Source organism: Sciurus carolinensis, chromosome X (assembly GCF_902686445.1).
Source record: "Sciurus carolinensis chromosome X, mSciCar1.2, whole genome shotgun sequence".
NCBI lineage: Eukaryota > Metazoa > Chordata > Mammalia > Rodentia > Sciuridae > Sciurus > Sciurus carolinensis.
In genome coordinates, this window is record NC_062232.1 from 109,466,267 (window position 1) to 109,538,355 (window position 72,089).

General features: G+C 36.6%; 1 protein-coding gene across 1 annotated transcript; it reads right to left on the reverse strand.

The window, feature by feature from the left end:
- Positions 1-18,883: 18,883 nt before the first annotated feature.
- Positions 18,884-57,746, reverse strand: LOC124971651 (fibrous sheath-interacting protein 2-like). Its single transcript, XM_047535315.1, has 12 exons — positions 57,651-57,746; positions 57,134-57,259; positions 56,283-56,444; positions 55,510-55,599; positions 54,998-55,137; positions 53,876-54,017; positions 53,097-53,207; positions 52,426-52,543; positions 23,011-23,114; positions 20,947-20,992; positions 19,174-19,265; positions 18,884-18,934 (listed from the first exon to the last, which is right to left on the reverse strand). Exons 1-12 carry the CDS (start codon positions 57,744-57,746, stop codon positions 18,884-18,886), a joined length of 1,278 nt encoding a protein of 425 aa, XP_047391271.1.
- Positions 57,747-72,089: the final 14,343 nt, after the last annotated feature.

The window sequence follows — 72,089 nt, forward strand, 5'->3', positions numbered from 1 at the left end:
CATTTATGACTAATGAAAATTTTAAACAAAATGAGGCTCTGAATAATAAAGTAGTATTACTGTTTAGGGCCTAGTTCATAGTCAAGGTGATTCAGTATTTATTTTTCTCCCAATAAATGTAAAATGCATTGTGAGTAATCAATAAATCCCAATGATCAGGACAGGGAGTGTATCACAGTGGTAGAGCATTTGCTTAGTGTGCGAGAGACTCTGGGTTGATCCCCAGCACGGCAACAAATTTTTTCAATGCTCTTAAAAATATTCTACTTAAAGTATATGTACCCTTGAGTTTCTTTGTGTATGAGTGTGTTTTTGTGAGTGTTCAGTTTTGGAAAAGAAGGAGCTGCAGTTAATAGTGTACAAACTTGAGAATTGAAGTGTGAAGATAGAACTGTTGTGATTTTAGAATATGTCAAACAAATTCTTTGATAGTTCTCCCTCCATAGGGAAAAGGTTAATTCTCTTCCCTTTGAGTGTGAGTTGGACTTAGTGACTTTCTTCTAATGAATGGCACATGGTGGAAGTGATGGTGTGCAACTTTTGAGACTAGGTCATAAAGTATATTGTAACTTCAGCCCCTTCTCTTGTATCTCTTGTTCTGGGGGAAGCAAGCTACTCTAGAAGCCCTATGGAGAGGTCTACATGGTGAGGAATTGAGACCTCCTGCCAATTACCATCAGGGACTTGAGCCCTCTTGCCAAGAGTCTTGTGAGTGAACCACCTTGGAATCTTTCAGTCTCAAGTCAAGTCTTCAGATGATTGCAACAGCCCTGGATGATATATCTTAACTATATGTAACTTCATGAGAGACTGAATCCAAACCACCTAGCTAAGTTGCTCTCATATTGCTGACCTCAGAAACTGTGAGAAAATAAATATTTGTTTTTATAAGCTGCTAACTTGGGGGAAATTTTTTATTCAGCAAAATATATCTAGTGAAACTCTTTTTTAATTTTTTTTTTGCGGTGCTAGGGATCAAACCCAGGGCCTTGTGTTTGCAAGGCAAGCACTCTACCGACTAAGCTACCTCCCCAGCCCTGTAGTGAAACTCTTAAAAAAAAAAAAAGAACTCTAGTCAGGCACGGTGGCACACACCTGTAATCCCAGTGACTTGGGAGGCTGAGACAGGAGGATCATGAGTTCAAAGCCAGGCTTAGCAACAGCAAGGCACTAAGCAACTCAGTGAGACCCTGTCTCTAAATAAATACAAAATAGAGCTGGGGATGTGGCTCAGTGGTTGAGTGCCCCTGAGTTCAATCCATGGTACCAAAAAACAAGAACAAAAACATAAACAAACAAACAAAAAAGCAACAACTCTGATTTCCAGCAATGTGGAGGATTAAATATCCTGAAGATCCTAAATGTATAAAACCTATTAGAGATGTGATGGGAATTTGATGGAAATGCAACTGGAGAACTTCAATACACCTCTTTGATTGCTGGACATATCTAATCGATAGTAAGAAAAGACAATCTAGTACACAAAATATTCAGCTTAGACATCAAATAATTGAATAATAGAATAAATAAGTATAATTTAATACTCATTTAGAATCTTACATCTTTCAAATAGAAAATATACATTTTTAAATTAGTTGTTGATGAACCTTTATTTGTTTGTATGTGGTGCTGAGAATTGAACCCAGTGCCTCATGCTAGGCCGAGTGATCTACCACTGAGCCACAACCCCAGCCTCAAGAGAACATACATTTCTGGTTTGTCTATGGAACACATTAAAATATCAATCACAGGGCTGGAGTTGTAGTTCAATGGCAGAGCGCTTGCCTAGCACGTGTGAGGCACTGGGTTCCATTCCCAGCATCATATAAAAATAAGTAAATAAAATAAAGGCACTCTGTCTACTTAAAACAAAAATTATTTTTAAAAATGTCAATCACATATTTGACCACAAGAAAACCTTAATAACTTCAAGATGGTAGAGATTTACTGTCTATACTCTCTGAACCTAATTTCAAAAATGTGACCTGGAATACTAATTACTTAGTAATTAAGAAACTATTGTGAGTAACTCTTAGACCAAGAGGGAACTTAAAAGGGGAAAAATATAACCTACCTAAATGAGAATACATTAAATAACTATGGAAAAAAAAACCCAGAAGTTGTTCCTCTAGGTGTTGGTACAAAGTATGTTTTCATTGCTTCTTCCATGAATTCCATATCAGTTTCTATAACTTACTACATGACTGTTCCACTTATTTGTCCTACTTGGATGCACACAGGCACCTCAAACTCAATATATTCAAAGATGAACTAATTCTTTTCTTCCCAACTTATTCCTCTTTCTATATTATCTAATAAATGCCATCACTATCTTCACTATCCATTTAGTTGCCCCGTCTAGAAATCTGAAAGTTGTCTTCAATTCCTTCATTTCCTTTATTCAATTGGTAACCAAGTTATCCATTCATTCTCTGTAGTCGAATCTGGGCCTAGCACTCCAGACTCACTGTTAATGCCTTCATTGAGGACATATTTCTTTTTTTTTTTTAATATATTTTTAGTTGTCAATGGATCTTTTATTTTATTTATTTATATGTGGTGCTGATTATTTAACCCAGGGCCTCACACACACCAGGTTAAGCACTCTATTACTGAACCACAATTCCAGCCCCAAGGGCATATTTCTTGCCTTGACTATTTGTAATAGCCTCTTTTTGGTGGGGAGGAGGGCACTTGGCCACTAAGCCACATCCCCAGTCCTGTTTTACATTTTATTTAGAGAAAGGGTCTCACTGAGTTGCTTGGTGCCTTGCTTTTGATGAGGCTGACTTTGAACTCGTGATCCTCCTTCCTCAGCTTCCCAAGCTACTGGGATTACAGGCATGTGCCACTGTGCCCAGCTGTAATAGCCTCTTTAATTATGATAAGAAGCAGCATGGTATTAAGATCCAATCTGTCCAATTCAACCAATCTGGGTTGAAACTCTGGCTTTGCCAAATACAATGTGACTTTGGTAAGATAATTGATGACTCTGAGACTTAATTTACTTGAATGTAGAATGGTAGATAAAAATATTACTGACCTCATTAAGTTATTGGATGGGTTAACTGAGAGAATATAAAGGGTTTAGCATAGTATCTGGTACAAAGTTAAGTATTGCCATTGTTATTTTTATTGTTTCTTTGACTCCAGTTTCTTTTCTTCTAATTCTATTTTCCCTCTTTTTAAGTGGCAAATTCTGACCATTTTATGTCTCTGCTGATATTCTTTGATAGCTGTCCTTAGATAATAGGATAAAAGTTTGGCCTGGCCTACCAGAATCTCAATGATCCAATTCTTATCTACCAGTCAATCCTCATCTTTCACAACTTTCTACCTTGAACTTTTAGCCAAAGCAATTCTTTCCTGGAAGGTTATCTCTACCATTTTTCTGTGTAGAAAATTCTTTCTCATCTTTCAAGTTTCAGCTCAATTGTGACTTCTTCTGCAAAACTCCCCATATTTCCCTATACTTCCACTGGACTTTATACACACCTCAATTATACATTCAGCATATTAGTTTGTGATTATTGACATGATTGTTCTCCTCTAAACTGTAAAATCCAAATGTAGAGACATGGTTTTATTACTTTGTATGTTTAATAATTAACACAGTGCCTGGCATGTAGCAAAAACTCAATAAATGTCAGTTGAATTAATGAGTTAATGGATTGGGGGATTTACTTAATAACTATTGCTAATGTTTACCTGGATCATAGGTGATACTTGATTTCTTGGTCTTTTTTTCATTCAAATCATTATTTGTCATCTATATATGGCATACAAAAACATAAACAATGAAACAAATTCCCCCCAAATAATTTTTAAAGGATTTGAACAATAACTATTTTCCACACTAAAGATCCAGAAATTGCCTGCCATGTGAATTGCCTGTGCTGAGCACAGGGCCTGCCATCTGGCCCTGTCTCCAGCACTGAGCACAGGCCCACATCCTGGCCTGTGGTCTAGTACCTGTGCCTTGCATGTGTGGCTGACCATCTATCAACACAGGGGTTGCCTTTGCCCATAAGCATTGATTATTCCCGACCTGGAGGTAGTGGGACAGCACCCTTCTTGGGGCACTGAATTATCAAGTTCCTCTCAGGCATCAGGCTACTGAAGAATGGGAGGTTTGAACAGTAGAGTAATTTTATTGCAGAATTTTTAAAATTAGTGGTATTATTATGATTATTACTATTATACCCTACTATATTCCTACTTTTTTATTAATAGTTTTCTCACTGTATTTTCCTCTTATATATCTGTTTCTTTGGAGAGTCTTTCTCCATTTTCTCATGCTAACAACCTATTTCTTTCAATTTCACGTTCAGTATTCCTATGACATAGTACCTCTATGTACACTCGCTTCTTATATCATTAATGTTATATCCTACACCCCTCCTCATCCTCTTTGTCCACCATGAGAAATTGTGGTCCTTATTGCTAATCTATTGTTTATACTGTAGATAATAACCTGAACTCATCATCTCTGTTTATTAAGACAACATGGTTAATATCTTAAAAGGGACTATTTGGGTTAAGGACACATATTGTTTGTATGGTGTGCTTCTAATATTGATCTCTCACTTCAAGGTGAGGTATCAGAAATCTGCAGTGACAATATAAGCTATAGGGGGGAAATGCAATACCTGATTCTCACTGCTAGAGGGGAAGATACATGAACAACATGAGAAAACAAGGGAAGAAAGTGTCTCAAACAAACCTAGAAGCTATATCAATAGAACCCAATGACAACATGACAGAAGAAATGTCAGAAAGGGAGTTCAGAATGTACATAATTAAAATGATCCCAGAGGTGAACGTTGAGATAAGAGAGCAAATGCAGGTAATGAATGATCACACCAAAAAACAGTTAAAAGAGCAAATGCAGAAGCAAAAGGTCATTTGAATAAAGAGATAGAGATTCTGAAATGAAATCTTTGAAATGAAGGAAACAATAAAACAAATTAAAAACTCATAGAGAGCATAACCAACAGACTAGATCACTTGGAAAACAGAACCTCAGACAATGAAAAAAAAATATTTAATCTTGAAAGCAAAGTTGACCAAACAGAGAATATGGTAAGGAATCATGAGCAGAACCTCCAAGAATTATGGGATATCATGAAAAGACCAAATTTAAGAATTATTGGGATTGAAAAAGACACAGAGGTACAAATTAAGGAATGAATAATCTATTCAATAATTTCTGAAATAATTTCAGAAATTTCCAAATCTGATGAATGAAATGGAAAATAAAATACAAGAGGCTTACAGGGCACAAAATGTACAAAATTACAACAGATCCACCACAAGGCACATTATAATGAAAATGCCTAACATTCACATGATTATTTCAATAGATACAGAAAAAGCATTTGATAAAATACAGCATTCCTTCATGCTCAAAACACTAGAAAAAATAGGAATAGTGGGAACATTCCTTAACATTGTAAAGCCATCTATGCTAAGCCCATGGCTAATATCATTCTAAATGGTGAAAAACTGAAAGCATTCCCTCTAAAAACTGGAACAAGGCAGGGATGCCCTCTTTCACCACTTCTATTCAATATCATCCTTGAAACTCTAGCCAGAGCAATTAGACAGACCAAAGAAATTAAAGGGATACGAATAGGAAAAGAAGAACTCAAACTATCCCTATTTGCTGATGATATGATTATATACTTAGAGGAACCAGGAAATTCCACCAGAAAACTTTTAGAACTCATAAGTGAATTCAGTAAAGTAGCGGGATATAAGATCAATGCACATAAATCTAATGCATTTTTATACATAAGTGATGAATCTTCAGAAAGAGAAATTAGGAAAACTACCCCATTCACAATAGCCTCGAAAAAAATAAATAAAATACTTGGGAATCAATCTCACAAAAGAGGTGAAAGACCTCTACAATGAGAACTATAGAACACTAAAGAAAGAAATTAAAGAAATCCTTAGAAGATGGAAAGATCTCCCATGTTCTTGGATAGGAAGAATTAATATTGTCAAAATGGCCATACTACCAAAAGTGCTATACAGATTCAATGCAATTCCAATTAAAATCTCAACGATGTACCTTACAGAAGTAGAGCAAGCAATTATGAAATTCATCTGGAAGAATAAGAAACCCAGAATAGCTAAAGCAATCCTTGGCAGAAAGAGTGAAGCAGGGGGTATCGCAATACCAGATCTTCAACTCTACTACAAAGCAATAGTAACAAAAACGGCATGGTATTGGTACCAAAATAGAAAGGTAGATCAATGGTACAGAATAGAGGACACGGACACAAACCCAAATAAATACAATTTTCTCATACTAGACAAAGGTTCCAAAAATATGCAATGGAGAAAAGATAGCCTCTTCAACAAATGGTGCTGGGAGAATTGAAAATCCATATGCAACAGAATGAAACTAAACCCATATCTCTCACCATGCACGAAATGGATTAAGGACCTAGGAATCAGACCAGAGATCTTGCATCTTATAGAAGAAAAAGTAGGTCCAGATCTTCAACATGTCAGCTTAGGACCCGACTTCCTCAACAGGACTCCCATACCACAAGAAATAAAAACAAGAATCAATAACTGGGATAGATTCAAACTAAAAAGCTTTCTCTCAGCAAAGGAAACTATCAGCAATGCGAAGAAAGAGCCTACAGAGTGGGAGAAAATCTTTGCCAATCATACTTCAGATAGAGCACTAATCTCCAGAATCTATAAAGAACTCAAAAAACTCCACCAAGAATGCAAATAAACCAATTGACAAATGGGCTAAGGAAATGAATAGACACTTCACAAAAGAAGGTCTACAAGCAATCAACATATATCTGAAAAAATGTTCAACATCTCTAGTAATAAGAGAAATGCAAATCAAAACTACCCTAAGATTCCATCTCACCCCAATTAGAATGGCGATTATCAAGAATACAAGCAACAACAGGTGTTGGAGAGGATGTGGGGAGAAAGGTACACTCATACATTGCTGGTGGGGCTGCAAATTAGTGCAGCCACTCTGGAAAGCAGTGTGGAGACTCCTTAGAAAACTTGGAATGGAACCACCATTTGACCCAGCTATCCCACTCCTTGGCCTATACCCAAAGGACTTAAAATCAGCATATTACAGAGATACAGCCACATCAATGTTCATAGCTGCTCAGTTCACAATAGCCAGATTGTGGAACCAACCTAGATGTCCTTCAGTTGATGAATAGATAAAGAAACTGTGGCATATATATACAATGGAATATTACTCCGCCATAAAGAATGATAAAATTATGGCATTTGCAGGCAAATGGATGAAATTGGAGAATATCATGCTAAGTAAGATAAGCCAATCTCAAAAAACCAAAGGACAAATGATATTGCTGATAAGTGGATGATGACACATAATGGGGGGTGGGAGGGGTTAGTGTTAGGGTTAGAGTTAGGGTTAGGGAGGGGGGCAAGAATGGAGGAAGGAAGGACTGTATGGAGGGAAAGGAGGGGTGGGAGGGGTGGGGGGGAAGGGAAAAAATAACAGAATGAATCAAACAACATTACCCTATGTAAATTTATGATTACACAAATGGTATGCCTTTATGCCATGTACAAACAGACTCATCTCATAGAAAAAGATGTCCACAGACTAAAGGTGAAGGATGGGAAAAAAACCTACTATGCACACTGGCTCAGTAAAAAAGTGAGGGTTTCCAAACTCATTTCAGATAAAGTGGACTTTAAGCCAAAGTTAATTAGAAGAGATAAAGAAGGAGATTTCATACTGCTTAAGGGTAGCAAAAATCAGCAAGACATAGCAATCATAAATATTTATGCTCCAAATAATAGCGCATCCATGTACCTTAAACAAATCCTTCTCAATTCCAGGAACCAAATAGACCACAACACAATAATATTAGATGACTTGAACACACCTCTCTCACCATTGGACAGATCTTCTAAACAAAAATTGAACAAAGAAACCATAGAACTTAATAACACAATCAATAATTTAGACTTAACAGACATATATAGAATATTCCATCCATCAATGAGTGAATACACTTTCTTCTCAGTAGCACATGGATCCTTCTCTAAAATAGACCATACATTATGCCACAAAGCTACTCTTAGCAAATACAAAAAGACAGAGATACTACCTTATATTCTATTAGATCATAGTGGAATGAAATTAGAAATCAATGATAAAATAAAAAACAGAAACAACTCCAACACCTGGAGACTAAATAATACATTATTGAATAATACATGGATAACAGAAGACATCAGGGGGAGATAAAAAATTTTTAGAGGTAAATGGGAACAAAGATATGACATACCAAAATCTCTGGCACACCATGAAAGCAGTACTAAGAGGAAAATTCATTGCATGGAGTGCATTTAATAAAATAAGGAAAAGTAAAAAAATAAATGATCTAACATTATAGCCCTAGAAAAAGAACAGATCAACACCCAAAGTAGTGGAAGACAGGAAATAACTAAAATCAGAGCTGAAATCCATGAAATTGAAACAAAAGAAACAATTCAAAAAATTGACAAAACAAAAAGTTGGTTCTTTGAAAAAATAAACAAAATTGATAAACCCTTAGCCACGCTAATGAGAAGGTGAGAGAAAACTCAAATTACTATAATTTGTGATGAAAAAGGAAATATGACAGACACTATTGAAATACAAAATATAATTAGTAACTACTTTGAAAATCTATACTCCAACGAAAGAGAAAATCTTGAAGACATTGACAGGTTTTTAGAAACATATGATCCACCCAACTGAGTCTGGAGGACATACACAATTTAAATAGATCAATTTCAAGCAATGAAATAGAAGAAGTCATCAACAACCTACCAACTCAGAAAAGTCCAGGACCAGATGGAGTCTCGGTCGAATTCAAAAAGACCTTCAAAGAAATTCCAATACTCCTCAAGGTATTCCATGAAATAGAAGAGGAGGGAAACCCTTCCAGATTCATTCTGTGAAGCTAATATCACCATGATACCAAAACCAGACAAAGACACATGTAGAAAAGAAAACTTCAGACCAATCTCCCTAATGAACATAGATGCAAAAATTCTTAACAAAATTTTAGCAAAATGCATACAAAAACACATTAAAAAGATAGTGCACCATGATCAAGTGGGTTTCATCCCAGGGATGCAAGGTTGGTTCAACATCTGGAAATCTATAAATGTAATTCACCACCTCAACAGGCTTAAACTTAAGAATCACATGATTATTTCAATAGATGCAGGAAAGCATTTGATAAAATATAGCACCCCTTCATGCTAAAAACACTAGAAAAAATAGGAATAACAGGAAAATATGTCAACATTGTAAAGGCTATCTATGCTAAGCCTACAGCCAATATCATTCTAAATGGAGAAAAACTGAAAGCATTCCCTCTAAAAACTGGAACAAGGCAGGGATGTCCTCTTTCACCACTTATATTCAACCTTTTCCTTGAAATTCTAGCTAGAGCAATTAGACAGACCAAAGAAATTAAAGGGATATGGATAGGAAAAGAACTCAAATTATTACTATTTGCTGATGACATGATTCTATATTTAGAGGATCTGAAAATTCCACCAGAAAACTTCTAGAACTCATAAATGAATTCAGTAATGTAGTAGGATATAAAATCAACACTCATAAATCTAATGCATTTTTATTCATAAGTGATGAATTCTCTGAAAGAGAAATTATGAAAACTACCCCATTCACAATAACTTAAAAAAATAAAATACTTGGGAATCAATATAAAAAAAAGAGGTGAAAGACCCTACAATTAGAACTGCAGAACACCAAAAATAGAAATTAAAGAAAATCTTAGAAGAGGGAAAGATCTTCCATGTTCTTGAATAGGCAGAATTAATATTGTCAAAATGACCATACTACCAAAAGCACTATACAAATTCAATGCAATTCCAATTAAAATCCCAATGATGTTCCTCAGAGAAATAGAGAAAGAAATCATGAAATTCATCTGGAAGAATAAGAGACCCAGAATAGTCAAAGCAATCCTTAGCAGGAAGAGTGAAGCAGGTGGTATCACAATACCAGACATTCAACTATGCTACAGAGCAAAATTAACAAAAACTGCATGGTATTGGCACCAAAATAGGCAGGTTGTCCAATGGTACAGAGAGAGGACACAGAGACAAACCCACATAAATACAGTTATCTCACACTAGACAAAGGTGCCAAAAACATACAATAGAGAAAAAATAGCCTGTTCAACAAATGGTGCTGGGAAAACTGGAAATCCATATGCAGCACAATGAAACTAAACCCTTATCTCAAACTGTGCGCAAAACTCAACTCAAAATGGATCAAGGACCTAGGAATTAGACCAGAGACCCTGTACCTAATAGAAGAAAAAGTGGGTCCAAATCTTCATCATGTTGGCTTAGGACCAGACTTCCTTAACCTGACTCTCAAAGCACCCTGCCTCCAGGTTCCTGCAACCAGACTGACCACACCACACCTATCAGGCACATATCATCTGCCATTTGCCTGCCTCTTGCCTGTCCATCGCCTGCCTTTCACCTATCTATCACCCACTGCCCGAGGTTCACCTCCGGATCATCCAAAAGCAGTCAGCAGACTGACCGCAGACTGCAAGTGGAGCACCAGCTGCCTGCTGTTGCCTGGAAGTTCACTGTCACAGTACCTGCAGGTCTGGTTACATGTGGCTGCCGCCATTTTGAGACAACAGCCAGGCCCCATAGGACCCCTGACCAGACTGATTGAGCCCCGTCTCCAGGATCCCTCAGCCTGACTGATCACTTCCTGCCTCCGGGGCCCTCACATCGACTGACTGCTCCCTGCCACCAGGACCACCAGACCAAATGACTGCCTATCACCAGGACCCCCACAACTTCAGGACCTCCAGCTGACCACGCCCATACCTGGAGTGGAAGCTCCCCATTTGCCAACATATTTGGAAGCCAGAGCAGCCATCTTGGATAATCCTGGAAGCTGTATCTCCCATCTTTAGGTGGGACAAATCCCATCCTGAGACGCCTGCTGGAGACCTGAAGTTCATTGTGAGGTACCTCTCATACATCAGGCTACTGAAGACTGGGAGGTTTGAATACTATATGACTGTTATAGTGTAGATTTTCTTTTTTCTCCTTATTGAAAAATTTTAAGTTTTTAGTTCTTTACTTTTCTTGCTCTCTTTTCCTTTTGTTTACCTGTTCCCTCAGAGTCTCTTTCTCCCTTTTTTGCATGCTAACATCCAATTTATTTTGATTACACTCTCACACTTTCTATTATCTAGAACTTCTATATATTCTTTTCTTATTCCATTAACAGCTACATCCTACACCCCTCCACATCCTCTTTGTCCTCCATTAGAAACTGCAGACCTTATTGCAAATCTATTTGTTATACTGAAGATAATAATTGAACTCATTCTGTTTATTTTGACAATATTGTTAATGTCCTCATAGGGGCTATTTGGTCTAGGGTTGCATACTGTCTGAACTGGGCACTGCTAATATTGATCTCCCCCTTAAAGAAAAGGTTTTGGAAACCTATAGGGTCACTAAAAGCCGATAGGGGGTAAAGTGTAATACCCTAGATCTGCACTGCTAGATGGGAAGATACATGAACAACATGAAAAAACAAGGGAAGAAAATGATCCAAACAAATCTAAATTCTATATTAATATAATCCAGTGATGGTATGGTAGAAGAAATGTCAGAAAAGGACTTCAGATTATACATGATTATACATGATTAAGATGATTTGTGAAGCAAAGCATGAGATAAGAGAGCACATGCAGGAAATGAATGATCATACCAATAAGCAGTTGAAAGAGCAGCTGCAGGAAGCAAAAGATCATTTCAACAAAGAGATAGAGATTCTCAAGAAAAAAAAAACCAAATGGAAATCCTTGAAATGAAGGAAACAATAAACCAAATAAAAAACTTAATGGAAAGCATCACCAACAGATTAGACCACTTCGAAGACAGAACCTCAGACAATGAAGACAAAATATTTAATCTTGAAAATAAAGTTGCCCAAACAGAGAAGACGGTAAGAAATCATGAACAGAATCTCTAAGAAATATGGGACATCATGAAAAGACCAAATTTAAGAATTATTGGAATTGAGGAAGGCACAGAGATACAAACCAAAGGAATGAACAACCTATTCAATGAAATAATATCAGAAAATTTCCCAAACCTAAAGAATGAAACAGAAAATCAAATACAAGAGGCTTACAGAACACCAAATGCATAAAATCAAAACAGATACACACCAAGGCACATTATAATGAAAATGCCTAACATACAAAATAAAGATAGGATTTTGAAGGCTGCGAGAGAAAAGCATCAGATTACATATGATGTAATGGGGAAACCAATATGGATATCAGCAGATTTCTCAGCCCAGACTCTAAAAGCTAGAAGGGCCTGGAACAACATATTTCAAGTTCTGAAAGAACATGGTTGCTAGCAAAGAATCATATATCCAGCAAAACTAACCTTCAGATTTGAAGATGAAATAAAATTCTTCCATGATAAACAAAAGTTAAAAGAATTTAGAAATAGAAAGCCTGCGCTACAGAATGTTCTCAACAAAATATTCCATGAGGAGGAAATGAAAAACAACAATGTAGGTCAGCAAAGGGAGGAACTACCTTAAAGAAACATCCATTCAAAGGAGAAATGAAGCCAAGTCAAAAACCAAAAATAAGCCCAAAAGACTGGGAATACAAATCATATCTCAATAATAACCCTGAACATAAATGGCCTAAACTTATCAATCAGAAGACATAGACTGGCAGAATGGATTAAAAAGAAAGACCCAACAATATACTGCCTTCAAGGGACTCATCTCATAGAAAAAGACATCCACAGACTAAAGGTGAAAGGATGGGAAACAACATACCATGCACACAGACTCAGTAAAAAAGCAGGGGTTTCCATCCTTATATCAGATAAAGTGGACTTCAAGCCAAAGTTAGTCAGAAGGGATAAAGAAGGACATTCATACTGCTTAAGGGAAACATAAATCAGGAAGACATAACAATCATAAACATCTATGCCCTAAACAGTAGCTCATCCATGTACGTCAAACAAATCCTTCTCAATTCCAGGAATCACATAGACCACAACACAATAATTCTGGGTGACTTTAACACACCGCTGTCACCACTGGATAGATCTTCCAAAAAAAAACCAAACAAAGAAACCTTAGAACTCAACACAATCAATATCCTAGACTAAACAGAAATATATAGAATATTCCATCCCATCAATGAGCGAATTCACTTTCTTCTCAGCAGCACATGGAACCGTCTCGAAAATAGACCCTATGTTATGCCACAAAGCAGACCTTAGTAAATTAAAAAAAAATAGAGATACTGCCTTGTGTTCTATTAGATCATAAGGGAATGAAATTAGAAATCAATGACAAAATAAAAAAACAAATTAATCCAATACCTGGAGACTAAATAATATGCTATTGAATGAAACATGGATAACAGAAAATATCAGGGAGGAGATAAAAAATTCTTAGAGTTAAATTAGAATGACAATACAACATATCAAAGTCTCTGGGACACTATGAAAGCAGTACTAAAAGGAAAATTCATTGCATGGAGTGCATTCAAGAAAAGAATAAAAAATCAAAAACTAAATGACCTAACATTACAGCTCAAAGCCCTAGAAAATGAAGAACAGAATAACAACAAAAGTAGCAGAAGACAGGAAATAATTAAAATCAGAGCTGAAATCAATGAAATTGAACCAAAAGAAACAATTCAAAAAATTGACAAAACAAAAAGTTGATTCTTTGAAAAAATAAACAAAATAGACAAACCCTTAGCCACACTAACAAAGAGAAGGAGAGAGAAAACTCAATTTACTAAAATTCATGATGAAAAAGGAAATATCACGACAGACACCACTGAAATACATAACATAATGAGAAACTATTTTGAAAATCTATATTCCAACAAAATAGAAAATACCAAAGACATTGACAAATTTCTAGAGACATATGCTCCTCCCAAACTGAACCAGGAGGACATACACAATTTAAACACATCAATATCAAGCAATGAAATAGAAGACACCATCAAAAGTCTACGAACCAAGAAAAGTCCAGGACCAGATGGATTCCCAGTCAAGTTCTACAAGATCTTCAAAGAAGAACTCATTCCAATACTTCTCAAAGTATTCCAGGAAATAGAAAACGAGGGAACCCTATGAAACTCATTCTATGAAGCTAATATCACCCTCATACACAAACCAGGCAAAGACACATCAAGGAAAGAAAATATCCAAGGATATTAGACCAATATCCTTGATGAATATAGATGCAAAGATACTTAACAAAATACTGGCAAACTGTATTCAAAAACATATTAAGAAAATTGTGCACCACAATCAAGTGGGGTTCATCCCTGGAATTCAAGGATGGTTTAACATCTGTAAATCAATAAATGTAATCTATCATTGTCAATAGACTTAAGGATAAGAATCATATGGTTATTTCAATTGATGCAGAAAAAGCATTTGACAAAATACAACACCCCTTCATGCTCAAAACACTAGAAAAAATAGGGATAGTAGGAACATACCTGAGCATTGTAAAGGCTATTTATGTTAAGCCCATGGCCAACATCATTCTTAATGGAGAAAAACTGAAAGCATTCCCTTTAAAAATGGGAACAAGACAGGGATGCCTTCTTTCACCACTTCTATTCAACATTGTACTTGAAATACTAGCCAGAGCAATTAGACAGACTAAAGGAATTAAAGGGATACGAATAGGAAAAGAGGAACTTAAGCTGTTGCTATTTGCTGATGACATGATTCTCTATTTAGAGGATCCAAAAAAATTCCTCCAGAAAACTTCTAGATCTCATAAATGAATTCAGCAAAATAGCAGGTTATAAAATCAACATGCATAAATCTAAAGCATTTCTATACATAAGTGATGAAACATCTGAAAGGGAAATGAGGAAAACAACTCCATTTGCAATAGCCTCAAAAAAAAATACTTTGGAATCAATGTAACAAAAGAGGTAAAAGATGTCTACAATGAAAACTACAAAACACTGAAGAAAGAAATTGAGGAAGACCTTAGAAGATGGAAAGATCTCCCATGTTCTTGGATAGGAAGAATTAATATTATCAAAATGGCCATACTTCCAAAGGTGCTATACAGATTTAACACAATTCCAGTTAAAATCCCTATGACATTTCTCATAGAAACAGAAAAGGCAATCATGAAATTCATCTGGAAGAACAAAAGACCCAGAATAGCCAAAGCAATCCTGGGCAGGAAGACTGATGCAGGATACCAGAACTTAAACTCTACTATAGGGCAATAGTAACAAAAACAGCATGGTACTGGCACCAAAATAGACAGGTAGATCAATGGTATAGAATAGAGGACATGGAGACATACCCATATAAGAACAGTAACCTCATAGTAGACAAGGGTGCCAAAAACTTACAATGGAGAAAAGATAGCCTCTTCAACAAATGGTGCTGGGAAAACTGGAAATCCATATGCAGTAAAATGAAATTAACCCCTATCCATCACCCTGTACAAAACTCAACTCAAAATGGATCAAGGATCTAGGAATTAGACTTGAGACCCTTCACCAAATAGAAGAAAAAGTAGACCCGAATCTCCATCATGTTGGCTTAGGACCAGATTTCCTTAACAAGATCCCCATAGTGCAAGAAATAAAAGCAAGAATCAATAATGGGATAGATTCAAACTAAAAAGTTTTTCTCAGCACAGGAAACAAGCAATAATGTGAAAAGAGAGTCTACAGAGTGGGAGAAAATCTTTTCCACACACACTTCAGACAGAGCACTCATCTCGAAAGTTTATAAGGAACTTAAAAAACTTAACACCTAAAATACAAAGAACCCAATCAATAAATGGGCTAAGGAACTGGCACACACTTCACAGAAGAAGATATACAGGTGATCAGCAAATATATGAAAAAGTGCTCATCATCCCTAGTAATTAGAGAAATGCAAATTAAAACCACCCTAAGATTTCTAACTACAATTAGAATGGCTATTATCAAGAACACAAGCAATAGTAAGTGTTGGCGTGGATGTGGGGAAAAAGACACACTCATACATTGCTGGTGGAGCTGCAAATTGGTAGAATCACTCAGGAAAGCAGTATGGAGATTCCTCAGAAAGCTTGCAATGGACCCACCATTTGACCCAGCTATCCCACTCCTTGGTTTATACCCAAAGTACTTAAAATCAGCATACTACAGTGATGCAGCCACATCAATGTTCTTAGCTTCTCAATTCACAATAGCTAGATTGTGGAACCAACCTAGATGCCCCTCAATTGATGAATGGATAAAGAAACTATGGTATATATATACAATGGAATATTACTCAGCCATAAAGAAGAATAAAATTATGGCATTTGCTGGTAAATGAATGAAGTTGGAAAATATCATACTAGGTGAAATAAGCCAATCTCAAAAACCCAAAGGTTGAATGTTTTCTCTGATAAGTGCATGACAATATATAACAATGGGGGGTGATGGGGGGAAGAGAAGAATGAAGGAACTTTGGATGGTGTAGAGGAAAAAGGGGTGGGAGGGGATGGGAATGGAAAAACAGTAGAATGAAACAGACAGTATTACCCTATATATAGGTATGATTACATGAATGGCGTGAATATACATTGTGTACAACCATAGAAATGAAAAGTTGTACCTCATTTGTGTACAATGAATCAAAATGTGTCTGTAAAAATAAAAAGTATTTTAATTAAAAAAAGAATACAGGCAACAATAGGTGTTGGTGTGGATGTGGGGAAAAAGGTACACTCATACATTGCTGGTAGGATTGCAAATTGGTGTAGCTACTCTGGAAAGCAGTATGGAGATTCCTTAGAAAACTTGGAATGGAACCACCATTTGACCCAGCTATCCCACTCCTTGGCCTATACCCAAAGGACTTAAAATCAGCATACTACAGAGATACAGCCACATCAATGTTCATAGCTGCTCAATTCACAATAGTCAGATTGTGGAACCAACCTAGATGCCCTTCAATTGATGAATGGATAAAGAAACTGTGGTATATATATACAATGGAATATTACTCAGCCATAAAGAATGATAAAATTATGGCATTTGCAGGTAAATGAATGGAGTGGGAGAATATCATGCTAAGTGAGATAAGCCAATCCCAAAAAAACCAAAGGCCAAATGATTTCTCTCATAAGTGGTTGATAATACATAACAGAAGTGGGGGAAGGTAAGGGAAGAATGGAAGAATGTTGTGTAGATGGAAGTGAGGGGTTGGGAGGGGAAGGGGAAGGAAAGATAATAGAATGAGACAAATATCATTACCCTACATACATGTATGAAGACAGATATCATATGACTCTACTTCATGTACAACCAGAGAAATGATAGCTATATTCCATTTGTGTACAATGAATAAAAATTTTTTAAAAATCCAGAAATTGAAGAAAATGTTTTAAGAACTTATTTAAAAGCCTATTTAGAATAAATATACATGCCTTATTTTGGGTCATATTACATATTTTATTTTTGAAGAACTCAAGATAACTGAAAAAATGTACTGATCGACATGGAAGGCAATCAACTAAACAGCTAAAAAGAGTATGTGTGGTTTTTGAATGAAGCTAAATCATAGAAGAAGTGCATTTAGAAAGCTGGAAGCCAGAGAGCAGGTTTTCTGCATACTTAGAATGTGACTCTTTGACTTGGTTAAGAACTCTACTTGCTTGGGTAATTATATGAGGAGATAAATCCAACAAAGTAGACATTGTTTTTTCTGCAGGTCTGAGAGCTGAACACAAGTCATCAGAAATACATTTCCTGACACCAATGGGGTGAGAGAAACAAGTTGGAAAATAGTAACATTCTATTTTAATAAAATAATTCATGCTATTTTTCAAAATAAATGATATATTTGTGACCATTTGATATATATTATATTGTTCAACATATTTCAAAGTCTCTTTTAAAAACTGGGGATCTAAATTTGTTTATTAATTTTTTGGTAAAGTATGTAGTAATACTTTTGTCATCCATGTTATACTGAGGGACACTTTTTTTCTGGCTCTAGATAGAAGCTAGTAAAAATTTAATTTCTTATATGCAATTGCTAAACTATCTCAAAGTAGTAAAGTTTCTTATTATTTCTTTATATACCAAGCATAGTGATTATAAATGTTGACATAGTAGCATACTGCCCACACACAGTAGGGGTTTCATTAATGTGCATTTATACAGTGAAACTTATTATGGTCAATACATGACATTTTAGGCATTATATATGTGTATCTGTCATTTACTATGCATTTAACATAGATTATAGCAAACAATGCCACTCTCTACCTTAGTTTTGTAGAATTCATTTGTGAAGACCTCAGTAAATTTCCTGCATGATGGTACGTCTCTTAAGTCATGTTAATTTTTAGAGCAGCAGAAGTATTTAATACAGTGCTAATAGAGCAAAGGATGTGATGTGCATTTGATTTCTATGACAACAAACTGGAAGCCACAAGTGACAATCTATGCTGTGACCAGAGGCTACATTGTGAATATCTGCTGTTAACTTTCCAACATTAGATGGCTGGGCACTGGTGACAAAGGGGACAGAATAAGACAATATGACTGTCTCTGCACACCTATTAGCACTTGAAGAGTAGTGATTCATACTCAATTTGATGCTTCCTTTGCAGGGAACATGTACCTTAAAGTCTGGTAGCCCACCAGTTAGGAAGCCTATAACATAATGGTTATTAAGTGGGAACATTTAAGTTACTTGTGATGATTACTAGTATGAATTAAGGCAAATATAATATTCAAGTTTTGGATCTAACAAGTTTAAAACCTCAGGCTCACTAATTTTCTTTTGCCAACTGACAAACTGTTACTGGTATTGCCAACATTTGCTGTATGGCAACATGAACATAACTGATAGTGATGAATGTCAATAGACTGAAGTAGCCCAGGACTGTTACTGGGGTTCATATTTTAATTTTTAAAAAATCTTACTATGGAATGGTTAATTACAGGAAATAAGGCTATTCTAAATTATCATTTAATGAATAAAAATTTTATACCAATTTTATTATTAATTTCATACCTTATTTGTTCTGTCTGCATCTGGTACAAAAGAAATACTACTTACCTCTTGTTTTGAACTATCTAGTATAGATTGTCTGGAGATAGATGTTGCTTTATCAGAAAAAACTGGAGCAAGAACCACAGCACTTTTTACTTCTGGGGGAGAGAAGAGGTACTGTTAATTATGAGAAAATGATATAGTTCTCCTTGCTGTGTAGACATTATGCCTAGAATTATCATAGTTAGTTTTGTATTTATTTATGTAAGTCGAGGCAGACACAAGCATAAGATGACTTCATGACTTCTTGAATTCTTCAGCCTGTAAAATTCCACCAGCTCACCACTGCCTTAAGGAGGAACCTGAACTCCCTTAATCTCTGATCCTAACTCCCTTTACCACAATGAATGGTTTTTCACTTTATTCAATGGACAAGGGGGAAACACTGAGGACTTTCTTTTTATTTGTTATTTGTAGATATATATGACAGTAGAGTGTATTTGACATATTATACTTACACAGAGTATAACTGATTCTAATTAGGATCCCATTCTTGTGGTTGTATGATGTGGAGTTTCACTGTGGTATATGCATATATGAACAAAGGAAATTTATGTCTGATTAATTGTACTGTCTTTTCTATTCCTATACCTGCTTCCCTTCCCTTCATTCCCCTTTGTCTAATCCACTGAACTTCTATTCTCACCCCCATCCCACTTATTGTGTGTTAGCATCCACATATCACAGAGAACATCTGACCTTTGGTGTTTGGGATTGGTCTGTTTCCCTTAGCATGATAGTCTCCAGTTCTATCCATTTACTGGCAAAGGTCATAAAGTCATTCTTTTTATGGCTGAGTAATATTCCATTGTGTATATGTACATATTTTCTTTATCCATTCATCTGTTGAAGGGCACCTAGGTTAGTTCCATAGCTTAGCTATTGGGAAACACTGAGAACTTCCAAGTTGAGTAATTATATACCCAAATCTGTCTTTCAGGAAGATTACATTCACAGTAACCCAAAGGATAGGTTAAAAGGAAAAAGAAGAGATTGGGGGCAATTTATTGCAATAACTAAGGACAGCATGACATGAATAGGAAGGAAAAAGGAGTTTATGAGAGAGCTTAAGGAGTATATGAAAATGTAGAAACTTTGGGATGTAGAATATCAGTAATAATAAAGAGTCAAAGATAAGTCAGGTTTTGTGCCTGGATAAAAATGGGAGGAACAGAAGACAGGTATTGGGATGATTGGGAGATGATACATGTGGCTTTGTTCATATTAGATTCAAGGGGCTTGCTGGCCACCTACTTGATGGCCTAATGTTCTTGGTAGGTGAGTGTGTGTGTGTGTTCTTGTTAGGTGTGTGTGTGTGTGTGTGTGTGTGTGTGTGTGTAGAATATACATGGGAATACATGGGAAGATTCTGTAGAAACTGGTAGAGACTTAGTTGAACTCTAGTCCAGCCCTGGGGAAATGGAAAATAGCATTCATTTATATGTCTGGGGAAAAAGGATGATAGTAGAGGACTCTCTGCACTGGAACTACCAAATCAGAGTGTTGTATGTCAAGAACTTACTTCACCTATAAATATGGGTAGCCACAGTAGAGACCCTAACTTCCTTACACTTCACAACCCCAAAGAACCTATTCACCCAGGAATTACTAAAAAATGTAAAATAATAGCATTTATTATTATGAATAATTTTTAAATCTTGTACCAAAATAAACACAGATTTTATAATCAGGAAAAAGCAAAACTTGAGAAAACATATTAAAAATTAAGTATTTAACTGAAAAAATAAAATGAGCTATGAATATTGTCCATTTTCTTACCTTCATCATTTAAAGGATATGATGTTATAGTTGTTTCTGTATCATCCTGTATGATTTAACATTTGAGAAAAAACATTAGGGTAATTAAGCTTTTAAAAGAGACTTTTGTCTAAAAGTCTAAAGCAATCAAATTAGCACAGCACCCTCTCCCCCATCCTTATTTCTCTCCTGAGCACTGATCTTAATGCTAACACACACTATCAACCTTCTTCTCAGTAACACTTTGGGTTATCTTAACTAGTTAGAACTTAATTGTTCAAAATGAAACCCTATATCTGTGTGCCCCATCTTTTCAAACTTGTTTCTCCTCCTCTATTCCACATTTTGGTTAAAAGCATGATAATCCACCCATTGATCCATTCTAGATAGCTTAGAGTTGTTCTATGTATTTCAGAGAAGGACAATTCAATCTAATCTAATACTTATTGAGTAAAATGCATGGAAATGAAATGTGATACATAATTTCTGACCTAAAGAAGATTATCACCTAGAACAGATAAATATGATTATATATATATATATGTGTGTGTGTGTGTGTGTGTGTGTGTGTGTGTGTGTATGTGTGTGTGTGTGTGTGTAATAAGTTCTGAGATAGGGGAACTATGGAAGCACAGAAAAAGACATTTCATTCATGTAAACCTATACACAAAAACTGAATCAATAGCATCATCACCATCACCATCTCCCTAACTCTAGATCCATACACCTATTGAGTAACCGATTCCTGACCCAGTCTAATTCTGAAATATCTTCAATCTGTGGTCTCCTGTTTACCTTCATAGCCACTGCTTTTATTTGGGCCCTTACATTACATTTTTGGGTACTGGGGATTGAACCCAGGGGCACCTTACCACTGAGCTACAACCACAGCCCTTTTTATTTTGAGACAGGGTTTCACTAAGTTGCTTAGGGTCTTGCTAAATTGCTGAGACTGGTCTTGAACTTGCAATCCTCCTGCATCCGTCTCCTGAGTGTCTGGGGTTACAGGTGTGCACATGGTACCTGGCTAAGCACTTATATTTTTATCTGGACTATTGCAGTAGACTTGATACTATCTTTTCTCTAATCTCTTCTCTCTACCATTTATTTTACACACTGAAACTAGATTATCTTTTTAGAATCCAAACCATTCTTTTTTGGGAGGTACTGGAGATTGAACCCAGTGGTGCTTTACCAATAAGCTGCAACCCCAGTCCTTTTTATTTTTTATTTTGAGACGGGATCTCACTAAGTTGCTAAGGACCTAGCTAAATTGTTAAGGCAGATCTTGAACTTGTGATCCTCCTGTGTCAGTCTCCTGAGTCCCTGAGATTATAGGTGTGCACCACCACACCCAGAAAATCATTCTTTTTTTGCATCCCCAATAAAAGAAAAAACTTTAATGGCTCCCTATTACTGAGGGGATAAACATGTATTTCAGGAAGGTATATAAAGAAGGCTCTGACTTCAATTTACCTTTTCAGTCTCATCTCCTGCACTCCCCTGGCTATGATGGATAACACCTCCATGTTTTCCCTTGTACTTTCATTTCTGTCTGTGATATTGCCTCATTATATCCTCACATGTATTCATCTGAAAAGTTCAGGACTGACATTTCAAGACTTAATTTGATTAACATTTCCTTTAATAATGCCTTTTTAGACCTTTTTAGGCAGGACTACTCTGTAAGTGCTCCCAGAATATTTTGTATAAAATTCACCTCTTATTAATTAGGACTTTTGTTTATGTGTACCTTATTCTTAGGTGGTAACTGTGTCCTTTCCATCTTTGTGTGCTATGTCACCCTTTTCATTCAAGTTTAGCACAGGACCTTGCCCACAGTAGGTTCTCAATAAATGTTAACTATCATCGTCATCATCATAACCATCAAGTGTTTAAGTTCATTTCTGTTAAGCTTGCATGGTGCATGTAACATGAAACGGACTTAGCACCTTTGCCAGGAAGAGGGTTAAGACCCTGTGATCTTTAAACCAGAAAGTATCAAGCCAGGGGCTATTCATCAAAATAAAAATATGAGAAAAATTGATGATAAATACAAAACGTGTGAATCATATAACTTTTTACCTTTTGTTCTGTTGTGTTAGCCTGTACAGCTTCCTCAGGACTCAATAAGGTTGTTGATTTTTTAACAGAAACCTTGTTATTGTTTGTAAAATGGCGAACTGATTCTAAAAGTAAATGAAAGGGGAAATACATAATTTGTAAATGATTTTATTGAATTATAACTAAAATAATCTGCACATATTTAAAATTTGTTCAGTTTTAATATATGTTTAAGACCATGAAATCATTACCACAGTCAAAATAACAAGCATTTCCATCATCCCCCAAGTTTTAAAATGCTTCTTTATTATTCATACATCTTTCTACTTCTGTACCCCAGGTAACCGCTAATCATTCTGTTCTTCTATGTTGATTTCCATTTCTAAGAATTTTACATAAATGGAATAAAATAGGATCCACTCTTTTTTGCCTGATTTCTTTCATTTAGCGTATTTTTAAAGATTCATCAACATTGATGCCTACATGAGTAGTTTATTCCTTTTTATTATTGAATAGTATTCTACATTATGTATGTACACAGTTTATCCATTTACCTATTGAAGGGAATTTAGATTGTTTCCGGCTTGGGGCTATTGTAAGTAGTGCTATTATCAAGAGTGGCATACAAGTCTATGTGGACATATATTTTTGCTTGTTTTGGGTACATACCTTTTGAAATGGCTGAACCACAGGGTAGATACAAGTTTAAGTTAAGTTGTCAAGCTGTTTTCCACAGTGGTTTTGCCATTTTGCATTCCCACCAATAGTGTAAGACAGTTCTAGTTGTTCTAGGTCTTGAAAATACTTGATATGATCAGTTATTTAAATTCTAGTCATTTTACTAGGTATATAGTGATATCTTCCTGAGTTAATTTACATTTCCGTAATAACTTACAATGTTGAACAGATTTTCATGTGCTTATTTCCTATCTTATGTCTTCTTTAGCAAAATGTCTGTTCATGCCTTTTGCCCATTTTTATTAGGTTGTCATATGATATATATTGTCTATATTTTATATTTTACATCTTTTTACAATGAACATGCCTTCAACATACAGGACCCATGTCATTCTATGCTTGCATTTTGGGTCTTGAAAGATGTAAACATACATTGTGCAACAGGACTACTGTTTCAGAAAATTTATATCATTATTTTCTCATTTTTGACTCATTAAGTACATTTTGCTCTAGTCTTCTGTAGACATCTGTTGTTTTGGGTTGGAGATGGGTGGAGGATTGAATTTGTAACATGAAAAATACCATGATAAATATCAAGGTACCTTCAACCCCTGTCATCTAAAAATAGGATGACACAGGACAGTATGCCTTGGGAGCCATGTAAGTATCTCTAGAATTTTCATAAATTTTATCTTCCTTCTTGTATAGCAATAGACTGGAAAACTTAGTTCAGAAAATTCTCCTGTAGTGTTGTGGTTTGGATCTTAAATATTCCCCCAAAAACTCATTTACTGAAAACTTGGTCCTCAGTTGATGGCATTATTGTGTGGTGGAAACTTCAGGAATTGGGGCCTGGCTGGAGGAAGTTAGGTCATTGGGGACATGCCCATGAGGACATATTGGGACCCTGGATCATTCTTTTCTCTTTTTTTGCTTCTCAGCAGCTATGAGATAAGTAATTTCCTTCACCATGAATTCCTACTATTATGTACTGCCTCACCAAAGTGCTGGGGCCAAGTGACCATGGACTGCAACCTCGAAATGTTCAGCCACAATAAATCTTCCATTCTTTTAATTTGTTTATCTCAGGTATTTTGTCACGGCTATGGAAAGCTGGTTAACACATGTAGTGCACTGGAGATACCCTTGCTCACCATTAAGAGTTATCTGGGGTTAGAAAGAAGCGGGATATAACTTAGGGAAAATTACCAAAGAAATGTAACTTTTCTTAGCAGCAAAAATGTGGTCTGCAAATGGAGGGGTGGTTGGACAGAGAGGTTGAAGAGCAAAGAAAAAAGAATGGCTTCCTACATGGCTCATGTTGGCCTTTGGTTATCTTAGATAAGTGAAGTTAACTTGGAGAGCAAAACTGATCCATTCTTCATTTAAGGACTCTAAAAAGATATCTGTTAGGTTACCCCCATCCTTGTTTCCTTTTTCTTACTTGGTTTTTTGTGGTCAGGTACAGCAAGTTTCTCTCTGAAGTGTTCCTTTCTTAAGCTATTCTTGGCTCCTGTGTGGTATAGACATGGTCCAGAAAGGGTTGAGATTCTAGCTGGGGAGGTTGTGAGCAGGGAGACACTGTGAGAGAGGTGAGAAAACTCTACCCCAAGTATTATGGGGCAGTCAGACAGAATGGGGGCAATAGGAAAGTCAGAGGACCCTCCTAAGTTCAGAGAGACTAGAATATTAGTCATGAACTGGTGGCAGATTTCAACTTTGAATGCCAATAGACCAAGCACTTTCAGAGTGGGGATAGGAATATCTCTCTAGAGATCAGAGGAGGCGGAGTACATTTCATCCAAGCACCATGACTCTGTTTATCTCTATGAGGTCATAAAACCTAGTGTTTCCCCAAAATTAATGTGAATATGAAGCACCTGAGGATGTTTTTAAAATGTAGATCTTAACTTGGTAGGTCTAGGGTGGGGACTGGGAATCTGCATTTACAATAAGTTCTTGGTGAGGCCCATGCTACTGACACTTAGAGGAGGAAAAGCATAAGCCGTATTTCTCATCCTAGACATCTGGGCACCATCTTTGGGGAAGAAGTAGAGAGATGGAAAGGCTCCCTGAAAGTCTGAGCAATTTGGGGGACCCACAACGGTAGAATGTAGAGGAATATTCTCGAGAAATCAATAACTGAGTCAGAAAACAAAAGGAAGGAAGACGCTTATATGAAGTAAATAGTGCTGGTTCTCTGTGTGTTGAAGATGCCTCCTTGAGAAGTAGGCTGAAATGTCAAAATGCCAAAAATAGCTGCTACTCAGTTGGACTATTACAAAATGAACAGGGGAACAAGAGTGGGCAACACCATACTGCTTCAGGAAAATATGTGACAGAATAAAATATTTCTGCTATGAAGTGACATAAGTTATCACAGGTTTAAAAGGCCAAAATCAAAGGAAAGACAGGATTTTGAGAAAGAGCGTTAGCAGAGGTCTCACCAGGACCCTAGGGCCAAAACCTTCAGAAACATCAGTAGCACCTCCATTCAGCAATGTGTAAGGATGTTTCTCCAGCTGGAACAAATGAGATCTAGGTACAAATCTCCCTAGGATGCAGAACTGCTGAGCATGGAGTGGTAACAGCACCTAGTACACTATCACAGGCTGAAGTGCCTCAGGATCTTATTGAGATCATGAGCAGGGGCCATGGGAAAGTCAGCGTTCTGAACTGTGCTTGGAGAGTTTTCAGCTACACGATGTGGGCTACCCTACTCTTGGGAGTGTGGAGAGAATGACACTAACTAGCAAACTTAATCCAGATGGCAATGGACACTGTAGCACTGTTGGTAAGCATTACTCGAAGTCCATTTATGTGCATAATTAACAAGAGAGGTCATTGCTAAACCCAGTATTTCCACAAATTACCAATTTCTAACAATAACTTTTAAATTACGTTTTTGTTCCTGAGGTCCTTGGGATATTTTCTGGTCATTGGCAGCATAACTCATTCTCTTCATCTTTGGAGCGGAAGCTTTAAAAAATGAGACACTTATTTTCAATGGTGTGAATAACAAAATTACTTCATATTGATTCATTTATCATTTTATGCCCAATAAGAGGATAACCATGTGTCAAATCTATGTATGGGGTCGTGGGAGGAATTGGAGAGGACAGGCAGCAGTTCTCAGTGGGAAGAAATTTTGTCTTCCAGAGGACATTGGGAAATTTCTGGAGTCATTTATGATTGTCACAAAGAGAGCAAGGTTGTTCCTGGTATGGGTAGAGGCCAGGGATGCCACTAAACATTGTATGATGCACAGGATGCCCCCCACAAACAAGGGATTAAGACCCCAAATGTGAACAGTGCCAAGGTTGACATCTCAAATATAGAGATGCAATGGGGAAGACAGACAATGACATTTATAATATCATGTGTACTTAAGGCTATACTTTAGCTCAAACTAGACATAATTCTGTTCTGGGAGGAGAAAACTACATCCTATGAAGTTGGAAAATATCATGCTAAGAGAAATAGGCCAAGTCCAAAAATTCCAAGTCTGAATGTTTTCTCTGATAAGTGGATGACGATATATAACAGGGCCGGGGGTGGGGGTGGCAGGGTGCGGGGAGAGAAGAATGGAGGAACTTTGGATGGTGTAGAGGAAAATGGGGCAGGAGGGAGTGGGGGAAGGAAAGGTAATAGACTGAGATGGACGTTATTACCCTATGTATATGTATGATTACATGAATGGTGTGAATCTACATTGTGTACAACCATAGAAATGAAATTATGTACCCTATTTGTGTACAATGAATCAAAATGCAATCTGTAAAAATAAAAAAATAAAAAACTACATCCTACTCAATGGGAGCATGTTTTTAAAATCTGTACAGGATGTAGACCAGCATGATGACTGTGCTAGAAACCCTCCAGGCCACAGTGGCAATGATGATTTTTTTGGTTGTGCCTCATAGTGTGACAGAAGCAACCAGATATAGAGACCTCACCCTGGGGGAAAGGCGATTTACAGCCATTTAGACAGATGAAAAGAATTCCAAACTGCATGTGTGCTAAGTGGGTTTTCACTAGAGTTATAAGATAGGTATTACTTGGACTCTGCGTAATGGAAGATGACAACCTTATTAGAGCAGTATGTGTCAGTTTCATATGTGAAAAAGACATCCTCATACTTGTGTTGCCTTTGTAATATTGTGATCTTAAATTCTTTTATATTTTCTATTTCAAAAAGGATTTGAGGTGGCCACACTATAAGATTCCTACCTGTAATCTTCTTTCTACTAGAGGTAAAAGTTAACATTTGTGAGTGGAGGGGGCAATATCACTGCTAAAGTGATTTATCAGCTCAGGGTCAGAAAGCCCACCTCATTGCTTCATTGAACTAAATTAATGAGCTTTTATTACTGACTCCTCCTTTGTAGAATTTCATTCTGTCTTCTCTTTCATGTTGTCTACTCTTACTAGTTCTTTAAAAAATTTTTTTGCCAAAATACAGCCTAGTGTCATGTATATCTACAAAGAACAAATAAAAAATAAAACTTTTTTCACACATTCTCTCATTTAAAAATCCTCTTCTGCTTTCCTTATAAAATGTTTTTATTTTTCACACCCCTTCCCCTCCCTTTCTTCCTTCTCTATCTCCCTTTTTTCTCTCCCTTTATTCTTCTATATTTTCTATGCTATATTTTTTTTTATTGGTTCCCCTTTTTAGACCTTATTTTGTTCTCTTCTGCTTTCATTATTTTCTATAGTGGCAATTCTTGATTATTCTTTGTTCAACATCCTACTTCTTTTTCTTCCCCTCTTTTTCTGTCTGCCTCTAATTTGTTATTAGCCCCCTTTAAAAAATCATTTTTCTTGTTTTTAGGTAATATTCTCACAATCTTCCTCTTTTAAACTTTTCTCTTTTGTCCTTCATTTCTGTCTTTCCTTTTCTTTCTCTCTTCATCTTCTTTTTATGCACGGTTTATTTATTTATTTATTTATTACTGAGGATTGAACCTAGGGGCACTTTTCCATTGGGCTACATCTTCAGTCCTTTTTACTTTTTATTTTAAGACAGGGTCTTGCTAAGTTGCCGAGGTTGGCCTTGAACTTGTGATCCTCCTGCCTCAGTCTCCTGACATTGGGATTGCAGTCAAATCCCAATGAACTTTATTCTTAATGGCCCTTTCATGCTTGTAAAACTTCTTTTCTTCCATTTTCTTATTTTGCCCTCTTTATTTTCTTATCAACTAGACCTTTTTAAAAACATCTTCCCCTTAGTTTTTCATTTTATACGCCTTTCTACCTTCAGTCTTTCCTTCTCTTACTCCTTTCTTTATATCTTTTTCCTTACTCCTTTTGTTTCTTGCCTGCCTTCCTAATTTCTTTCTTTTTTCCCTGACTTAGCCTACATATCCTATTCCTTTCACCCTGTATTCACTGGCACATTTAAAAAATATTTTTCACTTCTCTTTCTCTTCTTTTCTATGGGATTCTTTAAAAAAGAAGCAGTTGGTTCAGATGCTGTCTCTCTAATAACTCCTTCCCCTCTCTCCCTCTCTTTATCTTATTTTACTTAAGATTTTTACTGACTTCTTCCTTGTAGATCTCTCTTTCCCTATTGTCCACAATTGTATATAATTTTCAGAGTCATAAGCTTTTTTTATTTGTAAGATTCTTACTATTTTATTTCAATCCTCCTTCCTTCCACTCTACTTTAAAACTTTTTTCTAGTGCCTGTAAGATCTGATCTATCCATCTCTACCGTCTATATTTTTGTCTGTCTTCTTATACCTGCCATTCTTCCTGTCTTCTCAGCTGTCATCCATTAATCTATATTTAATTCTACTTCAAACTAGTTTCTTTCAAGGTCTTTCTCTTGTTGCCTCTACTTCTTCCCTTCTTTTTCCTTCCTTTGTTCTTGCCTCTATAAATTTTATCTTTTCTTGCTCTTTTCTTTCACTGTCTCTATCCTTGACTTTCTTTCTTCTGTTCCCTACACCACAACTACCTGCTGCCTGCCTGTCTGCCTGCCCTACCTCCTTCCATTCCTCCCTCACTTCCCATCTCTTTCCTGTTCCTTCATCCCTCACTCCCTTATTCCTTCCTGTCTTCCTTCCTACTGTTCTTTTGTTTCCTTATTTCCTGTGACCTTCCTCCCTCCTGTCTTCATTCATTTTCCCCTCATTATATCTTTTTCTCCTTTTTCCCTTCTTTCTTCTCTCTTTTTTCTCCCTCCCATTCTTCTTTTACTCTTTTTCTACTGGATCCTTTTAAAAAACTGTTTCACTCCCCAATCTTTCTTTCTCATTGTTTTTAATGCATTCTTTCCCTCTTTCTTTCTTTCCCTCTTTCTATCTTTCCCTCTCTCTCTCTCTCTCTCTCTCTCTCTCTCTCTCTCTCTCACTGCCCCGCATGGCGAATTATTAGGTACTTTTTGGTAGCAATCATACTGCTGCTCTTGCAAACTGGTAAGAGGATCTCAGTGATGAGAACGGGATTGCAAAAATGTGCACACCCTTTTGGAAGGGCATTTTGTGGAAGAGCCTGAGAAGAAGCTTTTTGGAAGTAGAGCAGAGCTGTACCTGGTTTCTTTCGTTTGCATCCCATCCTATCTATCTATCTATCTATCTATCTTTCTATCTATCTATCTATATCATCTATCTATCATCAATCATCTATCATCTCTACCTACCTGCTAACCTACCTACCAGTTATATATATCTTTATTCAGTGATCAATCATCTATCTTTCCATTTCAATTTTTTGTTTGTTTTTCCTCACTCTTACCTTTCAAATGTGTCCCTCACTGAATAATGGCAATTGATTTTGTTGGCTTTCCCTCTCACATTCCCTTTCTTTATCTTTGCTCCATACCGACTTATTCTTTATAAACGTCTTTCCTTCTTCCTCAATTATTTTTCTTTATTCCTTTTTCATTCTCACTTTTACTCTTTCCTTTTGTACTTTCATTGGCTTCTTATTTTGGAGCTTATTTTGTTCTTTGTCTCTTGCTTCCATTATTTTTTGCAGTGGTATTTCATATTGACTCTTCTTGGTAAACATCTTTCTTTTTCTCCATCTTTTCTCCTCTTTCTCTAATGGTATCATTTTAAAATTTTTAAATTAATTTATTATAGCTATACATGACAGCAGAATCCATTTTGACATACTTATAAAAGCATGGGATATATTTTGCTCTAATTCTGTCTCTTGCACTTCCCCTTTCCCTTACCTCCTCCCTCCCCTATTCCTTTTCCTCTACTAACACTATTACTTTTAATCTTTCTGAATTACTCCTTTTTAAAAAAATCTTTCTTTAAAAAATAATCTTTCTTTCTAGTTTATTATTGGCCCTTCCTTTAAAAACTTTTCTCTTTCTCTTTTGTGTAAGGTCTTCTTAGAGGCATCTAATTTTAAAGTTTTCTCTTTTTTGGTCTTTCAATTTCTCTTTCCCCTTTAAAAATCTCTCAATAGCAAGAATGGAGGAAGGAGGAAGGAGGAGGAATGGAGCAAGAGGGAAAAGAGGGGTGGGAGGGGTGGGGGGGAAGGAAAAAAAAACAGAATGAATCAAACACCATAACCCTAGGTAAATGTATGATTACGCAAATGCTACGCCTCTACTTCATGTACAACCAGAGAAACAAGTTGTGCCCCATTTGTTTACAATAAAATAAATTTTAAAAACTCTCAATATCTTCTTCTCTTTTTCATATCTTCTTTTATACTTTATTCTTACTTCTTCCTTCCTGCTTGTTTATGCTCCTCCTTTCCTTCTTTTTCTATTTCCCTTTCCTCTTTTTTCCTTTTTCTTTGAATCTCTTCCTTCCTCCTTCCCTTTTTCTTCCTTATTCTTTTTATTAACCTTCATTCTCATATTTTTTATTTTACTTTTTAATAACTAGTCCTTTTAAAAAAATCTTACCTATTTCTTTCATTTATTAATCCTTTCTGCCTTAATTCTTTCATTCATTCCTTTTTTCTTTTTCTTACTGCCCTTATTTCTATTTCTCCTTTGTTTCTATCTGAGTGCCTGACTGTCCACCTGCTCAACTGTCTTCTTCCCTCCTTTCTTCCTATACTATAGTCCCTCTTTGCTCTCTGTTTACTGGCCCTCTTTAGAACTGTTTTTCATTTCCTTTTCTCTTTTCAACTATCTTTTATATACTTTTTATTGTGTTCTCTTGAAAATCAATTTTCTTTTCTTGTTTTCTCTTTCTATTTATTCCTACTTCCCTTCCTATGTGGTTGTCATCATTCAGCTATGTTTTGTAATATTCTGACTGATTTTTCCTTGTGGATTTCTGTCTTTCCCTGCTGTGCACAATTTTACTTTTCTTACTAGTCTTACCTGTCCAAAACTCTTTCTTTGTCTCCCTCTCACATTCTCTCTTCCTTTAAAATTTTACTTTCCTTCAGACTCATCATTTTAAACTTCTTTCTCTCCACCACTTCCTTTCTTCTTTCCCTTATTACTTTTCCTATATCTTTTCTCCATTTTGTTCTCTCTAAATGTGCCTGCATTCCTTCCTTCCATTCTTCCTCCCTCTGCCTTTCCTCTTTCCATGGCCCTTCCTATCTTCTTTATTTGTTTTCTTCCTTTCTCCCATTGCTTTTTTTTTGTGCTGGCTCTTTTTAAAACTATGCCTTTTCATTTCATCTCTATCTGTTTTAACTCTTTGCATTTATTGCATAAGTCTTTATATTGACTTATACCTTTTAAAGATCAATCTGTCTTTCTATTTATCCCATTCCCTATGTATGCACCTATCCATCCATTTTTTTTTCTTTTTTTTTAATTTATTTTTTTACGTTTACATAGGGTAATGATGTTTATTTTATTTTTCCCCTCCCCCCCACCCCTCCCACCCTTTTCCCTCTATACAGTCCTTCTTTCCTTCATTCTTACCGCTCTCCTTAGCCTAACTCTAAACCTAACCCTAAACCTAATGCTAACCCCTCCCACCCCCATTATATGTCCTCATCCGCTTATCAGCGAAATCATTCGTCCTTTAGTTTTTTGAGATTGGCTTATCTCACTTAGCATGATATTCTCCAATTTCGACCATTTGCCTACAAATGCCATAATTTTATCATTCTTCATTGCGGAGTAATATTCCATTGTATAAATATGCCACAGTTTCTTTATCCATTCATCAACTGAAGGGCATCTAGGTTGGTTCCACAATCTGGCTATGGTGAATTGAGCAGCAATGAACATTGATGTGGCTGTATCTCTGTAGTATGCTGATTTTAAGTCCTTTGGGTATAGACCAAGGAGTGGGATAGCTGGGTCAAATGGTGTTTCCATTCCAAGCTTTCTGAGGAATCTCCACACTGCTTTCCAGAGTGGCTGCACTAATTTGCAACCCCACCAGCAATGTATGAGTGTTCCTTTTTCACCACATCCTCGCCAACACCTATTGTTGCTTGTATTCTTGATAATCGCCATTCTAATTGGGGTGAGATGAAATCTTAGGGTAGTTTTGATTTGCATTTCCCTTATTACTAGGGATGTTGAACATTTTTTCATATATCTGTTGATTACTTGTACATCTTCTTCTGTGAAGTGTCTGTTCATTTCCTTAGCCCATTTGTTGATTGGATTATTTGTATTCTTCGTGTAGAGTTTTTTGAGTTCTTTATAGATTGTGGAAATTAGCGCTCTATCTGAGGTATGGTTGGCAAAGATATTCTCCCACTCTGTAGGCTCTCTCTTCACATTTCTGATAGTTTCCTTTGATGAGAGAAAGCTTTTTAGTTTGAATCTATCCCAGTTGTTGATTCTTGCTTTTATTTCTTGTGCTATGGGAGTCCTGTTAAGGAAGTCTGATCCTAAGCCAACAAGTTGAAGATTTGTACCTACTTTTTCTTCTATAAGATGCAGGGTCTCTGGTCTGATTCCAAGGTCCTTGATCCATTTTGAGTTGAGTTTTGTGTAGGGTGAGAGATAGGGGTTTAATTTCATTCTGTTGCATATGGTTTTCCAGTTTTCCCAGCACCATTTGTTGAAGAGGCTATCTTTTCTCCATTGCATATTGTTGGAACCTTTGTCTAGTATGAGAAAATTGTATTTATTTGGGTTTGTGTCCATGTCCTCTATTCTGTACCATTGATCTACCTGTCTATTTTGGTACCAATACCATGCCGTTTTTGTTACTATTGCTTTGTAGTAGAGTTGAAGATCTGGTATTGCAATACCCCCTGCTTCGCTCTTGCTACTGAGGATTGCTTTAGCTATTCTGGGTTTTTTATTCTTCCAGATGAATTTCATAATTGCTTGCTCTATTTCTGCAAGGTACATCATTGGGATTTTAATTGGAATTGCATTGAATCTGTATAGCACTTTAGGTAGTATAGCCATTTTGATGATATTAATTCTGCCTATCCAGGAACATGGGAGATCTTTCCATCTTCTAAGGTTTTCTTGAATTTCTTTCTTTAGTGTTCTGTAGTTCTCATTGTAGAGGTCTTTCACCTCTTTTGTGAGATTGATTCCCAAGTATTTTATTTTTTTCGATGCTATTGTGAATGGGGTAGTTTTCCTAATTTCTCTTTCTGAAGCTTCATCACTTATGTATAAAAATGCATTGGATTTATGAGCATTGATCTTGTAACCTGCTACTTTACTGAATTCACTTATGAGTTCTAAAAGTTTTCTGGTGGAATTTCCAGGTTCCTCTGAATATATAATCATGTCATCAGCGAACAGGGATAGTTTCAGTTCTTCTTTTCCTATTCGTATCCCTTTAATTTCTTTGGTTTGTCTGATTGCTCTGGCTAGAGTCTCAAGGACGATGTTGAATAGAAGTGGTGAAAGAGGGCATCCCTGCCTTGTTCCAGTTTTTAGGGGGAACGCTTTCAGTTTTTCACCATTTAGAATGATATTAGCCATGGGCTTAGCGTAGATTGCCTTTATAATGTTTAGGAATGTTCCCACTACCCCAATTTTTTCTAGTGTTTTGAGCATGAAGGGATGCTGTATTTTATCGAATGCTTTTTCTGCATCTATTGAAATAATCATGTGATTCTTAACTTTAAGTCTGTTGATATGGTGAATGACATTTATTGATTTCTGAATGTTGAACCAACCTTGCATCCCTGGGATAAAACCCACTTGATCGTGGTGCACTATCTTTTTAATATATATTTGTATGCGATTTGCTAAAATTTTGTTGAGAATTTTTGCGTCGATGTTCATTAAGGAAATTGGTCTGAAATTTTCTTTCCTCGATGTGTCTCTGTCTGGTTTAGGTATCAGGGTGATATTGGCTTCATAGAACGAGTTTAGGAGGGTTCGCTCCTCTTCTATTTCATGGAATAGTTTGAGGAGTATTGGAATGAGCTCTTCTTTAAAGGTTTTGTAGAACTCGGCTGAGAACCCATCTGGTCCTGGACTTTTCTTTGTTGGTAGGCTTTTGATGACCTCTTCTATTTCATTGCTTGAAATTTGTTTATTTAACTTGTGTATGTCCTCCTTGTTCAGTTTAGGTAGTTCATATGTCTCTAGAAATTTGTTGATGTCTTCGAGGTTTTCTGTTTTGTTGGAGTATAGATTTTCAAAATAGCTTCGATTATGTTTTGTATTTCACTCCTGTCTGTTGTGATGTTTCCTTGTTCATTCCGAATTTTAGTAATTTGAGTTTTCTCTCTCTTTCTCTTTGTTAGTGTGGCTAAGGGTTTATCAATTTTATTTATTTTTTCAAAGAACCAACTATTTATTTTGTTAATTTTTCCAATTGTTTCTTTTGTTTCGATTTCGTTGATTTCGGCTCTGATTTTAACTATTTCCTGTCTTCTACTACTTTTGGTATTGGTCTGCTCTTCTTTTTCTAGTGCTTTGAGCTGTAGTGTTAAGTTGTTTATTTGTTGATTTCTACTTCTTTTTTTTGAATGCACCCCATGAAATAAATCTTCCTCTAAGTACTGCTTTCATAGTGTCCCAGAGATTTTGATATGATGTGTCTTTGTTCTCGTTTACTTCTAAGAATTTTTTTATTTCCCTCCTGATGTCTTCTGTTATCCATTCATCATATAATAGTGTATTATTTAGTCTCCAAGTATTGGAGACGTTTCTGTTTTTTATTCTGTCATTTATTTCTAATTTCAATCCATTATGATCTGATAGAGTACAAGGTAGTATCTCTATCTTCTTGTATTTGCTAACAGTAGCTTTGTGGCATAAAATATGGTCTATTTTAGAGAAGGATCCATGTGCTGCTGAGAAGAAAGTGTATTCGTTCTTTGTTGGATGGTATATTCTATATATGTCTGTTAAGTCTAAATTGCTGATTGTGTTGTTGAGATCTATAGTTTCTTTATTCAATTTTTGTTTGGACGATCTATCCAGTGGTGAGAGAGGTGTGTTAAAATCGCCTAGTATGATTGTGTTGTGGTCTATTTGATTTCTGGAATTGAGAAGGATTTGTTTGACCGTACGTGGATGAGCCAATGTTTGGGGCATAGATATTTATGATTGTTAAGTCTTGCTGATTTATGCTTCCCTTAAGCAGCATGTAATGTCCTTCTTTATCCCTTCTGACTAGTTTTGGTTTGAAGTCCACATTATCTGAGATGAGGATGGATACTCCAGCTTTTTTGCTGTGTCCGTGTGCATGGTATGTTTTTCCCCATCCTTTCACCTTTAGTCTATGGGTGTCTCTTTCTATGAGATGAGTCTCTTGCAGGCAGCATATTGTTGGATTTTTCTTTTTAATCCAATCTGCCAGTCTGTGTCTTTTGATTGATGAATTCAGGCCATTAACATTCAGGGTTATTATTGTGATATGATTTGTATTCCCAGTCAATTGACTCATATTTGTTTTTGACATGATTTGGTTTCTCCTTTATTTGGCTATTCCTTTAGGCTAGCGCCTCCTGTTGCTGATTTGCATTGTTGTTTTTCATCTCTTCCTCATGGAATATTTTGCTGAGAATGTTCTGTAATGCTGGCTTTCTTTTGTAAATTCCTTTAGCTTTTGTTTATCATGGAAGGATCTTATTTCATCGTCAAATTTGAAGGTAAGTTTTGCTGGGTATAAGATTCTTGGTTGGCATCCGTTTTCTTTCAGGGCTTGGTAAATGTTGTTTCAGGCCCTTCTGGCTTTTAGGGTCTGGATTGAAAAATCTGCTGATATTCTTATTGGTTTCCCTCTGAATGTAATTTGATTCTTTTCTCTCGTGGCCTTTAAGATTCTGTCTTTATTTTGTATGTTAGGTATTTTCATAATAATGTGCCTTGGTGTGGGTCTGTTGTAATTTTGTATGTTTGGAGTTCTATAAGCCTCTTGTACTTGGTTTTCCATTTCATTCTTCAGATTTGGGAAATTTTCTGTTATTATTTCATTGAATAGATTGTTCATTCCTTTGGTTTGTTTCTCTAAGCCTTCCTCAATCCCAATAATTCTTAAATTTGGCCTTTTCATGATATCCCATAATTCTTGTAGATTCTGTTCATGATTTCTTACCATCTTTTCTGTTTGGCCAACTTTGCTTTCAAGATTAAATAATTTGTCTTCAATGTCTGAGGTTCTGTCTTCCAGGTGTTCTATCCTATTGGTTATGCTTTCTATGGAGTTTTTAACTTGGTTTATTGTTTCCTTCATTTCAAGGATTTCAGTTTGGTTTTTTTTCAGTATCTCTAACTCTTTATTGAAATGATCTCTTGCTTCCCGTATTTGCTCTTTTAACTGTTGATTGGTGCGATCATTTAATGCCTGCATTTGCTCTTTCATCTCCTCCTTCAATGCCTGCATTTGCTCTTTCATCTCTTCATTAGCTTCCCTAATCGTTTTAATTACGTACATTCTGAACTCCCTTTCTGACATTTCTTCTGCTGTGCTGTCATTGGGTTTTATTGATGTAGTATCTAGGTTTGTTTGGGACATTTTCTTCCCTTGTTTTCTCATATTGGTCAGTTGTCAGTGGGACCCTGAGATATTGCAGTTTTCCGCTATTGGCTTATAGTGTCCCGGTAGATTTCCAGTGTATCACCTCCCAGCCTTCAGTAGCCTGATGTCTTGGAGGAATCTGATAAAGCAGCTCATCCGAAGAAAACTGCCCCTAGCCCCCTACTGGTTCCACGATTTGGAACTGGCTCTGTGCTGAAATGCTCTCACTGGGGGCCTGCACCGTGCAGCTGGCCGTGTGGGAGGAGCTCACTGCCGGAGTGTGGAAGGCTACCTTGGGAAGACTCTAGCTGCCCTGCCCGGCTCCAATAAGCCACCTCTATCTCGGCCTGCCCCCCAGGCCGAGCTTTACCCAGTGGGCAGACTCACCCGTGGCTCTATTTCAGTCCGAGTCTCTCAATGCCTCCCCTTCTTAACTCCTGGGTTCTGGAGCGACAGGGGGTGCAGTCTCCCTCTAGGCCGCCATCTTGGATCGCCCCGAGAAGAGAGCCTGCAGCCGGAGTGGGCAGAGCCGCCTATATCCATCCATTTTTTAAAAACTGACTCCTTTGTTTAAATCTCTTCCCCATCAACACAATTGTAGTTGATTTTTTTTTATTGCCTCCTTCTACATTCATATCCTTTTCCTTTTTAAATGGTTCCTTTCTGACTCATCCTTCTAAAACTTTTATCTATCTATCTATCTATCTATCTATCTATCTATCTATCTATCTTTGTATCTATCCATCCATCTATCCTTTCATGGATCTATCTACCTATATCTTCCCCTACCAAGTAGCTGTCAGTCTTCTCATTTATTTTACTCTATTCTTACTAATTTATTTTAGATTTCTGGCTCTCTGTCCTTCACAGATGTACCTAATTTTCTTACTAACTCTTTTTAAACTAACTTCTATGTCTCACTTTTTCTTTTTTCTTTTATTATTTTACTAGCTTCATCCCTTTAAAATTCTTTTCTTTTTTCTGTCCCGTTCTTTCCTCCTTCCCTTCTTTCCTTCCTTCTATTCTTCTGCATTTTTACCTTCTTTACCTGCCTCTGTGTCATTTTCTTATCCTTTTACCCTCTCTCTGGCTTGAGTTATGATTTATGGCTTGATCTGTCTTTCCACTGTGAGCCAATAGACTGTTTCCCTTCCTCTCCTGCTTCCCTTCCTACCTCTCCCCTACTTCATGCCTGTCATTTGTACTTCCAACACTTTTCTCCTTCTCATACTTTTAAAAATAGTGGTTTCCTCTTTCAAATATTTCCCCTTCACTTTCTCTCCCTTCTTTTACCTATTTAATATTGTCCTCTCTTCTGACCCCTCCTTTTAAAAATCTGGTCTACATACCTATCAATCTACCTAACTGTTGATCTAGCTGTCATCCATCCATGGTTGTTTCATGGCATTTTTTTCAGGTTAGTTTTTACTGATTCTTTTAGATCTTTTCCCCTTACCTCCATTTCCACTCTTCCTTCTTTCCTTCTTTTCCTCTACCTTTTCTTCCATGCTGCCTACCTTTATACTGTTCATCTACTTGTGCTCCATTTCTTTCACGCTCCCTGTCTCTCTTATTTTCCTGCTGTATATTTGATTTTCTGCCTTCCTCCCCTTTTATTCTCCTGTCCCAAGCATCCTTCCTTCCTTCATTTCTTTCTTTTTTCCTCCTACTTTGTTTTCTCCATTTATGTACCCTCCATTCGCTTTCTTTATTCTTTAAACTTTTTAATATTGTCTGCTCTCCTGACCCGTGATGCTAATCTTCCTACATTGCTTCTTTTATCCCTCCCTTTCTTCTTTCATTCACCTCTTCTTCCTCTTTCCTCCCTTCCTCATTACTTCCATTCTTCTTTATTTTTACTATTCTTCTGGAACATTTTCTTTCCTTCTTTATCTCTTTCTTTGTACATTTTAATCTTGTCTTTACTACTGCTTTCTTTTAAAAATCAGTTATTTTAACCTACTTGTCTTACTCACCTACCTAGGTAGCTATGTTGTTATTGATCATCTGTCTTTCTGTGTTTATTTTGCTTTTAAAAAATGCTGCCTTATTTTTAATCTCTTGCACAAGACACAGTTTTACTTGATTTTCTTATTGGCTTCTCCCTTTCACTCTCACAGTCCCTCTCCTTTCTTTCTCCTGCTGACTCATCCTTTATGTACTCTTTTCCTTCCTTCCTCTCTCCCTTCCTTCCTTCTCCTTTTTTTTTTTTTTTTGCCATGCTGGGGATTGAGACAGGGCCTTTCACTTGCTAGGCTGCCACTGAACTATACTCTCAGCCCTTTTTTCTTCTTTACTTCTGGTTATTCCCTCCCTTTCTCACTTATTTCCCTTCTCCTCTTGCTGTATTTTTACTAGTTCCTTTTAAAAACCTTTCCATCCCTCTGACTTTGTATATGTTTTGTCCTTCTTGCTACTGATTTTTTGATGTTGTTAAAAATCACATATATTTACATCTACTGCTTAACTGTCATCAATATATTTATTTATTTTTAAAAATAGTTTATTTATTTTTATTCATTGTAAAATGGAGTATAGCTTGTTTCTCTGGTTGTACATGAAGTAGAGTCACACCATTTGTGTGATCATACATGTACATAGGGTAATGATGTTTGTCTCATTCTGTTATTTTTCCTTCCCCCCTACCCCTCCCACCCCTCTTGTTCCTCTGAACAATCCATCCTTCCTCCATTCTTGCCCCCCTCCCTAACCCTAACTCTAACCCTCACACTAACCCCTCCCACCCCCCATTATGTGTCATCATCCACTTATTAGCAATATCATTCGTCCTTTGGTTTTTTGAGATTGGCTTATTTCACTTAGCATGGTATTCTCCAACTTCATCCATTTGCCTCCAAATGCCATAATTTTATCCTTCTTTATGGCTGAGTAATATTCCATATATGCCACAGTTTCTTTATCCATTCATCAATTGAGGGGCATCTAGATTGGTTCCACAACTGGCTATTGTGAATTGAGCAACTATGAACATTGATGTGGCTGCATCACTGTAGTATGCTGATTTTAAGTTCTTTGGGTATAAACTGAGGAGTGGGATAACTGGGTCAAAAGGTGGGTCCATTCCAAGTTTTCTGAGGATTCTCCATACTAATCTCCAAAATTTACAAAGAAGTTACAAAACTTTACAACACAAATACAAAGAACCCAATCAATAAATGGGCCAAGGACCTGGACATACACTTTACAGAAGAAGACACACAGACAATAAATATATGAAAAAGTGTTCAACATCTCTAGTAATTAGAGAAATGCAAATTAAAACAGCTCTAAGATTTCATCTTACTCCAATTAGAATGGCTTTTATCAAGAACACAAGCAATAATAAGTGTTGGCGAGAATGTGGGGAAAAAGGCACACTTTTACATTGCTGGTGGAGTTGCGATTGGTGCAGCCACTCTGGAAAGTAGATTCTGCTTTTAAAGTACCTTCTTTCAGTCTATGTACTTTAAATAAATCTGTGTTTATTTTCAGTGTTTTTTACTGTATTTGTTAAGTCACTCTCAATGTCATCTTGTGCTCACATTTTCTCTGCTTTTTAATTTTATTCTTTTTCCTAGAGACTCATCTCTTATAACCTTTTCTTTCCTGCTACCTTCCTCCATTTGTTTCTTCCTTCCCTTGTTTCTTATTTCCTTCTTTTAAAAAAATACTGATTCTTAAAATAAATAAATAAATAAATTACTGATTCTTTATAGTTGTATGTAACATTAGGATAACTTTTGACATAATTATGAAAACATGGAATATAATTTGCTCTAATTCAGTCCCCAGCGCTCTCCCTACCCAATTTCCCTTCTTGCTCCCCTTCCTCTACTCTACTGATCTTTGTGGAATTTATTTACTGGTTCTTGGGATAAAACCCAGGGGTACTTTTCAAACTGAGCCACATCCCCAGTCCTTTTTAATTTTTATTTTGAAACAGGGTCTCCCTAAGTCGAGGATATCTGGAACCTGCAATTTTCCTGCCTCAGCCTCCCAAGTCGCTGGTATTACAGGTGTGTGCCACTGCACCCAGCAATTTTTTTTAATTAGTGTCTTGTGGATATACCTAATATTGGGATTCACTGTGGTATAGTCATGCATATACATATGAAATTACGGTCAGATTCATTCCACTGTTCTTCCCTTTTCTCATTCTTTCGTTCCCCCCTCAACCCCCTTCCTCTACTCTACTGATCTTTCTATTTTGATGAAATTTCCTCTTCCCTTTCCCCCCTCTTTTTCGCTCTCTTTCTTCCCTCTTCCCCTTGTTTTGGATTAACTTCTGCATATCTCTTATTTCCTTCTTTTGTTTTTTGAAGTAGTGGGGGTTCAACCCAGGGGCACTCTACCAACTGAGCTACATCCCTGACCCTTTTTATTTTTTATTTGGAGACAGGGTCTCACTAAATTGCCCAGGCTGACCTTGAACTTGAGATCCTTCTACCTCATCTTCCTGAGTCACTGGGATTAATGATGTGTGCCACTTAGTCTGACTCTTCTTTCCTTCTTACTGTCCTTTCTTTACTTTCTCCATCTATCACCTTGCCACCCGCCTTTCTTCATTCTTTACTAATTTTCTCTCCTTCCATTTCTTCCTCCCTCCTTCCTTCTTTCCATTTTTTACCTGCTTTACTACTTCCTGTTTTTAAACATCTCTCCTTTCCTCTCTTTTCCTTTCTAATCCCCATATATATATTTTTGTACATTCTTTTTTTTACTGGCTTCTCATTTTTAAGTTCAGTCAATCATCTACCTACCTAGCTATTTAGTTATCAACCATCTATCTTTCTGTCTTTATTTTACTACTTTTCCCTCACTGTTGCTTAAAAAATCTTCCTCCTTTATATAATTGTACTTGATTGTCCTACTGTTTCTTCCCTCTGATCATTATTTTTCATCTCCTCCTTGAATTAATGTTGTTTTTTGTTGACTCAACCTTTACAAACTTTCCTTTTCTCTCCTCTGCCTTCCTTTCTTCAATCCTTCTTTCCAACCTCCTTATATGTTTTTTTCATACTGGACCTTTTTAATGTTTATTTTACTTTCTATATTTTCATTCTGTTTTACTACTGGATTCTTTTTGAAATAATTACCTGCCTATCATATCATATACCAATTTATCCATTCATCCACCTACCTACTAGTTAGCTTTCATTCATCTATATTTATTTTACTCTGTATTAATCTGACTTTTCAGAGTTCTTTCCCTTCCACAATTGAGATTAATTTTTATTACTAGCTCCTCCTTTTAAACTCAGAGTTCTCACTTCCATTGCATTATTTTACTGTTTTTCCTAGGCTTGTTCATTAATAAATTTTCTTTTCCATCTCCTTTCTTCTCTTCTTTCCTTCACTCTTCCTTCCTTCCTTCCTTCCTTCCTTCACTCTTCCTTCCTTCCTTCCTTCCTTCCTTCCTTCCTTCCTTCCTTCCTTCCTTCCTTCCTTCTTTCCTTCCTTCCTTCCTATTCTTCTATCTTTATTACTTTTTTGTATGTATCCTTTTCGCTCTTTATTTTCTCTTTCTGTCTTTGTGTGCTTACATACTTGTTGTCTTTTCTTTCTCCTTTCCTTCTTTTCCTATGCTTTCAAAAAAACCTGACTCCCCTTAAACATTTTTTTCTTTTCTTGACATTCTCTTTTTAATATTGCTTTTCTACTAGCCTTTCCTTTTAAAGTTGGCTCTACTATGTCATTTGAGCACCTAAGTACATTTTATTGTGTCTTTAACTGATGGCTTCTTTTAAAACCTCTTTCTCTCCTTGTTCTCTATAATATACTTTTCTTACTAGCTCCTCCTTTTCAAGCTCCTCTTTCACATTCTTCTTTTATATTGTTCTTTCCTCCATTAACTCATCCCTTTAAAACTTACTTCTTTCCTTCTTTCTCTCTTTCTGCCTATAATTTAGACTCCCCTCCACTGGCTCTTTAAAATCTTTTCTTTCCTTTTCACTCTCTTTCTTTAACTCTCCTTCCTTTTCCACTGCCTTTCCCCCCTCTACTTTTAATGTCCATTTGATCTGTTTATCATCTATGTATCATCTATTCCAATTTTAACATATTTGTAATTAATTTCTTCTTCTTAGTTCTCTGTATGCTGTTTATGATTATACTTAATTTTCTCCCTATCTCTCCCTTTCAACATCTTCTGTCTCTCATAATTACATTCTCTTTTCCTTAGAGACTCATCCCTTCTAAACTTTTTTCTTTTCTTTCTCCCTTTCTCTTTCCTTTTCTTTTCCTTCTTTACTTCCTCCCTTCCTTTGTCTTTTCTCCATTTATTTTGCTGTCTCTCCCTGCTTCTTTTCTTTCTCTGTCTGCATGCCTGCTTACTTTCCTGTTTTCCTTCCATCCCTCCCCTCCTTCCTTTCCTCATTTCTTTCCTCTCTTCTTATTGTCCATCTTTTCTTTATCTTTCCTCCTCCTTCCTCCTCCCCTCCATTCTTCTTGCTTTCATTATTTTTTTACTGGCTCCTCCTTTAAATGTTTTTTCCTTCCCTTTCTCTCTCTCATTCTATTTCATATTTCTTTTTCACATTTCTATTCCTTTTATGTCAATCTGAATCTTTCTTTTCTTTCTTCATATCCTCTATTTACCTACCCATTTACCTTCCTGCCAGACTTTCTAAGTGTCTATCTAGTTTTCAACCATCTTTCTATTTATTGTTTTTTGAGTCTTGCAATTGTACCTGACTCTCTTATAAGCTCCCCCTCACATTCCCCCTTATTCTTTGAGTTTTTTCTACTAACTCACCCTTTACAAACTCTCTTTTTTTCTCCTTTGTTCATTCATCTGTTCCTGCCTTCCCTCTTTATTTCTTTTACTCTCTTTATATTGTCTACATTAAAATATTCTCTTGTTTCCTTCTTTCTGTATTTTTGTCCCATCTTTCTTACTGGCTGCTCCTCTTAAAAATCAGTAATATCTTGATGGTTGGAGTCAAGTCAACCTGGGACCCAGTCTAACTCTGCTACTTATACAGTTAGGCCACTTGGCCTATTTTATTGCCTGGGAAATATTAACATCAATCTTATCTTACAAGATTGCCATTAGGGTTACTGATAATGCATGCAAATCATTTAGAATAGTACTTGACCCATTGTTAAGTGTTCAATAAAATGGTAAATTTAATGAAAAAATTAGTAATATCTGCTGGCCATGGTGGTGCATGCCTGTAATCCCTAAGACAGAGGCAAAAGGATCATAAGTTCAAGGCTAGCCTCAGCAACTTAGGGAAACCCCAAGCAATTTGGCAAGACCTTGTCTCAAAAAAAAAAAAAAAAAAGCAAAAAAGGGCTAGGAATGTAACTCAGTGGTTAAGTGCCCCTGGGTTCAATCCCTGATACCAGAAAAAAAAAATCAGTACTATATCTGTATTTTTCCATCTATGTATGTATTCATCTCTCTATTGATTGATGATTGGTCTTTATATATCTCTTTTCTATTGCTCCCTAGTTTGCACGATACATAATACTTAATTTTTTTCCCTAGCTCCTCCCTTTCGAACTCTGGTCTCTCCCTCTCACATTATCTCTCTTGTTATTTTATTATTTTTTCCTAGGTTTATTGCCTTTAAACGTCTCTCCCCTCTTTCCTTCTTTCCCTCCTCCTTTTAGTCTGTTTTTATTGACTCCTCCTTTTTCTCTTCTTTAGCTCTCTATTTTAGTACTGCCTATTTTACTGTTTTCCACTTTTAAAGATCAGTCTACCTATCTACCTTCCTACTTACCTAGCTAGTTGTCCAGCTAACAGTCATATTTCTGTATTTTGCTCTTTTTTGGTACTGATTTCCACTTTTTAAAACTCTTTCCCCATCACCCAAATAGTAGTTGATTTTCTGGCTAGCTCCTCTTCACTCTCTCATTCTTTCATTGTTTATGTAATTATTTTTTCTCCTGATTCTTCCATTGACTAACTTTCCTCTCCCTTCCTCCCATCCTCCCTGCCTTCCTCTGTTCTACTCTTTTCTGCTGTCCCCTCTTTTTAAACCTTTTCTTCCCTTTGCTCATTCTATTTTTATAAAATTGTCTTTGTGGCTGACTTCTTTTAACTCCCTACGTATGTATCCACCAAACACTTGCCTATCAAGCACTTATTTTAATGAATTAAAAAATCAATCTCCTTTCCACTTCTCTCTTCTTTAGTTGTACATGAGTCTACTTTTAAACTTGTTCTATTCTGAAAACAAAAATTTTTATTTATCTCTGTCTCCTATTTTTCTTTGTTTTTCTTATTTAATGGCTTCTATTCTTTAAATCTCTCTCACCTCTAGAATTGTACTTGATTTTCTTACTGTTCCATCTTTTCAAATTCCTCTCATACACAAATGCTTCATTTTTTCTTTTACCTTATCCTAATGACTCATTCTTTATTAAAATTGCCTACCTCCCTTACTTCTCTTTTTACTGGCAAAGATTCTTACTGACCAAACTTGAGTCAGGCTCCTGAACCTTCTGTTGGACCCATCTGTGCACTTTCTTGTAAAATCCAGTTTTAGCAAAGAACCCTACTAAGCCAGTTTAGTCAGAACCTTTCATACTCCATAGCTGATCAACTTTGGTATTCAATCTGGTTCCTCATCCTCTACCACCCCTCCAGATAATATCTGATAACCCTGGCCTGTCTTTAGCAAGAAACCTGTTAGGTTGGTTTAGCCAGAATCCCTTTTACCCCTGGTGTTTTCTCTTATCAATCTTGTATCCACCAATCCCCACTTTACTCTTTGGATATAAATTCCCACTAGTCCATGCTTTATTTGGAGTTGACCCAAGTTCTCACCCAAGGTTTCTTTTCCCCTATTTCCCTGTAGTCCTGTATAAAATGTTTTGCTGTTTCAACTACTGTCTAGCTCTGGTTTACTTTAACACTCCCTCCTTCTTTGACCTTTTTTCTGTATTTCTTTCCTCTTTCTTGCACAGTACTTTTTTTTTTCCTACTAGTTTCTGATGTTCATCTGACATATCTAAATGGTCATCTACCATTCTATGTATTTCTCTTCTACTCTTAAATATTTCACTTCCACAGGTAATTATACTTGTTTTCCTTTCTGGCTCCTTCTTTTCAAATACTGTTATCTCATTCTCCCAATCTCTTTTATTTTTTATACTTACTCTTCCTTTTAATTTCTTTCTTTTTCTCCCTCCCTTCCTTCCTTTTAATTTATTTACTTTGGTACCAGAGATTGAACCCTGAGCCACATCCCCAGCCCTTTAAAATTTTTTTTATTTTTAGATAGGGTCTCACTAAGTTACTAAGGGCCCCCATAAGTTGCTGAAGCTGGCCTTGAACTTGGGATTCTTCTGCCTTAGTCTCTCGAGTCACTGGGATTATGGGTGTATACCATTCTGTCCAACTTTTCCTTTGTTGGACTTCTTTTTCCCTAACTTTCTCTTCTTTCCTTCTTTTTGTTTTTCTTGCTTCCCTTCTGCTTCACTTCTTTTTTCTGCCTAACTTCCATCTTTCCTCCCCTTCCTTCTTTTTTTTACCCTTGCTCCATCCTTCCCTTTATGCTCCTTTACTGCTCCTCTCATCTTTTCCTTCTGTTTTTCATTTTTCAGAAAAGCATTATTTTTACTGGTTCTTCTTAAACTTTTCTTTCCTTTTATTTAACTCTTTTTTATACTGTATTACTGGATTCATCTTTAAAAGTCAACTCTATCTAACTTATCTTTGCCTATCATCTTCATTTCACTGTATTTATTTTCACTGAATTTTCTTTTAAAAAATGTATTCCTGTTATCCATAATTCTACTTAATTTTGTTAGTTCTTTTCAAACATTTTCTCTTTCACTTTCAGATTCTCTGTTTTTAAATTTAACCTAGTTACTCATCCCATCTACACTTTTAATCTTTTTTCTTGTCTTCTTCCTTCCCTTTCCCTTTCTCTAACCTTTTGCTGGTCTTTCTCTTGCCTGCCTCCTTGCATTTCCCCACCCACTGTGAATCAAATCTACCTTTCCTTGTTTCCTTCCCTTCCACATCTTCTTTATTTTTTCTTTCCTATCATTCTCCCTTTATTCTGTTCTCTTCCCTTCCCTACCTTTTCTAACTCTCATCTAACTGACTCCTGTTTTAAAGATCTTTTCTTTCCTTCTGTGTCTCTTTGTAGCTGTCTTCTTTTTGTATTGTCTTTTTTAAAAACTGGCTTCTTTTCAGAGTCCTATCTATACCAATCTGTTTACTTAACTATCAAATCATCTATGTTTAATACATTTTTATAGCTTTACATTCTTACCTCTCCCATGTTGTACTTAGTTTTCTTGTTCTCTTTAAGCTTTTAAAAAATATCTTCACTCTATTTCTGTGCTATTTCTTACTGGCTCTTCATTTTTAGTCTTATACATGCTCACTTATCTGACTAGCTATCAATCATCTCTATTTCTATTTAACACTTTTTCCAACATATTTTATTGGTGTATTAAAGTCATACATAATGAAGTGATTTGTTGTTACATATTCATACATGCACACAAAATAACAATATAATTTGGCTAATATCACTCCCCACCCAACACTTGCCCCCACCCCTCCCTTAGATTTTCATGAGATCTGCCCCTACTAACTCTCTTTTTTAATGACTTTTCAAAATGTCCTTACCCATATTGTACTTGATCTTCTCACTGACTTCAATTTCTCTTTCCCTTTGTTTCCTCTACTTTGCTCTTTTCCTAGTGTTCCTTTCCTTATAAACTTTTTCATTTTGTTTTCTCTGTTCCCTCAACTTTTCCTCCTTGTTTTATTCCTTTCGTCTGTGTCTTTTATTTGCTCTTTTACTTTGTTTCCTTTCTTCTCTCCCTTCCTTGATTTTTACAACTCAATTTATATTGGATTATTTTCTTAAGCTATTTTCCCCTTTCCTTCTCTGTTTCTAATTCTCTCTTTCTTGCTGTCTTGTTTTGTAATGTGTTTAATTTCTGGTATATAGTCTTTTAAAATTCAGACCCATGTGTCTGTCTTTCATGACTACTTTAGTCTTTAAAAAAAAAACAACAACAACTGATATCTCTTTTTTAAAACACCCTCTCCCAACTGCACTTAAATTTCTTACTGGCCTCTTCTTTCAAACATCTCTCCCACAATCACATTTCCTCTTTGGTTTCATTCTACTTTTTCTTATTGAATCATTCTTTAAAATTTCCCTTCCTTCTTCTTTTCCTTGGATATTCCTTTATCTATGACTTTTACCCCACCTCTTTCTTGCACAGTGTTTCTTCCAATTTTGCTTGCCTTCCTTATTTTCTTCCCTTTCTTTCTTGCTCTCTCTCTCTTTTCCTTCTCCTTTCCTCTAAATCCTTCCCTCTTCCTTTTCACCTTTTATTTTCCCCTCCCTCTTTCCTCTTTTATCCTTTCCTACTTTTTTTTTAACTTACTTTTTTATAGATTTCTCTCTCTAAATTTCTTTTATTATAAAAGTCACCCTGTTAAGTTCCATCCCCTCACAAAATTTTTCTGGAATGCTTTCACAAGACTCTCCTATATTGACATTCCCTGTTCCTTTTAATTTTACTATTTTCCTACTAGCTCATTTTAAATTTCTTTTCTATTCCTTTCCTTTTCCCTCCATTTTTTTCCTTAACATCTTTCTTGCTTTATTCCTTCACTCTTTTCTTTCCTTGCTCTCCTCACTTTCTTCCTTCCTCCCCTGAATCTCCATTATTTTTACATGTTTCTATTTGAGAACTTTTATTTCCTTCTTCTAAATCTTATTTTAACTCTCCACTGCTTATTTTTTGTCCTTTTTTTCTGCCTTCTCTTTTTTAACCTCATCTTACTTCCTTTCTCTGGTCCCTTTATTTCTCTTTTTCTTTTCCCCACTCTCCGTCTTTATTCCATGGTTTCTTTCTATATTTTCCATCAAAGTCTTTGTTACTGACTGTTCTCTTTTAAGGGTCTATTTATATTATCTATCATTTAGTATTGCTATCTTCTTTTAAAATCTTTTTTCCTTATTGTACTCTTTTTATTGAGTTCTTCTAAATTTCCATTTTGTTTTCTATTTTCCCTCTTTTTACTTCACTTTCTTTTTTAAGTCTATGTATCATTGTACTACTTTTCTTTCTGCCTCATTTTTATTTTTCTTTCTTCTCTTTCCTTTTTCTCCTATTATGTCCCTATTGTATCTTTTCTCCACATAAATACAATTATCTCATACTAGACAAAGGTGCCAAAAACATACAAGGGAGAAAAGACAATATCTTCAACAAATGTTGCTGGGAAAACTGGAAAACCATATGTAATAGAATGAAATTAAACCCGTATCTCTCACCCTGCACAAAACTCAACTCAAATGGATCAAGGACCTAGGAATTAGACCAGAAAAATCTAAACCAAATAGAAGAAAAAGTAGGTCCAAATCTTCATCATGTCGGCTTAGGACCAGACTTCCTTAACATGACTCCCAAAGCACAAGAAACGAAAGCAGTAATCAATAATGGGGATAGATTCAAACTAAAAAGCTTTTTCTCAGCAAAGGAAACAATCAGTAATGTGAAGAGAGAGTCTACAGATGGGAGAAAATCTTCACCACAGGCACTTCAGACAGAGCACTAATCTCCAGAATTTATAAAGAACTCAAAAAACTTAACACCAAAAATACAAAGAACCCAATCAAAAATGGGCAAAGGAACTGAACAGACAATTCACAAAAGAAGATATACAATTGATCAAGAAATATGTGAAAAAATGTTCAACAACTCTAGTAATTAGACAAATGTAAATCAAAACTACCCCAAGATTTCATCTCACTCCAATTAGAATGGCAATTATCAAGAATACAAGCAACAACAGGTGTTGGTGAAAATGTGGAGAAAAAGGTACACTCATACATTGCTGGTGGGGTTGCAAATTGGTGCAGCCATTCTGAAAATCAGTATGGAGATTCCTCAGAAAACTCGAAATAGACCCACCATTTGACCCAGCTATCCCACTCCTTAAAATCAGAATACTACAGTGATGAAGCCACATCAATGTTTAATAGCAGTTCAATTCACAATAGCTAGATTGTGGAAGCAACCTAGATGCTCTTCAACAGATGAATGGATAAAGAAACTCTGATGTATATATATATATATACACACACACAATGGAATACTACTCAGTCATAAAGAATAAAATAATTATGGCATTTGCAGATAAATGGATGGAGTTGGAGAATATCATGCAAAGTGAAATAAGCCAACCCCCCCAAACCAAAGGCCAAATGTTTTCTCAGATAGGTGGATGCTGATACATAATGGGGGTGGGGGAACAGGTAAAGGAAGATTGGGGGAATATTGGATTATGTAGAGGAAAACGAGGGGAGGGGATGGGACAGGGGAAGGAAAGATGGTGGAATGAGACAAACATTATTACCCTATGTATATGTATGGTTACACAAATGGTGTAAATCTATATCGTGCACAACCAGAGAAATGAAATGTTGTACCCCATTTGTGTACAATGAATCAAAATGCAGTCTGCTGTCATGTACAACTAAATAGAACAAACAACTAAAAAAAATCTAGTCTACCTTCATTGTTCTGTTTTCTTACTGGTGTCTGCTTCTCCTTTTTAGAGTCTGTACTCTCTATCTATCCATCTATCTTTTTTTGTGATAATGGTGAAGTGCAGGGGTACTTCACCATTGAGCTACATTCCTAGTACTTCTTTTTCTTCTTTTATTGGTTCTTTTATTTATACAAAACATTAGTATCCATTTTGACATAGTTATAAAAGCATTGTTCTCATTCAGTCCCCAGTACTTCCCCTTTCCCTCCCCTTATCCCTCTCCTTGTTCCCTTCCTTCTACTTTACTGATCTTTCTGCTATTTAGTTTTATTTTTAAGTTAGTGTCTTGTGGATGTGCATGATGATGATATTCACTGTGGTGTATTCATATATGTGCATAGGAGAGTTAGGTCAGATTCATTCCACTGTCTTTTCCTATCCCATCCCTCCCCCCTTCCCTTCATTCCTCCTCATCTACTCCACTGATCAATTTTTTTTTCTGTCATGACCTTGCTAAGTTGCTAAGGGTGACCTTGAATTTGAAGTTGTCCTGCCTTAGCCTCCTGAGTAGCCAAGATTAAAGGTATGTGCCACAGTGCCTGGCTCTTTAGCTCCTGTTCTTGCATTTTCTTTCTCCTTTCTTTGCCTATCTGCCTTTTTTCCTCTTCCACCCTCCCCCATTTCTTTTTGTCTCTTATTTGTTTCTTTTTATTCTCCTACTATCTTCTTCTGTACAGGTTTCTTTCTTTGGCTATCTCCTCCTCCTTTTGTTTTTTTGCTGCCTCCTCCTTTCCAACTTTTTGTTCTTTCTTTCTCTGTTTCTTGCTTTATGTCTTTTCTTTAATATCCCTTTTAAAACTTTCTTTTTTCTTACTAGCTTGCTCTCTCTACATAGATTATGTATAATCTTTTCTTACTGATTTTTCATTAAAGTTTTTCTATTTTTTATATTTCTCTTTTTTGTCTCCTTTACTTAGTCTTATTTTTTGTATTTTTTTCTCTAGCTGGTTCCTTTTCTTAAACTTTTCTTTTTAGTACTTCTTACTGGCTCTTCCTTTTAAACTTATTTCTCTCTCTCTTGCTCTCTGTCTTTTCTACCTTTTTGTTTGAGCTGTTTCCTCTTACTGGCTCCTTTTAAAACCAGATGTATAGGCAGTCTTGTCTACTTAGCCACTTTATAAAAGCAATTAATCTGTTATAATATGTATTATATACATGTGTATGTTTACATTCTTTATAATTGAAGTTGTAACTGGGAAGTACCTTACACAGTACCTGGCACAGGTAGTGTGAACTCCTAGGACTTAACCTGTGCAAGGACCTTTGTCTTCACCATATAAGTAGAAAAGGGTTTTATAAAAATACCAATATTTAATATATACAAGTGCTTCTTCTAATTAGCTACTTTGCCTTTTATTGTTTCTCTCTTACCTGCTTCATCTTGTCTTTTGTTTTCAAGGATATTTTCTTCTGATTCACTTATTTTATACTCATTTCTTTGCCCTTTTTGTAAATGATAAGTGATTTTTTTCTCTAGAAGAGCTTGATTCTAAAATATTAAAAATATATTTAATATATTTAAAATTGTTAATATCAACTTGCAACTGGAAATAAAAAACATTTCAAATGTTATGGTGTATTTAAAGTGAATGTTTGGGACTGGGGTTGTGGCTTGGTGGTAGAGTACTTGCCTAGCATGTGTGAGGCACTGGGTTCCATCCTCAGCACCACATATAAATAAATGAATAAAATAAAGATCTATCAAAATCTAAAAAATATTATAAAAAATAAAGTGAACCTTCATTCATGTCTAAAAATTTCTAAAGTCATATTGAGTTCAATGCTACAAAGATAGTAAGCTGTAATTTCCTGTTGTGGTCCCACATAAAGAAAATAATTAATAATTTAACTTATTGCCTGCTTTTTCAATGTTGTTCACACTTCAGACCAGCCCTTGAATACAGATTTAGGCCAGACTGAATATCTCCATCAATAGCTGTCTTTGTGAGTCTAGGTCACTTGTGACAGCACTGTAAAATATAAAAAAACAATGGCAAAAGCCTTTCCTCAAGCAGCCCAAGTCTTTGGTAAAAGCTCACTACCTTCTGGTCAATTTCTTCTCTGACTTTCCGATGTTGTTCTTCAACTTTTGCTTCTCTTTTTACTTCTTCTCTGATTTTTGTCAAAAGTAACATTTCTTTTGATTTCCATTCCTAGGGAGCACAATATTACCATGGTCAGCATGGGTTCTCTGAAATACTTTTAAAAAAGTACTTTGTCTATCTTCCACCAATAAGCAAAATCCATAGCCTAACAGAAATTGGGTCAACCATAATGAAAATTTCACACTGGATTTAGAATCGGCTTGTTTATTGTCTTTCACTGGGAATGTGTTGGTGTATGCAATGGCAAAAGGGAAGAAATTATTTTGTTATGATAAGTTTAATTCAAGCATAGGTATCACTCCAAAGATAGTTCTACTTGGCAAGAAGGTTTTCTCTTCTAGACTCATGGTATATCATGTTATCTGTTGCTCTTAAGTGTATTTTGATGGAAAAACTAAACAAATAGCAGCCTTGTCTAAATTTGGGGAAGGAGAATGCAGCCACGATTATTTTTCCCTAGACCTAAATTATAAAACTTTAAAGAACAGATAAGGTCTGACTGTGTGACTATAATATAAAGGACCTGTAATTTGTGATATTAGTTTCACTATTTGAATTAAAAGCTTATTTATTATAACAGGGATAAAAGATTTACAGGGGCTTATTTTTCAAACCTGAAATAACTTCAGGTAATATAGTAAGAGTGCTAAAAATGGTTACATGTAAAACACCATGCCCAGTTTTCACCCTGATATTTAAAATTTGGTATTCTTCACCTCTTCAATTTGTCTGTGTAGGTTAAGTCTCCTTCTTAGGTGTTCCTGATGTCGTCTTTCTTCTTCCCTCATCCGAAGTGCACTCCGCCTTTCTGTTGCGTTTTCAATCTTATCTAATTCCCTACTAATCATATGTAAGTATCTAAATAAAAGTGAAAATATAAGTGAAAGTAAATTGGCTATTTCCTTCATGATGGCATTATCTACTTTAACATTTCCAAATCACCTGTTTTATTGCTTTTTATTTATTGAACTGCAGGGAAATGAGAGTTATTCAGGGACTTTTATGTTGGCGACCCACCAACTCATCATGATATACTTGTTTTACCATTCTCTTTTATGCAATATTCTATTACTATGCCTGGGACAATGACAAAATATGGAACAGTGTGATTAAAAACATTTTACAAAACTTATTCATAATTCAGTGATTTAGGGTTCATCACTGTCCAAAGATGGCCAAAATCAACTGAAATATTGACTTTGGAAAACCAGAAGATTTGAATTTCCTTGAGATTAAGTGGATACTGGCTTTTCTGTGATTCCTAGGTCCCTGCACAGTCTATCATCTGCAGAGAGGTCTGCAAAGTATGACTTTGGGACACTGGTGGATCGGTATGTATTCTGAAAAAAACTATATAACTCATCCTTTTACCTCCTAAGGCATGGGCGTGGCCTCATTGGCAACATTAAATGTATGTGGCAGTAGCTAAAAGAACACATAGTTGATTAGGATATGGGGTATGTGTTAGAGTAATTTCTTTAAATTTATGTTTGAAACATGTGCTAAAGACACATTCTCACTCCCTTTGCTACTATGAGAGTGGGTTTCTAAGATCAAGTATTAGTACTTTGGATTTCCTCTTCAAATCTCAGTGTTATTTACCTCTTGGGCTCCTAAGGCTCAAATTTCTCAGGTAGAAACTCTCCCCTGAACCTTGGTACCAAGGTTCCTGATCCCTCTACCTCTTGTTCTACCTTTTTTTCCTCTCCACAATGAAAACTAGAGATGGTTTAAACAGTGTTAAACTTTTGTTCATTCTGGAATCAAGTCTTTCTAGTATTTTACAGCTTTTGGGGATCCACCTGTGTCCATGAAATGTGCATTAAGTTTGATCATACCTGCGTTTTATTAACAAATCTTGGTCTGGAGTTGTTCGCAAGCTTTCCTGTAATAGCCATTGTTGGAAATGGGTAGCATCACAATTATCATAGACTTTCTTGTTTTCTTGCAATTCATTTACTTGTTTTTCAATTATTTTCTGAAAGAAAAAAGTATTAAAGTTTTTGTGTTTAACAGAAGTAAACTTATCCTTTGACATATTTTCTTAAGTTTCAGGCTTAGTGTCTTGTGCTTTGCAAATGGTTAATTCTATTCACCTGCATTTCAGTCTAGTATGGCTCCATTCTAGACAAAGAAATACTTTTCTCCATAAATGGAAATGCAAATTTTTCATTTTGTTTTTTATAGATTCCATACAGTGACCTTATTTGATTTGTTACCTTACTATTTCTAGGTTAGAATATTTTTTTAGGTTAGAATATTTTAAGATAATATTCTGCATAGGACTAAACCTTAGATAAAAAATTTTCTTTTAAGTTCCAAATAAAAAAAATTGAAGTACTTGACTTACTTGTTCTCGCATATAGTTTTTTTGAAAGTCTATTTTTAAACTGGTCAGATATTGTCTGTACTTATTTAATTCCTTCAAGGAACATATAACCTACAAAAAATCAGGAATATAAATACAAAGTTGTAACAATTGTTAACACTTTCCAGAGAAAAGAGTAATAAGAACATTCATTTTAGTAAGAATTTTGAGGTCAAATCTAATAATAATGCATTTTGGTAAAAGTTTGAAGGCAGTATCTTTATACAATTGCTTTATCAGCATGAAACTTCCATCTAAATATTATCTTATTAATGTCTCACATCATAGTCAAAAATTTGCTATCCCCACTCAATTTATTATTTAAATAAAACATAGAAATGATGTTTAACCCTCAAAAGAATTTATTCTGTCAAGCTGTATTCTGCTGGGTTCCATTTGTCACCAGTTTTCCCAATGAGTATGGGAAATTACTTTTAGACCCAGGGGAAAGGCATTACGTTTTGGGGAAAATACATAAATAAATGTGTATATTAGTGTATGTCTTCACATACTCAACTTTTTGGTAATTATCTTTTGCTGTTATTAAAGAAAAATGATCAGTAGGAAGTAGTTTTAGAAAAAAAAGCCATCTGATTTTTCTCTGACCCACATACTGTATAATTAATTTAATTTTACATTAAGTATCCTCCATTGCTCAATTAGATGTTGACACTGGATGCCAGTGAGGTACAGAAGTAAGTGTCTATCGAGTCCCTAGGCTTTTGCTATTTAACAGGAAGTAGGCTTCAACTCACTTTATTATTGCTGGTGATATAACCGCCTTTCCTTAATCGCTTCAGGATATCTTTTCTCTTATAGTATGTTTTTAGATGTGGATCATGTAGACTTTTATAGCTGGGTTCCAGAAGTCGGCAATAAGGATCATTAAGGTTAAAACCAAAAGAAGGTTGATAGAGCTGCAAACAAACAGATTCAAAAATATTATAAATGCAAAATGAATGAAATCACACTTTTTTTCAGCACTAGGGATGAAACCCAGGGCCTCACACATGCTAGCCAAATGCTCTACCACAGAGCCACATTCCAAGACCCAAACATCAATTTGTGGAAATGATTAGGATATTTATCAAAAATAAAATATGCAAGCAGAATCTGGAATGAGAGTACAGACAATGGGATGATTTGGTAAATCTATGGCCTTTCTCTTCCTCTCCTCTCCCAGACTCTTTTTTGGGTGCAGATTACAGGTGGAATCCTAATTTGTACATTTTGTTCACTCTGCCTGTGGCCTCAACCTCAGTCCTGAGACACAGAGGTCAGACTGACTGGTGGGAAGGAGAGGAGACTGTTTGCCAGGTTTCAGGAGCCAGATGGACAAATGCAAAGAAATGGGAATCAGCATGGTGTATGTATATGTATGTAGGCAGAAAAAACCCCAGTCTGTTAAGTAGTGGCTCTGATTGGAGATAAAAATAAATGGTACTGGATGGTACACCTGAGGCACATCCTAGGGTCTTGTGTTACAGAACTTAAACACTTCAACTCTTTTAACTTCATTTGGTGTGTGAAATTCAAATTGACCAAAGTGTAACCATAGAAAAAGGAATAAATAAAAACACTCAAACTCAATTAAAAACTAGTTTACCGTTTCACTTATATTTGTAGTATAGAATAGATTAGTACTTCCTGGGAGAACTGGTAGCTTGACTCCTAGAGGCATATCCAACAGGTGAGACACGCCAACTTCTGGAATGTTTCTTTTCTGCGAGCTCTGTCAGATACAATTAGAAAGTTTGTGCCTTCTTTAGGAAGTTTCATTTAGTTTAGACCAATCAATTATACTTCAGTGGGCTAATACCTCCAAATAAAGCAAAGAATCACACACAGCTTTGAAGAAACTCACCCAGCCAACAACCCTGATGACTTCCTTGCTTCTGAGGGTCACCAGCATCTGTGTCCCACCTAAGTCTAGTCTCAGTCATTGGCAATGGCAGTGGTAGTGGCAACTGGTGGCTCTGGCTTCCAGAGGCCAGGAAGTAGGCAGCTGATTCGTCAAGGATCTGCCGGGTTCCCTCCCTTTACTGGAGATTTACCTCTCTCAACCTACCTGCCTGCCTGGAACCCCGCCCCCAGGGCCGAGAGGAGAACTGGTAGTCACTCACTGTGCCGCAGGTCTTCTCAGCTTTCAGGGTGCTGGCAGCTACCTTGGTGGCGGCCGCTTTGGCAGTCTTAGAACAGTTATTGAGGTACAGCTCCATGGCCACCATCAGCCCCCAGGCGGCTGGGGACTGGGGTAACAGGCTGTCCTTGTTTCTCCGTCTACACCTTGCCCACTCTACGCTCTGATCAAGTCTGGGCGTCCAAGACCCTGGTTGTTAGGGTAACGCATCCCCCAAGCCACGCCCCTCACAATACTGGGTTCCAGGCTGCAGTGGTGATGTCATTATATGGCATACCCCAACTGACGTCTCATTAACGGCCTGTCCCCAACGGATGTCTCACTAACGGCCTGACCCCAACGGACATCTCCCCAATGGCCTCTCCCCAATGAATTTCTCCCCAACAGCTTCTCCCCAATGGACTTCTTGTCAACGACTTCTCCCCAACAGACTCCTAGCTAATGGGTGTCACCCCAATGTGCGTCATCAATGGGAGGAGGAGAACGGAACACCACCTTGTCTCTGGGTATGCATGGGCACAACCCAAACCTTGAGGCTTGAGTGCCTCAAAAGTTAGGAGTTGTGGTCTGAAATCCTGACCACAGCTGGGGTTTCCTATCTTTCTGAAATCAGTCTACCCCATTTTCGAGAACGTATTTGAATTTGTCAGTGGGTAAATGGCTATAATTCCTTTAATTCCTACTGACCCCCAGAGAGCTAATATTTATGTTCAACACATGTTCACATCCATGAGTAATTGTGTGATTTTTATTAGAATCAGAGGCTTGACTTTTCACATTCACCCCCATTATAGACAATGTGACCTCCCTTCTCCTTCCCCTAGGCATACCTCCCAGTCCCACTTAGGACACTTTGGTTAACTCAAACTTGAGACTAAGAGGTCTCTATAAATTTATTGAGTTGTTATGGATACTAGCCAAAGGGCAATAGGACTGGTCCTCAGACAAATCCCCATAGCTAGCAGCATAGCCAGATGTTAGTTGTAAAACATACACCAGGCCTACGGGACTGGAGTATGTTATAATAAAATTTTGGGGAAAAGAAACACAAATTGTTTACATTGAATTTACATTGACTATAGATGAAAGGAGCAGGACAACATGAAGTGGACAGATCCTAGGAAAAGAGGTTGATCCATAGGAATGTTTTTGCACTTCTTAGTTGATTGGTTCCTTGATGCACAGGAAAGGAATATGGAGCAGTTTTTTTTTTCCTTTTCTATGTGGATTCAGCTTTATGCAGTAAGTTAAAATGACCTTCTTTTGCTTCTTTCTTCCTTCCATTCTCTAGCCCTTTATTTAAGTCAAGAGCCCAACACTTTCCTCCCTCAAATTCCTGTTTCCTGTCCTAGACTCATCATTTCTCTGACCCTTCTCTCCCTCTTTCTATTTGTTTCTACCTTCTCACCCAACCAACCAAGTACTGAGTACCTGATCTGTGCCGGACACGTACTAAAGATACAGTTCCCAGTGTGTAAAACATACACTCTGCACCAGGGAACTCACTAGAGCATAAATAAAGGGCTGAGACGGAACCTGACTTGTTAGAAATTGTTCTTTTTCTCTATGCTATGTATCTAATTTACATACATATAAACCCAACACCCATCATAATTAAACTTCTGAAAACTAATGGAAAGGAAAAAATATTGAAAGCATCCACAGACAAATAAAACATTATTTACTGGAGAAAATGGAATTGAATGACAGAGTATTTCTCATCTGAAACCATGGAAGCCATAAGGAAGAGGTATAGCACTTTTCAAGTGTTGAAAGAAATGAATTATCAACTGTGAATTCTATACCTAGTGAAAATATCCTTCAGGAATAAAGAAAAAATAGAGACATTCTCAGAGGAAGGGGGACATGAATTTACTGTTAGCAAACCTACTCTTAGACAGTGGTTAAAGGAAGCTTTCTAAGCAGAAATGAAATAACATCCATTCTGAGGAAGGGGCAAGGATAGGGAGTGATCCCAGGGGTAAAGGCCCACTTACTAGTCTATAGTAAATAGTAAAGCCCAGGACACCTACAGAAACTGCCAGGGACACCAGCTGCCCCTGTTGTGTGAGTAGCTGCTGAAGCACAGGTGGTGGGGTACCTCAGGTTGACACTGGGTTGTCTTAGTACAATTTTTAATAATCTGGTTGATCATGAAATGCAACTCACTTCTAGAAAGAGTAAGAAATACAAAAATTTTATATAAAATATTTTTATCACAAAACATGCAAAAAAGCTTAAAAAAGACATGGATGACATTCTCCTTTTGAACTATCTTTTACTTTCATAAAGAAAGGAAATTATAACAAAAGAAGGCTTAGAACTTCAGAGGGGAAATGAGACACCATTGGAATGGGTAAAAATAGGAATAAATACAATAGATATCCTATTCTTCATACATTTCTTTAATCCTTTTTTATGGTTGTAGCAAAAATTTTAAGAACAGCTGCTGTGCTTGCTAATGTATGTAAAGAAAACATTTAAGAAAATTGTAATTTTAAAGTGAGGAATATAAACTGACATAAATTGGAATTAAACTTTCCTCATTCCAAAGTAGTCAAATATTAATACCAGTATTCTTTAGTAAGCTATGCATGTGTTTTGTAATTTCTAGAGCAATCATTAAAAAATTATACAAAGTGATATATATGAAACATAAATAAATCAATATGTACTTCTGAAAATGTTCAAGTAACCTACAGGAAGGCAAGAAAGGAGTAACAGAAATGAGAAATAGAAGAAACAATCAGGGCTGGGGTTGTAGCTAAGTGGTAGAATGCTTGCCTTGCATGTGTGAAGCATTGGGTTTGATCCTCAGCACCACATACAAAAAAAAAATAATAAAATAAGGTAAAAAATAAACTAAAAGAAAAAAATATAAAATGGCAGACTTAAGCTCTGACATATAAGTAATTACTTTAAATGTAAGTCATCTAAACCTAGTAATTAAAGGAAAGAGATTGGAAAAATCAATTAAAAACATGATCCAACTATATGCTGTTTACAAGAGATGCACTTCAAATACAATAAATAGGTTGAAATTAAAAGGATAAGGAAAAATATCCAAAGCAAATATTAATTTAGTTTATCAGTGCATGTTAATTATACAGAACAACATGTTTCATTGTGACATATTGTATATGCATGTAATATACTACGATCATATCTACCCCTCATTATCCTCTCTTCACCTCTCCCCTAGATAATAATTTTATTTTTTGTGGTGCTGGGGATAGAACCCAGGGCCATGTGCTTGTGAGGCAAGCACTTTACCAATTAAGCTATATGCCCCGCCCCAAAACAATAATTTTAAAAAGCAAAAGTGGCCATATTAATGTCAGATAAAATAGACTTTAATTGTTAGAAACAAAAATAAAAATTACATGTTGAAAAAAATCAATCCATTAAGCCAGGCATGGTGGTGCACTCCTGTAATTCCAGTGGCTCAGGAGGCTGAGGCAGGAGGATGGTGAGTTACGAAGCAGGCAAATTAGCGAGGTACTTAGCAACTCGGTGAGACCCTGCCTCTAATAAAATATGTAAAAGGGAGGTTGGGGATGTGGCCCAGTGGTTAAGCACCCCTGGGTTCAATCCCCAGGACAAAAAAAAATCAATCTATTTGAAAAACATAATGATTCCAAATGTACATATATCAAATAATACAGCCTCAAAATACATGAAACAGAAACCAATGGAGATGAAAGGAGAAATACACAAATGCAAAATTAGAGTGTGACACTTACTAAACAGGTATGAAAAAGATATTGGATAAATAAAATTTATGCTGTACTCTTGCCTACACAGCAGTTTAAATGAAAAACTTGGACCACATGTATTAATGTACTTTGAAAACATGACATTGAGCAAAATTAGCAAGCTTCAGGATGATATCATTTACTTGGAGTTTGAATTATGTTTAAGGCTATTTCTTTATGTAGTAGTAATATAAAATTCCACATGCAAAAGAGGAAAATAAGTTTAGGATAGTAGAAACCCTAAGGGGGAATGGGAGGTGAATGAGATCATGAAGGTATATGAAGAAGGAGACTTTTACATCAACTTTTGTATTTTTCTTAAAATCAACTCTGGAACTTTTTAAACTCTTTTTTTATTCCCTTTGCCTTTTTTCTTTTCCTGTCTCTTCTAGAACAATTCAGTTCTAAAGTGAATAGGTGGAGTAGAGCAAGTTATATGTCCATACAGAGGGGTGGCTCTGGGTACAGATCCTCAACTGGAGAAAGGAGGGAAATCAGAGATGAAGCCAGCCTGGAATGGAGTAAGAGGCTGAGGGGAGTGAAAGAGTTCCACGTGGGGGATTGGTTTGATGCAAAATCAGAATTTTGGGGAGAGGAAGACATTCATGTTTATGGGCATCCCAGTGTGGGGTGTCAGAGCCTAGGGGTTACTGGAAGTGTTTATATTCCATGGTCTAGCATGGGATTCAGAGAATGAGTATGATGAGGAGGTTATCAATGTATGAGACGGTATGGGTTGTCAGAGCCTGTTTTAGTTTCCTAGGGTTGTTGTAACAAAGTCCCACATACTAGGTGGCTTAAAACAACAGAAATGTATTTTCTCAGTTTTGGTGACGAGATGTCTGAAATCAAAGTGTTGGCAAAGCCCTGCTCTCCCAGCTCTCAGGGAGTCCTTCCTTGCTTCTTCCTAGTTTCTGGTGACTTTCCAGCAATATTTGGTATTCCTTGGCTTGCAAGTACATAACCCCAATTTCTGTCTTTGTTGTCATTTGGGATTGTCACTAGATGTTAGTTATGAGTAAGACTCACGGCATGGTCCATTGTGAAGCAAAATTCTTCTTTAATTGAATTTTGGAATGTAATTTAATTTGGAATTGAATTTAGATTTGTGAAACCTAGAAAACAAGTTATTGCTTCCAAGATAAAATGGTGGGATAGGCAAAGAATAAACATTTCCATTCCAAAATAGAGAAGTTGGAAAGAAGAACGTGTTGCTCTTCTAAAGCAGATCACAACAGCTTCCATTAGGTTTTAAAGCTTCAGAATGATTCTCTGTGGCTCTGTCCACGGAGCCTGATCCTTCAGTCCTAGGTGGATACTTCACGCTCTGGAAAGAACAGTCAACCTTCACGCCTGGTCCTGCAATGTTCCCTTGGCCTCCTCATTCCTGAATGGCAACCATATCCCCTGAACCCTGAGCAGAGGTCCCATTCCACTCAGGCCTTGGCAGCCATTTGGGTCTCTGGCACCCAGGAGGAGGCAATGCCCTCTGAAAATGAGGTGAGCTTGACCCTCTTAACCATGGGTAGTGACCCCACCCATTGTAAGATAGAGAGGAAGCTTACCTATTCTGGGCTACCCAGAACTCAGCCTGTCCTATTGGCCTTGGGTGTTGGCCCTGCATCCTCAACCCTAGCCTTGTTCCCTGGAATTGAGAAGTTGACAATCCAGGCCCTGCCCCTCAGTCCTGCATGGTGGTTCCTCCCTCTGGGACTCTGGGGCTGAGGCTGAGGTCCACTCAGTCAGCCTTGGGCAGGGGTCTTGCACTCTGGAACCCAGGCAGTAACAATCCCCTGTAGCCCTGGGCAGTGACTTCTTCCTCTGGAAATCTGTCAGTGCCCTCCATCTCAGCCCTGGGCAATGGTGCTGCCCTCTGGAGCCCAGGCAGTGGCTCCATCCCCTCAGTCCTGGGCAATGGTTCCTCTCTCTGGAGCCCTGGCAGTGACCCTACCCCCTGGACCCTGGAAAAGGTCTCTGCCCTCTGGAACCCAAAGGTGCAGACGACCCAGTTGTCTGCACCTATGATTCTACCAGTCCTTTTTCCTTTGTTTTGTCCCTTTCTGTTCTTTTAGTCTGGAGTGGTATTGCTTCTGTGGTGTAAAATTCTCAAAACATTTGTTGGTCTCAACTGCTATTCATGGAGGCTCAAACTGTCAGGAAGGAGGGTCCTTCACAGATCTTTACTGGATGACTATACCTCTATTCCAGGCTTCTTTTAGAGGATTGATTGGACCCATAAATTACGATCTTTAAAAAGATAAATCAAAGGTTACCCAGTCACAGTTGGTGGACCCTCCAAACCACAGCTTATTTTTTGCAATATGTTTAGGCTGAGTATGGTTAAAATTTTCAAGTTAGGGCTCTTTTTTGCTTAACAATTTATTAATTTATCTCCTTCTTTTCTCATTTTACAATAGGCAACAATGAGAAATCAGATGTTTTAGTCAGCTATTTTGCTGTTGTGACTAAATGATTTGACCAACACAATGATAGAGGAGGAAAGGTTTATTTTTGAGGGCTCATGGTTTCAGAGGTCTTAGTCCATAGAAGGCCAGCTCCATTTCTTGGGGCTCAAGGTGAGGCAGAACATCATGGTGGAAGAGCATGGCAGAGGAAGCCGCTTGCATCATCAGGAAGCAGAGAAAGAGACACTCCATTCTCCAGATACAAAATATATACCCCATAGCCACGCCCCCAATGAACCACTCCCTCCTGTCACACTCCACCTGCCTCCAGTTACCACTCAGTCAATCGCATCAGGGATTAATTCACTGATTAGGTTGAGACTCTTATAACACAATCATTTCTCCTCTGAACCTTCTTGCATTGTCTCACACGTGAGCTTTTGGGGGACACCTCACATCCAAACCATAACACCAGACTACGTGCTCCACACTTCACCTAGAAGTTTACTTAGCTAAATATTCAAGATAATTTCTTACAATTTCTATATTTTTTCCAACAGTAGAAGAAAATTCAGTCAAATTTCCTGCCACTTTATGACAAGAACCACCTTTCTTCCAGTGTCCAGTAGCTTGTTCCTCATTTCTGTCTGGGTCTTCACCATAAGCACCTTTAACATCTGTAAGTTCTATTTTACTTTTAAATAAAGTTTTTTGAAAGTTGTATGTAAGTTTGTAGCATTTATACATTGATATTACTAAAACTTAAAATATCACCAAGATTTTTTGGAAAAGTTAATATATACATGGATGAATGTAACCTTGAAGTTACTATGCCAACAACTTATTCCATGTTACAGTAATGCCTAAATAATATATTGCCATTTCACATAACTAGTAATAAATGCATGTATTACAAAATATCTGAAATATAGCTACATATTCTTAAGTGTTACTATCTTGACTTGATAGACACAAACATAAAAACCTCTGCTAGGTATAGACTACCACCTCCTTTAACTAGATGAATAAAAATTATTTTGTCTTGATTACTGTATCATGACTTCAAAATTCTAAATCAAATTTAGAGATACAGAATGAAAATACAGATAGATATTTTCTTCTCTATTTAAAAATATGGAAAAAAATAAAAAATAAAAATATGGATATCCTAGGACTCATGTCATGGCCATGAAGACAAGAAGCTCTCAAGGATAAGTCCTTCAGATCCAGATCAATGATATGCCACCTGGATGAATGCTGTGACCCAGCAAGGTGCAGAACTGTCCAACAAGGAATGCAACCTGCTTTTGGTGGCCTAAAGAATGTGGTCAGGGGGCCATAGGTCTGTCTGGAGGGTCATCTCAAGCACCAAACAGAAAATGTTGCAGCTGGGCCAGGCACAGTGGCTCATGCTTTTAATCCCAGCAACTCTGGAGGCTGAGATAGGAGGATCGCACATGCATTTAACAATTTGGCCAATTTCGTTGTTTAGTACTTCACCTTTTCCTCACTTGCCCCATCCCTATCCTCTACTGGTCTACCTTGTATTTTCATGAATTTTCTTCTTTCTAGTTTCCATATATGAGAAAAGACATACTCCCCTTGACTTCCTGAGTCTGGCTTATTTCACTTAACATGATGTTCTCCAGTTCCATCCATTTTCCTTCAAATGACATAATTTCATTCTTATTCATGGCTATGTAAAACTCCATTGTATAAATAGACAACATTTCCTTTATCCGTTCATCCATTGATGGGCACCTAGGCTTGTTCTATAACTTGCTATTGTGAATTGTGCTACTATAAACATGGGTATGCATGTATTGCTATAGTAAGGTGATTTTAATTCTTTTGAATAACATTTGTATTTTGAGAAAATTTCTCTTTTGGGCAGGCTTCTATCATGTACCTCAAAATTCTTCTAGTCTCCACCCTTTACCCAATTCCAAAGCCACTTTCAGTTTTTTGGTATTTGTTTCAGCAGTACCCCTCTTCCCAGTACCAAAATCTGTATCAGTATCCTAGGACTGCCATAATAAAGTAAAGTACCACAGTCTGGGTGGCTTAACATAACAGAAATTTATTGTTTCACAGTTCTGCAGGAAACAAGTTTAAAATGGAGGCATCAATATGACCTCATCTTAAGTAATTATATATATGACTTTCTGAGGTGCTGGGGGTTAGGAATTCAATACCCTTTTCAACCCATAACAGAGCCTGAACAGGGTGAGAAGGGTCTCCTTGTATGCGGACTGCTCATGATGGGGAACCAGAGCGGCATCAGGATGAGGAGGGCATCCCACATATGTGGGTGGTATGGTGTGGGTGTCAGGCCCTGGACATTGTGAGCTGGACATCTATTCAGGAGAAAGCCTGGCGAGGCAGCCTGAGCCTTAGCAAGATGTGGAGAGCATGTGAGAGGTGTACCAGGTTCTGAGTCTGAACAGGCTGGGCGAACCTTTGGTCTACATGGGGATAGAGTTGGGGTTCTGCTGTGGGTTGTCAGAGCGAATGAGATGAAAAAAGGCATCTGTGCAGGAGGGATTATTTAGCTTGGGGTGCAGAAGTCCCAAACTGTGGTAGTTGACTTCCACATGTAGACAGCCTGGATGAATCATTAGTGCCATCACGGGATATCACAAGACAGACAATTGGTAGAACTTAAATGAGGTCTGAAATTTTTGATGGTTTAGGGAGGAAAATGTCTTTGCTCATGTGAACTACTGAAGTATTTGGGTGATGTGGGGATTCAAATTGTCAACTAGGAAAAAACCTCTCTGAATTATATTTGCAACTTTTTGCAAATTTCAAAATAGAAAATAATTAAAAATTCTGAAGCAAACATGGCAAAAATGTCATAATTCTAGAGACCTGAGTGGTATGTTCACAGGTGCTTATTATGAAATTACTTATAATTTTATACCTAATTAAGACATTCCAAAATAGAGAAAGCATTAAATATTAAAGGTAATGCAAGCTTATTATAGAAAAAAAGCAGGTAAATCACTCATGAATTAATTGCACAAAGACATTAACACTAGGTATATTTCCTTTATAATTAAAGAGAAATATCAAAGCAAACTAAACTCGAAGGTATAAGACTTTGAAGGGAGGGTGATATTTTCAGGTTAGATAAGTCATTTTCCAATTTTCACCTTTAGAGGAAATGTTGAAATTGTTCAAGTTAGTGTTCTGATTCAAGGTACCTGTAATGACTTGTAAGTCACTGCCGGAGTCACTAGAGGGCGCGCTCCTATCAGAGACCATGAAAAATCTGAAAATAAAATCTTGTAACATTTTTTGAAATAGTGACAACAACAACAAAACCTCTATTAAACTTCCCTCTATCTTTTAAAACACTAGTATGATATCCTCATATCCTTTTATTTATCTTGCATCTGCTACATCATGGCTGTCAAAATATTGAAACTTCTGTTTAAACTGAATTCTACTTTGCCTGAGGTGGTAGCAAAACCCTCTTGAGGTTTACAGGTTCTCCTCACAGTTTTTATCACATTTCCACAGAGGAAGAATCACAACTACCCTATAAGTGGTCCTGTCCTAGATATGTTACCTTCCCTTTGTAGCAATGAGACTTGTTTTTATTTTTATAGATTAAAAATAAAAATATTTCATTAAAATATTTTATAAGTTTGATGGTTTTCCAGAAAAAGTAAAGAATATTTTCCATGGTAGAAAGCCAAATCAATCTTGCTATCGGGGTGTGTGTTGGAGGAGCTGGGTTTGTGTGAGGAGGTATTTGGGAGTAGCAGGACTTCTTGGGGAACTTTGGTCATGAAACAAATCCATTGCCAGACCCAAGGTTGTGACAGTGCACTGATACCACCATGATTATATCATTGAGACACAGAGAGGGTCAGAGGTGAGAGAGAACTATCCGTTTGATGAAATTCTGGGGTTCCTCAAACATTTGATCTGAATTTCATAAGAGGTTTTAAAGTCTGAACTTGTACTAAAGGAAAATGTATCCACTCAAAAGTCAGGATACCTTATTTTTAGTGATCTCAAAATAATTTTTTTTATCTTAGTACTAAGGTTCAAGCTTCTTTTACTTCCGTTTCATTTACTAACAATAATAGCTGATAGTTGCTGAATGTTTACAATGTGGCAAGAACCTTGCATGCACATCTGATTTTGGAGTAGGGCTAACATTGTTATTTTCCCATTTTATAGATGGGGGAACAGAGGTCCAATAATATTGAGTGATTTCATTACTCGACTTAGGCCTGTAGTGTTCCAGGTCTTATTTGTCTAATCATACAGCTATATAACCCTCCCAAACAGGTAGTTTGTAGCACTATGGTTTTGCCCTAAATTCAAGCTTGTATGTATCTGTTTATGTAAAGTTGAATAAACAAGTAAGCTCCAAAATGCATATGGGTCATATTCAACTTAAAGACAGGAGGTTTTAGGGAATTAGTACTGGGTGCATGTTGTTGTCACAGAAGAGAACACTGCACACAAAGATCTGATGGAAGCACGTATGGAGGAGCAGGAAAGTGGGCCCGTGTTGCTAAAGTAGAATGAGAGAGAGAGAGAGAGTAATAGAAGAAAGGGCCAGGTGAATAAAGGGGTCCAGGTTTTACAAGAACGTATAGGCCTTCATAATTCTTCTAATCTGAATGAAATGAGACATTAAAGGGTTTGAACAGAGGGATATGAGCAGACTTAAAGGTTATCATTCTGGCTGCCATGTTGAAACTAGACAGGCGGTCAAAGGTAGAAATCAGTTAAGAGGTATATTAGTTTCCTAGGACTGCCATAACAAAGTACCACAAACTTGCAGGGTTTGGTGGCACACACCTGTAATCCTGGTGACTCAAGAGGTTGAGGCAGGAGGATTGCAAATTCGAGGCCAGCCTCAGCAACTTAGCAAGATCTTGTCTCAAAATTAAAAGAAATAAAAACTGTGGGGATGTAGCTTAGTGGTAAAGTGCCCCCGTTCAATCCCCAGTACCAAACAAATGAACAAAAAGTACCATGAACTTGTGGTTTAAAATTACGGAAATTTATTGTCTAACTGATCTGGAAGCTAGAATCTGAAATCAAGGTGTCATCAGGGCCATGTTCTCTGTGACTTGGTGTACAATCCTTCCTTGCAGGTTCTTACCTTTTATTCTTGGCATTATGTGGCTTGCAGTTGCCTCTGTTGTCCTATGGCTTTCTTCCTGTATGTCTATTTTCACATGGCCATCTCCTCTCTGTGATTCTCTTTTATTTTTTTATTTTTTTTATTTTTTTTATTTTTTTTTTACGTTTACATAGGGTAATGATGTTTATTTTATTTTTCCCCTCCCCCCACACCTCTTTTCCCTCTACACAGTCCTTCTTTCCTTCATTCTTACCGCTCTCCTTAGCCTAACTCTAAACCTAACCCTAAACCTAATGCTAGCCCCTCCCACCCCCCATTATATGTCCTCATCCGCTTATCAGCGAGATCATTCGTCCTTTAGTTTTTTGAGATTGGCTTATCTCACTTTGCATGATATTCTCCAATTTCGACCATTTGCCTACAAATGCCATAATTTTATCATTCTTCATTGTGGAGTAATATTCCATTGTATAAATATGCCACAGTTTCTTTATCCATTCATCAACTGAAGGGCATCTAGGTTGGTTCCACAATCTGGCTATGGTGAATTGAGCAGCAATGAACATTGATGTGGCTGTATCTCTGTAGTATGCTGATTTTAAGTCCTTTGGGTAAAGGCCAAGGAGTGGGATAGCTGGGTCAAATGGTGTTTCCATTCCAAGCTTTCTGAGGAATCTCCACACTGCTTTCCAGAGTGGCTGCACTAATTTGCAACCCCACCAGCAATGTATGAGTGTTCCTTTTTCACCACATCCTCGCCAACACCTATTGTTGCTTGTATTCTTGATAATCGCCATTCTAATTGGGGTGAGATGAAATCTTAGGGTAGTTTTGATTTGCATTTCCCTTATTACTAGGGATGTTGAACATTTTTTCATATATCTGTGGATTACTTGTACATCTTCTTCTGTGAAGTATCTGTTCATTTCCTTAGCCCATTTGTTGATTGGATTATTTGTATTCTTCGTGTAGAGTTTTTTGAGTTCTTTATAGATTCTGGAATTAGCGCTCTATCTGAGGTATGGTTGGCAAAGATATTCTCCCACTCTGTAGGCTCTCTCTTCACATTTCTGATAGTTTCCTTTGCTGAGAGAAAGCTTTTAAGTTTGAATCTATCCCAGTTGTTGATTCTTGCTTTTATTTCTTGTGCTATGGGAGTCCTGTTAAGGAAGTCTGATCCTAAGCCAACAAGTTGAAGATTTGTACCTACTTTTTCTTCTATAAAATGCAGGGTCTCTGGTCTGATTCCGAGGTCCTTGATCCATTTTGAGTTGAGTTTGTGTAGGGTGAGAGATAGGGGTTTAATTTCATTCTATTGCATATGGTTTTCCAGTTTTCCCAGCACCATTTGTTGAAGAGGCTATCTTTTCTCCATTGCATATTGTTGGAACCTTTGTCTAGTATGAGAAAAATTGTATTTATTTGGGTTTGTGTCCATGTCCTCTATTCTGTACCATTGATCTACCTGTCTATTTTGGTACCAATACCATGCCGTTTTGTTACTATTGCTTTGTAGTAGAGTTGAAGATCTGGTATTGCAATACCCCCTGCTTCGCTCTTGCTACTGAGGATTGCTTTAGCTATTCTAGGTTTTTTATTTTCCAGATGAATTTCATAATTGCTTGCTCTATTTCTGCAAGGTACATCATTGGGATTTTAATTGGAATTGCATTGAATCTGTATAGCACTTTAGGTAGTATAGCCATTTTGACGATATTAATTCTGCCTATCCAGGAACATGGGAGATCTTTCCATCTTCTAAGGTTTTCTTTAATTTCTTCCTTAGTGTTCTGTAGTTCTCATTGTAGAGGTCTTTCACCTCTTTGTGAGATTGATTCCCAAGTATTTATTTTTTTCGAGGCTATTGTGAATGGGTAGTTTTCCTAATTTCTCTTTCTGAAGATTCATCACTTATGTATAAAAATGCATTGGATTTATGAGCATTGATCTTGTAACCTGCTACTTTACTGAATTCACTTATGAGTTCTAAAAGTTTTCTGGTGGAATTTCCAGGTTCCTCTGAATATATAATCATGTCATCAGCGAACTAGGGATAGTTGAGTTCTTCTTTCCTATTCGTATCCCTTTAATTTCTTTGGTTTGTCTGATTGCTCTGGCTAGAGTCTCAAGGACGATGTTGAATAGAAGCGGTGAAAGAGGGCATCCCTGCCTTGTTCCAGTTTTTAGGGGGAACGCTTTCAGTTTTTCACCACTTAGAATGATATTAGCCATGGGCTTAGCGTAGATTGCCTTTATAATGTTTAGGAATGTTCCCACTACCCCAATTTTTTCTAGTGTTTTGAGCATGAAGGGATGCTGTATTTTATCAAATGCTTTTTCTGCATCTATTGAAATAATCATGTGATTCTTAACTTTAAGTCTGTTGATATGGTGAATGACATTTATTGATTTCCGAATGTTGAACCAACCTTGTATCCCTGGGATAAAACCCACTTGATCGTGGTGCACTATCTTTTTAATATATATTTGTATGCGATTTGCTAAAATTTTGTTGAGAATTTTTGCATCGATGTTCATTAAGGATATTGGTCTGAAATTTTCTTTCCTCGATGTGTCTCTGTCTGGTTTAGGTATCAGGGTGATATTGGCTTCATAGAACGAGTTTGGTAGGGTTCCCTCCTCTTCTATTTCATGGAATAGTTTGAGGAGTATTGGAATGAGCTCTTCTTTAAAGGTTTTGTAGAACTCAGCTGAGAACCCATCTGATCCTGGACTTTTCTTTGTTGGTAGGCTTTTGATGACCTCTTCTATTTCATTGCTTGAAATTGGTTTATTTAAGTTGTGTATGTCCCCCTCGTTCAGTTTAGGTAGTTCATATGTCTCTAGAAATTTGTTGATGTCTTCGAGGTTTTCTGTTTTGTTGGAGTATAGATTTTTGAAATAGCTTCTAATTATGTTTTGTATTTCACTCATGTCTGTTGTGATGTTTCCTTGTTCATTCCGAATTTTAGTAATTTGAGTTTTCTCCCTCTTTCTCTTTGTTAGTGTGGCTAAGGGTTTATCAATTTCATTTATTTTTTCAAAGAACCAACTATTTATTTTGTTAATTTTTCTGATTGTTTCTTTTGTTTCGATTTCGTTGATTTCGGCTCTGATTTTAACTATTTCCTGTCTTCTACTACTTTTGG

Bases quoted from the DNA above. Each gene is read 5' to 3' on its own strand.
- LOC124971651 (XM_047535315.1), bottom strand. From the start codon at position 57,746: ATGGAGCTGTACCTCAATAACTGTTCTAAGACTGCCAAAGCGGCCGCC. The intron at 53,208-53,875 runs GTGAAGAATACC...TGTGCTCCCTAG, and splicing joins TACACAGACAAATTGAAGAG to GAATGGAAATCAAAAGAAAT. The intron at 18,935-19,173 runs GTAAGTAGTATT...GTTGCCATACAG, and splicing joins TAGATAGTTCAAAACAAGAG to CAAATGTTGGCAATACCAGT.